Genomic DNA, 72,089 nt, shown 5'->3' on the forward strand with positions numbered 1-72,089 from the left:
ACCAAACAAACTAGGTATAATTTGTTTTGTCCTCAGTTTATTATATAAACAACGTTTCAACGTTCATAGCAATATACATATAATATATAAATTCAGTAACTGAAGCGGGTGGTCAGGCACGACGACTGAGGCAATCGTACCCGGACCGTGTGGATCGATTCATAAATATCAATCACTGGATTGTCTGGCCGCCGCCATATAACTGGAAGGTTTATCCTCACTTTGCCACCAGGCTGGTGAGGATTAACAGTGGTGGTGTTTTCACAAGGAAAGGGAGCATGTTCAAAGGTGCCAGGTGAAGTGATCTCACTTAGACAATCTATAGGTCCCTAACAGCTATAGGTCCCTAACAGTGAACACAGTTAACCTCATGAGCCAGCAGGTTGATTGTAGATAAGTAGTCTTCACTATATGAAAGTATTAAATCATTTAGAAAACATTTTGAATTTGGAGTGATAAACAATAATTGGCATAGTGGTTAGTTAAGTGAGTAATCAGAAATCATTGACATAATTTAATTGACTCAGTACTGTTGAGTGTGGAGTGCAAACAAACAAACAAACATGAACTGACCTTATAACCAGGTAATCAACAGTCCTAAATGTAAGATGGCCATTCCCAACAGATGAACCTGTTCACATAAATTTCAAAACTACTTTTGCCGTTTACGCCTACTGGGAATTGTCTAGGTGGATCACCAAGACTGGTATTCTCTTGGCGTTGACATTTTATGGTTGACAATTGAAATGTTTTTGTCGCTTTTATGTATCAACAAAGTAAAGAGTAATTTACTCCGATTGGTGTTATTTTATCCATGGTACAATAACACACAGCAGGGTATCTACATAAACGCTTTAGGAACAGCGAATAACTTTGACGCTTTACCAGAAAGATACATATGACATATTTCCTCAATGAAAAATTATTTTAAGAAGAGCCCTCGTTTCATTTTAAACACAAACTGCATATATCTACGATTCAGTAACATAATTATCTGGAAAATGACATAATGATTTTAATTTGAAACTGATATTCAGAGAATATACCCGCATTTATACACATTTGTGCGCTATTGACAGTGACTCATAAACACATGCTCACGCTTGCAATCGAACAATGGACTCTGCTCCAGCAAATATTTCTTATGGTTGTGGAAAGGGTTTTGTTGCTATTATTTTCATGGCTTCAATAGCATTACGTTTCCACCCTGCTGCCTCTGATTGTGTGGCTTTCTATGGCAATGGTGACCTCCTACTTCTGTATAGAACGACATGTTCTCACAGACTGCTTAAGCATGTACCTGTCGAATTCGCCTTGACACCCTTTTGAAATGATGTTCAAATTACTAGAGAGAGATTTATTTCTTCGTACCTGGAAGGTGGTATGCTTCAAGCGACAGTTAAAAACTACCTGTACCGCCGAGACAGGTGCCATCATTGTAATTCTACAGTGATTTGAGGGTGTATATTTAAATGATTAAGTCACTCTGGAAAAAGCCCTAAGTATGGAGGAAAACGAAATTCACAATTTTCATCACAAACGATTCAGTACATAAAAAGCATGGGAGCGGTGATTCAGACTCGAAATTGGGTATTCCAGCAAGCGGTATGTCCAGGTTGCGTGAGCAGATAGTCGGATTTGAAAACTGACGGATCTCCATGAAGTATTTCTTTATAAGCAGTACACAAAACCACGTGGACATAAATATTTACAGATGCACATCAAACGGGTGCAAGTTAACAAGATTATAGTCGGATTTGAAGACTGACGGATCTCCATGAAATATTTCTTTATAAGCAGTACACAAACCACGTGGACATAAATATTTACAGATGCACATCATACGGGTGCAAGTTAAAAAGATTAATGTACATTAACGACACGTTGAGGCTCTAAGTACTGCAGCTATTGTATTACATGGGATTACAACAGGACCAAGTGACAAAGAAACTATTTATATATATTAAAGCTGACACTAACCAAAATAACAACAAACACACAAACGTTTGGAATAACTGAGTACATAAGGGTGTAATTTTCACTCTATTAGCGTCAAACTGCGATATTACAGATTTTTGCATCATGTTGTCTGTATGAAAAGTCACCATGGCCAGCGATGACAGAGAAAGCATACATGTACCTAATACATCAATCGACAACATTGTCGAATAGTGTGTGTGTGTGAGAGTGAGTGAGTGAGTGAGTGAGTGAGTGAGTGCGTGAGTGAGTGAGTGAGTGAGTGAGTGAGTGAGTGAGTGAGTGAGTGAGTGAGTGAGTGTGAGTGAGTGTGAGTGAGTGAGTGAGTGAGTGAGTGAGTGAGTGAGTGAGTGTGTGTGTGTGTGTGTGTGTGTGTGTGTGTGTGTGTGTGTGTGTGTGGATATTATATAACACCTTTCAGTCCGGGTGTTTTGCTGCAAGAAAACCCAGTATCATATACTGGTAGGTCCCTGTGACAGATAAAACCCCTCACCATGCTTGTTGTTGTGTGCAGTTGCCATGACATCAGTAATTGGGGCGTCCAGATGTTGAAAACACCATATTACTTTCCTTGAACTGCCAACATAGCTGTAAATATAACACTGTACCTTCGCACATAATACTCAGATATGTGTCTCTGCTGAGCCTCGTTGTTAAAATCGCCTAGGGTTCATCAATGTCCATGGGTTCATCTTGCTCTTCTTTAGGGACCTCCTCCTTGTCAGTAGATACCTCGTGCACACTTAAAGGAGTTAGGTGTGCCTTCTTGTCCGATGAATAAGATCCTGACATTTGATCCGTACTTAAAGGTAGTTCCGACATCTGGAGTAAAATGTCCTCCAATTCCCTAACTGGCGGAGACATCGACATGATGCAGTGGATGATATCCTCAATTGGCTCCAGCTCTTCCTTGAAACCATATGTTTCAGAGAGATACTTCGCATCTCTCGCAAATGTTAGACCTTGTGATGCAAACTCACCAGGTTTCGATGTTGGACAGATGCGTTCTTTATGATAATAAAGCACAGCGTTGCCAAGACAGTAGAACATGTATCTTCTGTTATTGTAGTCCTTCCTGTCTGGTCCAGCTTTTTTAAAGCAGGCTTCTGCCTCTTTGATGTCGCTCTCTTGAACATCATAATTTGTACGCCGACCAAACACACCAATGCCTAGACAGCAAAAAGCCAATTTCAGATAAAATATCCGGCAGAATTCATCCCGCATATCGGCTGATGTCTCTGGGAAGTGGACTTCTATTGCTTCAAGTATGCTCTCCTTAAGTTTCAATTTATTGTCTTCGGTTGGTCTGGCTTCGTACAGCTGCATGAGGAGATTAACGTGAATGTACATCACCATACCTGTATCCTTGCAAGGTTGAATCAGTTGCATTTTCTTCCTGGAATCTTCTACGAGTCTGATCCCTTCTTCGACATCTGACAGATTCCCTTTCATTGCAATAGCTGATCCTTTGCGAGCAAGAAATACCATTGAACCTGCTTCTGAGTGACCCATGGTTGCCACCAATCTTTCCATGTCAGCTATGATATCCATTTGATCTTGCCCTTTGTCATAAAAGAGCCTTCGCTTTGCCAGTTCTGATTCAAGCATTTGGAAAAGGATGTCAGAGTCATTTGGAAATTTATGCTTCATCTTTTGTACAATGCTAATGAATTTAGGCAGTTCCTGTTTTCCACTGTTGGTAATGACTCTCAGTTTGTAGCTGATGGTAGCCAAAAGTTTCTTCTTCTTGTCCATTATATTAACTTTGTGAGGTAGTAACAGATTTGGTCCTTGTATTCTGCTATTCTAAGCTGATTGCTTCAGAGTATCAATTTTGTCTCTCAGTAATGTTGCTAGGTAAACGTGACTACGTTTATATTCGAGTGCCTCTAGGAACAATGGTATGATCCTCTTCTGTCTAACGGCCTTGAGAAGTGCTCTGTTTTTTTCTGGGGCGATTTCAAGAGCGCGAATTTGCTTGCACTTCTGTCCTGTCAACCCATTTCGACGTTTGAGAAAGTTCAAAATATTATCTTCAGGGTCAAGTCTATCAACTAATTCAACACGTAGTTCACGTAGTGCTCTCTCTTCTAGACTTTCCCTGGTTTCTTTGTCAGATGATCCTCTTCCAAATTTTTTTTGCGCCATTTTCAAAGTCCTAGTTGTTTATTAATCTATAGCTGACCCAGGGTGTTATCGACTTCAGTAATGACATAACACTATACAAAGGCTCTTTGCGAAGAGTCATTCACAATTGTACATTTTGTATAACTGCTGGACGGACGATCATGAAATAGCACTTGCTTCCTTTATCGCCAAGTATGTAAGTTAACACATGCACCATGCCATTGTATTGATCTCATGGCATTGTTTACTCAGAGCCAGACAACTGTGAGGAATAGCGAGATAGCAATGCTTGGTCTTGTTAACTCACCTGTGTCAAGGTACCCCAATGGCGTCAACTGATTCTCATTGAGTAGTGCACTTCCCCAATCAAATCAGAAAGCTCAACATCTTATCTTCAGAGTCAAGTCAACTAATTCAAGTCCTTGATAGTTCCTTGATGTAAGGTTCTTTACATCAACTGCTGGCTTACGTTTTCCTTTCTCAAATACTTCGTATCCAGTGATACTATTGTACTGCAATGTATGATCCCGTATGTAAGACGAACATAGATTTACGATCGCTGGTTTTTGACAGCCGGTGGTCATTACTGTTTGTTGCTTCCCTCGCCAGGTACAACTGGAAAATAATAGCAAGCATTTGTCCTTTGAGGCGACATGACAATCAATATACCTAAAATTAGATCCACCTGCAACTTACCAATTGTATTGCAGATAGCCACGTTGGGTAAAATCGATCTGGCATGTTTCGGTGCGCAATCACACCGTTAGATAGTATTCAGTTGATCTAAAATAGGATCCACGTGTTCAAAGACATTTATTCAACAACATGAAACATACATTATGCACGAATTAATTTGTTTGTTGTCTACGTTCTTAAGCTGACACATATTAAAGTAAGCATTAAATGAATTGAAGCTCAAAGTTATAACTGTAATTGGTGCGGTGAAAGCCTGTTAATCTTTTTCCTATATATCTCCTTGGGGATTTCAGGTAAGAATAAGTCATCAGCAACCTGTGCTGGCCGTAAAAGGACATTAAATGGATCGGGTGGTCAGGCTCGTAGCCTGACGACATAGGGATATTAAAAATCAAACACTGGTTTATCTGATCCAGACTCGATTATATACAGCCTCTAGGGTGGAATATTGCGGAGATTGACATTAAACAACAAATAAACATGCCAGCACACTCATAATCAGAATGAAAAATACTCATAATCAGAGTAAATATTACGCAAGTATACAGCCTCACACGTATTCAGGCCAACAAACCTGGTCTTATCCTTTTGGATAAATTACAATAAAATCCTATATATAACTGATTTTTCTGTCCCTTTTGACACTAATATCATTACCAAGATTCTGGAGAAACATGGCAAATTTTCAGACCTCGATTACGAAACGTCACGCTTGCATTCCAGGTACAGACCCCTGAATATCTGGGGTAGAATAGGTCTTCAACAACCCATGCTTGCCGTAAAAGGCGACAAAACTTGTCGTTAGCAGCGTCTAACGGGATCGGGTGATTGGTGGACTTGGTTGATGCATGTCATCGATCCCAGTTGCGTGGATCGATGTTCATGATGATAAATCACTGGATTGTCTGGTCCAGACTCAATTATTTACAGACCGCCGTCATATAGCTGGAATACATCTGAGTGTGGCGTTAAACAACAAACAAACAAACATCCCAGGTACCAAGTAGTCTGACCATCCATTGTTCTCGCTGATTTAGGTTTAGGACCATCCAATCTGTTGAATGACATTGTGAGAGGACCCGGGTTAGCTGCAGGTAACACAGCCCTTCTGACAATCTGGGTAATGCGGAAGGCTGCAGTATCGGGGAGTCTTCACAATCTCTGAAAGGTTCTTGGTGGGTTCAACAAAGCAGCACTTCCCGGGAGAAGTCCCATTCGCTTTCTGGGCTGCGTGTAGAGGGGGGCAAGGTCCCTGAGCTGCTGATGAGTCTGACCAGCCTGACTGAGCCAGGATCACCCAAATCCTCTTTGCTGCATCTATTTAGTATAATCTGTGTCATAATAATAATAATAATAATACTAATACTAAGAATTTAATTTAATTTGAAAACTCTACATTGGTGCCACTAAAAACCATTACCCCAAAGATGATATAGGCAATGCACACATTTGACATAATTTTATTCATCACAAATATGAAAACCTTGGTAGACCTTGACAATAGGATATCAAACAAAAACTAAGTCAGCTTTCTTCAGTGTCAGTAAATGTAAGCATTTTATCCTCATGCTTACTGTGGGTAATAACAGAAGAAATCACGCATTCAATAAGGAAACTAATCTGTATCATATGAAGCCGTTAATATTGATTAGTATCATGAGGAACAAGGTTCTGTTGATAAGACTGACTCACTTTGACAAGTTACAAATCATGGTCATGGGGTACGTTGACTGAAATGTATCAACATCTTCGAGTTCAAACAACCACGTCACAACATTGTTGTGTTAATGTATTATACATAAAGGAAATGATGTCTATTGCTTCGTCTGAAAAGGAATAAGAGACAATGACACAGACAGCTAAACAAACCAGTATACCAAAACAAAGTAATTGTTTATGATATTTCCTATTGACTTCTCTCCCAATAACATTCAGTTCAGGACCCCACTGGTTTGAAGTTTTCTGCAGCACACTCTCCAAAACGAGTCCATTCAACTCATTCTCGATTTCATGTTGTCTTGTTTTACGTTCCTGTAGCTCGATGCTTTCAACCTCTTCTTTGAGATGACCAGTCAGTTCTAGAATTGGTCCCAACTCCTTCATATATCCACAACATATGGCCTTTTGTTCTGCCATATTAGCAAAATCCAAAGCGTCTCTCTGATTGTCTCGTTTCCGACAGAGAACTGACTTCGCCATGAAGTAGAACATCTTTCTCCTGTTGTCGAAAGTGTGTTGCTGTGAGTCAATGTATCTCAGACATGCCTCGGCAGATCTCAAATCACCCTCAGAAGTAACACCGCCTTCTATACAGTTTCCAAACAACCCAATACCAAGATAACAGAATACAAATTTCAAGTACAACATCCTGGAATAGTCCTCCCGAAGTAAAGGTAAACCTTCGGCAAAGTGGACATTGATAGCTTCGTCGATTTTATTGATGATGTCCCGTTTGATATTCAGTAGAGGATTTTTCTCGTAGATTTGTAGAAGGATGTTAATCTGTATATACACAACCATCCCTGTGTCCTTGCATGGTTCAATCCTCTCAGCGAGAGCTCGAGCATCTTCAAGCATATCCATACCCACTTCTAGTGACTCTTTCATAGTCCTAGCAGATCCTTTTCTGGCGAGGAACATCATTGTTGCAGCTAAAGGCTGAGATGATGTTTTCAGGAGCTTCTCCATCTCATCAAATATATCCCCTCTATGCAAATCAGTATCATACACCAGCCTTCGGCTCTCTACTTCAGCGTCTAACAGAGTCAACATGACATCTGAATCATTGCCGTACATAGCCTTGTATTTTGTAACACAATCAGCAAATTCATTTTTCTTTCCGTCATGAGACATCAATTTCAAATGATAATGCAGCTTCGTAAGAGTCTTCTTCTTTCCATCCATAATAGCAACCTTCCTTGGTTGCTGAACAATGGTTTCAGTGGGTTCTACAGCTCTGTATTTTGAAACTGTCTCATCATCAAAGCCATCCTCATTATTAGAACATATGATTTTAGCCTGTTCTTTTCCCGAATGAATAGCTTGTTCTCTGTAAGTACAACTTCTGACACAGACCTTTCGGATAGTCCCTGCACATACAAGAACGGTGGTAGCATCTGGATCGAAAAGACATGTTCCATTGCTGATAGTGTCTATTTGTGATCGAGCAACAGATTCACCACTTAAGAAAGGTTCGCCACTTACATGGTCTGTTGATGGAGCATGACTGTAACCTCTTTGGCCAGGATCCTCTTGCCCCTGAAGAGGTGAGGTGAAATTGGGTTTAACGTCGCGCCCAAGATTATTGCACTTATATAGCGACGTGCATGCACGTGTATGTGTGTGTGTGGCTGCTTGTACTAGTCCGGACTGATGCCGATTTATAGTGCTAGCTCACTGAGATACCATGCCGCAGTTCAACATGAATACCCCACTCAGACACAGTATACTGACTCCGAGCCGACCAGTCCTTGTTTTAGCCCCTTAATGCCGAGCGCCAGACAGGGTAACAACAAGTACAATCTTTTAACGTCTTTTTGTATGACGCGGCCCGGGATCGAACCCTGGACCTTCCGCTCTCCGGGCGGACGCTCTACCACAAGACCACGGAGGCGGTCTTGCCCCTGAAGATCTTTGATTGACTGTCTCAGTCTTCTAGCAAGATAGAGGTGGCTGTTCCCATATTCAAGTCCTTTGATGAATAATGGTATAATAGCTTTCCGGATGACGTTGTCAATGAGCAACGTAGCTTGCTTCTGTCTGGTTTCTTTAGAACTAATTTCTTCATATGTCAGATCAGAAATACCTCCTTCTTGTAATAAGAAATCCAGAACATAATCAGAAACGTTGAGCCTCCTCACAAAGTCAACCCGATGATATTGCAAAGCACGTTCTTCTATTGACTCCATAAGTATTGACATATTAGTAATACATTTATACAAATGCAAAACCCATCTTCAAATGAAAGTCCCATAGGTTCATGATGTTCCCCTCATACTCACTTTTATCTGCTTCTTTGATAATCTAGTCAGTCTGTTATTGAGAATAGAAACACAATTGTGCTAGCCATACCACAAGGGTGTTGTAATGCCTTCATTTTACCTGTCTTGTGGACAATGGTATCAAACATACACGTTTGACTTACACAAAGCATTGGGCTATTTTCTCTTTCAGAACCATTCGCCGAGGAAAGTGTTATGTCATCGTATCGGGACATGCAAGTCACAAGTGACATTGTAGAAGACATTATAATACGACCATATTTTAATTAATGTCAAGGTGACCGATCAGATACGAGTAAACAGACGGTAAACATTCCTGAAAGGTATTTCTTTCATTCAATTTGTTCCTTACCATTCCAAATACTTCAGCAAAATATGCATGTTTTCTGTAATCCTTAAATAGAGTTGTCATGGACCACAGTGCTTGATATCCATTACTTCTTTCTCGGTTAAAATTGAGATGCAACTTTCATTTGCTAGTAGTCCAAAACTGACTCAATGAGCCTTCAGGTTTGACAACGGAGGTAAAAATTTAAAACGTCATGCAGTTTACTACAAGCACAGAGTGATTTAACCCCTTGCAATGTCTCCATTCAGTTATTATCAAGGTACGTTCTAGTCAGTCCACACGCCTTGTACCAATTCATGATAGCTCTTGAATCAAGTGTATCACTTCCTAGAAATTCTGTTTCAATAGTCACATCTCTTCTCATTCTTGATTACAGCAACACACATGATCCCTCATACGCCATGGATATGTGGCCCTGAAAGCATTACATTAAACATAGTTATGATCCTACTTCACTATTAACAATCGTGTTATATATACTCGGTACATATTCTCTTTCCTTCCTCCTACAAGTTACGGGGCAATATAATTATTAAAGGAGTATGAGTAACTTTATAATAGTACGTCAATGTTGAACACAGCTGGCGACAAAAGGGCACCTTGACCTAGCGCAATAAATAAATCAGTACAAAAGACTTAAAGTTAATTCAAACAAGATGTCTACACCCTTATAGCGAACGAGCTCTTCACACCCCGGGGAAGGAACTGCCGAATTGTACAGGTTTGGAACCGAGGATACCAGATGGTTGGTTGTGTTAAAGTTAAAGATCATTTAAGAGACAAAAACAAAAGGCGATAAACAAATGTTGTATACCTACTGCGGGATACATGCAACACAATCCACTCTTAACGCCGCAATCTGCAATTTTTTAGCTATATGACAGCGGTCTGTAAATAATCAAGTCTGCAACAGACAATCCAGTGATTGTGATTGACATCATGACCTTAAAACAATGCGACTGACATGCATCAACAAAGTCACCGATCCGTTAGTCGCCTGTTAGACAAGCACAGGTTATTGAAGACCGGATCTTCAGCGGGCCATGTTAGTAGAAACATTGTATTCATATATTACGTGTTACTATACAGACATACTTACAAATTATTCTGTAATTTTCCTATTTGGAAAATTACCTCTCGTACACATGGTCATTTTACGACAGAACGTCGTCAGCCCGACACCCGAACTTCATCACGAATGACATCGTGAGCCGGCCGCTTACGCATCAGTCCTCGACAGTTTTCAATAACACAGTGACGTAAGTTCGTACCACGCGGTTGTGTTGTGTGTGTATTGGAGCATGTATAACCTAGGATATTTTTATCACTGACAGTGGCGTTGGGGATTTCACACGTATGAATAGGTTAGGGATATGACTTGGCGGTAGAATGAACAATGGAGTCTCCACATACCGTATTTCCTCTGTTAGACGCTTGGAGGTCTGTTAATATCGCGCAAGCTGTTCATCCGGAGTCTATTGGGGGCCCGGCATATATTCTGTTTAAAGCTGGCACAATGCAACTCGACACCTTACCTAATCCCAAATTCTACAGTCATACAAAGGGTATATTTACAGCAAACGGTCATTATTAATCACCAACATATGACAGTACTAAATAGCAAACTGTGGGCCCGGCGTCTATTTGAGGTCCGGTGTGACATTGAAAATGGACCCGCGTTGAAAAGTGACCCGGGAGTCAGTATTCAACGTTGAAAACATACCCGGTCTCAATTTTCAACAGACCAGGGTCAATTTTCAACAGTTGAAAAGTGACCCTGTCAGCTTACCATGTCGTTAAAAAGTGACCCGGGCCTCGCGTTGAAAAGTGACTCCGTTGAATTTTGACTTCTAGTGTAAATAAAAAGATCTAATGTTATAATCGATGAAATCTTTTTGTGTGTCTTTATCCGGGTGTTTCTGAGTACGTATCTGTCAGCTGGCATCAGTTGTTTTACGTACATGTATGTCTTTTTGAGTGCGGTAGAGAGAAGGGTGGAGGCGTTTCATGTTTTATTAAAACGGGAAAAATCCAGATTCAAGATTAACTGGCCAAAAATATAGATCTATACAACCCAAAATCCAGCTACCTTTCAATCTTCATTTTTGTTAAGATTTAATTAATAAACAAAGTACTTTTAAGAGCGGATATCAAAACGTTTTGAGCCTTGCTAACTTACAGTTGAAATTCTGGCTAAAGTTACAAATATTTTTCAACTTAGTACGGTTCCAGTTTCACACACTTGTTTCATCTGGTTTTCCAATCATTAATGCCCGATATAAAGAGGTCCAGCCGTCAATTGTTGTCGTCCTCAAATCTTCAACCCCGCAGGTGCTTTTTCAATTTAGGGGACAAGTGGAAATCACTGGGGGCTAGATCTGTAGGTCACAGTTCGAACCCACATTCTCAAAAAGCATCCATCACAACCCAGCTGCCGTGTACTGGTGCGTGGTGTTGTTAGACAATCTAAAACAGGTACCAGTATTTGGGTATTCTCCATTGTTTTGTATAGAGTCGCTTAATGTGGTAGAGAATGCTCGTCGTTATCTACTTATTACAAGTGTTTTAGGCTCAAAGCATTTGATAACGTCCACATTTCCAAAAATTCATTGTGCACTTTTGAAATTCGGCAAAATTCACCGATATTACTACAATTTACTGAAGGTTTTGAAATAGTGCTGGTTTTGTTTCTTTTCATTTAATCGCGCACACCACTTTTCACAAATAAAACAGGCTTTTATAGGAATTGTGTGTAACATCATTGTCAATTTTTTAAACGTGTTCAATATCTTTGATTATGTGGTTTTTCGAAGAGTTGCCTTCATTGCAACACCGATACGGACACAGTTCACTGACTTAATTGAACATTGCCCTTTTGGTCAGATTTTCAGCTTTCTTATCTTGAAATGCCTATAGTATGCAGATGTGTCTTTGATCTTTACCTTTGTGTGATCTATTAAGTGTTTGACCTTTTTAGAAATAGTAAAAAAGTTTAATCTCTTGAAAACAAACTTGGTATTTAGCTGTTGGCGAGTCTGGTAACTTCCATCGCTCGGCCTGCACTTTTGTTTCACGTTGCAAATGATGGGAGTGGTCATTGTAGCATATGTGATCAGAAACTTCTTGGGTTTATAATACAAAACTATGCATTTCTGATTTGCTTCACCCGCCTTACATAAACCGCTATTCCAAATTCGATGATGATGATGTTCAGTCTTCGAACAGAGATGCTGATAACCCAGTTAACACAGGGGGTCCAGGCAACGTTGCATACGTAGGTTATTTGGTTACTATGTAGACTCCCAGTAACGTTCGACTTATTGACTGCTTTAATACGTTGTAGCAATATTACGACAACGTTCTTACAACGTTGTGGGCACGTCCTTTTGTTGGCTGGTAACACTTGCAGTCCGTCCTTTCAGACCTTTGTCATGCATTAGATTAATGGTTTCTATTGAGTTCCACCGAAAACGTCCCCACGCATCGAATGCGAATGGTGCTTTTAATGTTATAGTTTTTTAACTAATCTTATTGACACTAACTTCTCACAATATTGTTGATTTGTCTGTGAAGTGGGATTTCATATTTTGAAATATTACGGGGTTGAAGTTTGTATGTAAATATACTGAGTCAAATTAAAAACTTCATATTTTTAAAAATAATCCCATATATGATATACAACGGACAAATGTATCAGCGAAGGTAATTTTTAATCATTAATGTCCAAGGAAGGATTTTAATTAACGGTGGTAACCATAATTTATTCCAAGCACCTACGGTATTCGGTAATAACATCAACAGTTTAAATCATAAGTCCCAAGCACGAGAATCTGATGGCACACAAGTTCAGTAGCTTGTATGGCCACCATGTGCGTTGACAACTGCCACACAACGCCTCCGCATGGACCTTGTGATGCTTGTGAACACATGACTGGGAAGACGACGCCATTGTTGTTGCAAAATGGTGCCAAGATTTTGCAAATTCTGTGGTTGGTTCTGGAGAGTGCGCAGACTTCTCCCAAGAGCATCCCAGACGTGTTCGATGGGATTGAGGTCGGGAGACCTTGACGGCCAGTACCTTGTCACAATTGCTGTGTGGGGTCACACATCCATCGTCCTTGAGACTTCAGCTACGGACGTTCCCGTCTGCAACATGCCGATTGCACGTTCACGTTGCACATTTGAAAGGCGTGGCATGACAAATGGCCGTAAAGACTTTCGTTTTCTTGGTTTTGTTTGTTTGTTTTTAATGACTGCTAACACGTATGGCTGAAAACACGTGCGGTATAAAGGCCACGTGACCAGTTGCACGTGAAAAAACACTTTTGCCACTATTGTGCTGTGCACATGATTTTGACCGATTTATCTGAAGACAATACGTGGTCATTACTGTTTAAATACACAATAAGGGCCACTCTCTCTCTCTCTCTCTCTCTCTCTATCTCTCTCTCTCTCTCTCTCTCTCTCTCTCTCTCTCTCTCTCTCTACACACACACACACACACACACACACACACACACACACACACACACATACATACATACATACATACATACATAGATACATACATATAATACTACATGTACCCTGCACCCACATACTTGCTCTAACATACGTGCACCCACCGGGTCACTGGTGCCCCATTGTAACCACCGTGGCGTTATGGTTGAAATACTAACCAAAGCCACGTAAAACCCAATCAAACAAACTCAACAGACGTGCAAGTGTACGCACAGGGAGTCACTGGGCGCTCAAAACAGCTGTACATGCACACACATTTCTGAAGTGAGTGAATGAGTGAGTTAATGCTTTACGTCACATCGGCAATATTTAAGCCATATCGTGACGATCATTTCTAAAGCCAGGAACCATGACAATTTGTATATGTATACGTTAACACATGCCTATAAATACGTGTCACCTCCAACCCTCATCCCGAACACACTGATAAATATTTGCACCAATTTAGGCATGTTGCCAATGTCTTCTGGAAAGCAGTCATAATTCAACGGAGTCACTTTTCAACGCGAGGCCCGGGTCACTATTTAACGACTTTTCAACTGTCGAAAATTGACCCTGGTCTGTTGAAAACTGAGACCGGGTATGTTTTCAACGTTGAATACTGACTCCCGGGTCACTCTTCAACGCGGGTCCATTTTCAATGTCACACCGGCTTCTATTTGTTCAGGCAGATCGTATGACTGGCGTCAGTTTGGGCGGAACGTGTAATAGAGGGAATACGGTTATCATATCAATTCCACGGGAAGAAACTTGATCTGGAATAACGAGAGCTACTTGTGATCCCTTAGAAACAACGTGCAACTTGTTGTACCCGTTTCCTGACTGTTTAACATATCATCCATGGGTTTGACTGTATTTAGGGGACGTATAGGAAACCTTCCAGGTACTTGTGATGTGTTGTTTGCTTGTGTGTTAACGCCGCACACGCTAGACTAACATGATTGTTTTAGTCCTCTGAAAAAAGTTCAAACAATATTATCGATAAAGGAACGCGCAAGCCTGTTAATGTCGGAGTTGATAAAGGGTGTTGTGAGTACAGGCTGCTAGAGTTGAAAAAGGGGGTGAGTATAGGCTGCTAGAGCTGAAAAAGGGGGTGAGTATAGGCTGCTAGAACTGAAAAGGGGTGTGGTGAGTTTCGGCTGTAGAGCTGAAAAGGGGGTGAGTATAGGCTGCTAGAATTGAAAAAGGGTGTGGTGAGTATAGGCTGCTAGAGCTGAAAAAGGGGGTGAGTATAGGCTGCTAGAACTGAAAAGGGGTGTGGTGAGTATAGGCTGTAGAGCTGAAAAGGGGGTGAGTATAGGCTGCTAGAATTGAAAAAGGGTGTGGTGAATATAGGCTGCTAGAGCTGAAAAAGGGGGTGAGTATAGGCTGCTAGAACTGAAAAGGGGTGTGGTGAGTATAGGCTGTAGAGCTGAAAAGGGTGTGGTGAGTATAGGCTGCTAGAACTGAAAAAGGGGGTGAGTATAGGCTGCTAGAGTTGAAAAAGGGTGTGGTGAATATAGACTGCTAGAGCTGAAAAATGGGGTGAGTATAGGCTGCTAGAGCTGAAAAATGGGGTGAGTATAGGCTGCTTGAGCTGAAAAAGGGTGTGGTGAGTATAGGCTGCAAGAACTGAAAAATGGGGTAAGTATAGGCTGCTAGAGCTGAAGAAAGGGGTGAGTATAGGCTGCCGGACCTAAGAATGGGGTGAGTAAATGCTGCTAGAGCTAAAAGGGTTATCATCTAGACAGCTCAGACAGCTGTTATCATCTACACAGTTCAGACAGTTGTTATCATCTATACACAGTTCAGACAGCTGCTTTCATCTACACAGTTCAGACAGCTTTTATCTTCTAAACAGTACCCACAGATGTTATCATCTACACAGTTCAGACAGCTGATATCATCTAAACAGCACCGTCAACTGTTATCATCTACACAGTTCAGACAGCTGTTATCTACACAGTTCAGACAGCTGATATCATCTAAACAGCACCGTCAACTGTTATCATCTCCACAGTTCAGCCAGCTGTTATCATCTTAACAGTGCCGACAGCTGTTATCATCTACACAATTCAGACAGTTGTTATCTACACAGTTCAGACAGCTGTTATCATCTACACAGTTCGGACAGCTGTTATCATCTAAACTGTTCAGACAGCTGTTATCATCTACACAGTTCAGACAGCTGTTATCATCTACACAATTCAGACACTTGTTATCTACACAGTTCAGACAGCTGTTATCATCCACACAGTTCAGACAGCTGTTATCATCTACACAGTTCAGACAGCTGTTATCTACACAGTTCAGACAGCTGTTATCATCTGAACAGTTCCGTCAACTGTTATCATCTACACATCAGACAGCTGTTATCATCTACACAGCTCAGACAGCTGTTATCATCTACACAGTTCAGACAGCTGTTATATCGTATTGTTTGAAGACAATCCCTTCTCGAATGTACATCATACAAAATATCACCTAATCTCATCACCGTCTCAGCCTTGCAAATGAAATATATTACTCAAAAGAAGTTAAGGATCACCTGATTCTTTCATATTACAATAGTTAATCTATCATGCCATGACAGATTTACATTACCAATATGAAAGAATCGGGTGATCCTTAACTTCTTTTGAGTAGTATATATTACATTTACCCATGCGACAGATGTGTGCATGATTAACAGGCACACCCATATTCATCACTGCATCCTGTTTTTATGGAGAAATTTGCATAACAATGGGGAATTAATTATACGCAGTCTGTCACAATCTGTCAACGCATATTTTGACACTCTCTTCAACTTCCCGTAGTTACGTGTGTAGATGGTAAACTACTTTTATAACGAACACTCTTATAACGAACTGACCAATATCACGAACTTACTTTTTAGTCCCGGGCATTTGTTGCATATATGCTGTATATATGTTTATGGCGTACTATTATTAGTGGTCCGGTTATTACGAACTACAATTAGTGGTCCATTTGAGTTTGTAGTTTTACTGTCTGTTAATTTCTTATTCCGGGTTGAAGCAGCAATATGTGAGGTGTTGTCCTGTTTATAGACTGACAGTCTTTACCATCGGCATATTGCATAATATCGATGGAGTAGCCTAGTGGTTAAAGCGTTCGATCTTCGAACCAAAGACCCGGGTTCGACTCCTCACGTGGATACAACGTATGCCACTCGTCCATATACCCAGAAGTGAGTGAACGATCATTTATATCATAACCTGTCAGTTCAGTGTCGGAGTAAATCACTAGATGACGCAGGAAGTAGATGTGTAGACCCTTTGGTGTAACATAGGAAAAAGAGTGAGTGAGTATGGTTTTACGCCGCTTTTAGCAATATTCCAGCAATATCACGGCGGGGGACACCAGAAATGGGCTTCACACATTGTACCCATGTCGGGAATCGAATCCGGGTCTTCGGCGTGACGAGTGAACGCTTTAACCACCAGGCTGCCTGACCGCCCCCATAGGAAAAAGAATACGGCGACACAGTCGCGTGATCGGTAGCCCAAGGCAAGGTTACGAGGCGCTGTGCGGTTACAATAGTAGTGATGTGTCAAGGGTAACACGGGAAGTGTGGATACAGGGCACGCACAGAGAGGTGAGGTGAAATGGGGTTTAACGTCGCCTCCAAGATTATTGCGCTTATATCGCGACGAGCGTGTACGTGTGTGTGGCTGTTTGTAGTCCGGACTAATGCCGATTTTATAATGCTAGCCCACCGAGATCCGATGCGGCAGTGTAACATGACTACCCTACTCGAACACAAAAAGTGATTCCGAGCCGACCAGTCCTTGTTTTATCCACATAATGCCTAGCGCCAGGCAGGGTAACAACAAGTACCATCTTTTAAGGTCTTTTGGTGTGACGCGAACGGGGATCGAACCAAAGACCTTCCGCTCTCCTGGCGGACGCTCCACCATTAGACCACGAAAGCGGTCTTCCACAATCTTTGTTGGATGACCACAGCGGTCTCCGTGTGGGTTTAACACAGGTTTAGTGAGTGAGTTATTGAGTTGGGTTTAACGCCGTTTTTAACATTATTCCAGTTATATCACGGCGTGTCAGCTTAATGTGGGAGGAAAGCTCGAAGTGAAGCAGGTCTCAGACGTTTACCACTTCGGTGAAACCCACGAGCACGGGTATGGTGCTGACAAACCTAGAAACATAATTGGGGCGAACCGGGATTCGAACCCACAATCATAGGTTTCTGGCGTGCCCAAGGGACGCAACTCTGCACAGCGAATCGCGGCGCCTTAGACGACTGGGCCACCCGTGCCCCCTAACACAGGTTTACGTCAGACGTAGCGACATAATAGTTTTGTAGAACCAGAACACATAATATATTTAATAATTGTGACCAACCATGATAAGGGATCTTATGGGTGAAAAATCACATTTTGACTTTTCATTATATTTTTAAACTACCCGAACTTCGGAACACAAAAATACAATTCACAAGCTTCAATTCATATTTAATACAGAGATACATGACGTCACACATGGCGTTTATCGATTAAGTAGGTTGGCGTCAAACGTCTTTATGACGTCACAGCGTAATTGTATCCAAGCACAAGGTCTGTTTTCTTCTGGTGGGTCACAATTTCTTTGTTGGTCTCCGGTGGAATGGGGGCGAGGTTGGCCGACATGTTACGTCGCGCCATGCCAGGCTTCATATGACGTAATTGCATTGCTTCCTGACCGACACTTGGATGTTGCAAACTTCACAGATACGTATGTTATAGGTAAGACATTTCAGAAATACGTATGTAAGAGGTAAGGCATTTCACAGATACCTGTGTTAGAGGTAAGACATTTCCCAGATACGTATGCTAGTGGTAAGACATGCCACAAATACGTATGTTAGAAGTAAGACATTTCAGAGATACGCATGTTAGAAGTAAGACATTTCCCAGACACGTATGTAAGAGGTACGACATTTCCCAGATACGTATCTTAGAGGTAAGACATTTCCCAGATACCCGTGTTAGAGGTAAGACATTTCCCAGATACGTATGTTAGAGGTACGACACTTCACATATACCTGTGTTAGAGGTAAGACATTTCCCAGATACCTGTGTTAGAGGTAAGGCATTTCCCAGATACGTATATGAGAGGTACGACATTTCCCAGATACCTGTGTTAGAGGTAAGACATTTCCCAGATACGTATGCTAGTGGTAAGACACTTCACGGATACCTGTGTTAGAGGTAAGACAAGTCACAAATACGTATGTTAGAGGTACGACATTTCAGATAGTGAGACATTTCACAGATAGGTATGTTAGAGCTACGGCATTTCCCAGATACGCATATTAGAGGTACGACAATTCACAGATACGTATGTTAGAGGTACGACATTTCACAGATACGCATATTAGAGGTACGACATTTTCAGATACGTATGTTAGAGGTTCGACATTTCACAGATACGCATATTACAGGTACGACATTTCACAGATACGCATATTAGAGGTACGACATTTCACAGATACGCATATTAGAGGTACGACATTTCACAGATACGTATGTTAGAGGTACGACATTTCACAGATACACATATTAGAGGTACGACATTTCACAGATACGTATGTAAGTGGTACGACATTTCACAGATACGCATATTAGAGGTACGACATTTCACAGATACGTATGTTAGAGGTACGACATTTCACAGATACGCATATTACAGGTACGGCATTTCACAGATACGCATATTAGAGGTTCGACATTTCACAGATACGTATGTTAGAGGTAAGACATTTCACAGATACGCATATTAGAGGTACGACATTTCACAGATACGTATGTTAGAGGTTCGACATTTCACAGATACGCATATTAGAGGTACGGCATTTCACAGATACGCATATTACAGGTACGACATTTCACAGATACGCATATTAGAGGTACGACATTTCACAGATACGTATGTTAGAGGTTCGACATTTCACAGATACCTATGTTAGAGGTTCGACATTTCACAGATACGCATATTACAGGTACGGCAGTTCACAGATACGCATATTACAGGTACGACATTTCACAGATACGTATGTTAGAGGTTCGACATTTCACAGATACGCATATTAGAGGTACGGCATTTCACAGATACGCATATTACAGGTACGACATTTCACAGATACGTATATTAGAGGTACGACATTTCACAGATACGTATGTTAGAGGTTCGACATTTCACAGATACCTATGTTAGAGGTTCGACATTTCACAGATACGCATATTACAGGTACGGCATTTCACAGATACGCATATTACAGGTACGACATTTCACAGATACGCATATTAGAGGTACGACATTTCACAGATACGTATGTTAGGGGTACGACATTACACTGATACGCATATTAGAGGTACGACATTTCACAGATACGTATGTTAGAGGTTCGACATTTCACAGATACGTATGTTAGAGGTTCGACATTTCACAGATACGCATATTACAGGTACGGCATTTCACAGATACGCATATTACAGGTACGACATTTCACAGATACGCATATTAGAGTAACGACATTTCACAGATACGTATGTTAGGGGTACGACATTACACTGATACGCATATTAGAGGTACGACATTTCACAGATACGTATGTTAGAGGTTCGACATTTCACAGATACGTATGTTAGGGGTACGACATTACACTGATACGCATATTAGAGGTACGACATTTCACAGATACGTATGTTAGAGGTTCGACATTTCACAGATACTCATATTACAGGTACGACATTTCACAGATACGCATGTTAGAGGTTCGACATTTCACAGATACCTGTGCCTGTCACAGAGAAGCATACTGTCTTACTGGCTGTCACAGAAACGGTCACACCGCTGTGAATAGCGACAAACAGGATGTAAGGGGAAATAAGACAGGACGATGAGGAGAGAGTGTATTGCCTTCTACACATGACACTTAATCGCTTATGCAGAATCTGAATAAAACTATGCTCATTAGAGGCAAATGTTGATGTTGAGGTTGAGATGTCGCAGTGTGGAGCCTTGGTTTGTATCTGTTTCGCAGACACCTGTGGGTGAGAAACCAATTTGAGATAACTGGTATCAAACATATGTGGGAGATCAAATTCCAGGTCCGTGATTGGCTACTTCATGGTGCGATTATGTTCCAAATTGAAATAATGAACCCATGGATTCGACTTGACTTCCACGGCAAAATTTATAAAAAAATACGGTAATTTACTATGTGAAATGACAGGGCAAAATGCTTAAAACATAAAGTTAACTATATTCAAGTAGAAGAGCAGGAGAAAAATATGGAGTAACATACCTCTACCGGACATTGCAATTGTGTGTTTCAAATTAATCATTTTCAAAGGGAATTTGCCTAGATTGTGCAGTCATTTATGTCCATGTGCAAGCATTGATGCCCATGTGTAGTCATTGATGCCCATGTGCAGTCATTGATGCCCGTGTGTAGTCATTGATGTCCATGTGTAGTCATTGATGTCCATGTGTAGTCATTGATATCCATGTGTAGTCATTGATGTCCATGTGTAGTCATTGATGTCCATGTGCAGTCATTGATGTCCATGTGTAGTCATTGATGTCCATGTGTAGTTATTGATGTCCATGTGCAGTCATTGATGTCCATGTGTAGTCATTGATGTCCATGTGCAGTCATTGATTCCCATGTGCAGTCATTGATGTGTGGTCGTTATTTATCTACAATAAAAACACTCGAGGCCGTGCCGATACAATAAACAACGACCACTCGTCGGTTATTTCTTAATTTTTTTGTTGGTAATGGAAATGACTTCTCGGAGACACGGCAGGTTAGCGTGAAGCGTCAAATATTTGTTACATTCAGTTATATTGGGCGTGTGAGAAAACCCGAAATACGTTCAACACTCTGGGGTATGGTGCAGCAGAAGAAGGGGCACAATCGGTCTCAAGTCCAATACAGCGGATCCTGACACATAAAGGGAAGACCACCAATACCATGGTACGCTTAATAAATGAAGACGAAGTATTCATGTTTCATAGACAATGATAAACATTTAATGGAAAAATAAATAACGAATGGATACAATAAATAAATAATTAAATAGGTAAGCTTATTCTTTGGTTGATACGACGGTACATTTTCAAGGTCATACCGGAATGCAAGTAACATGTATACATGAATAAATATTGATTTGACACAAGGATGAGCAACACATGATTTGTGTTCCATGGTATCAACATGGGGTTGTTTCAGTGTTTCGTATCGTGAAATTCCTCCAGCGAGTTCACATTTCGTCATTTGTGGTAGCATAATAATGACGATTCTTTACATGCTGCCGGGGAAAAGAAAGTATACTCCCACATTTGATGGTGGCTAAAAATGAAACACAAAAATTATTCGGTGATGTATTGAAACATAGTTGTGTTTTGGACCCAAACTTTGAAGCGGTTCGGCGACTGTTTTCAACTAAATAACGTTTTGATAACGTTCGTAACTTTTTAGTCACACGCAATATTTAAAGTTTACCTTTCTTTTCCCCCGGCAGTCTATGTACCCAGGTACAGCTATTATCAATGTTGGGCAAGTCGAATTCGGTTTCGTATTTCCGCATTCAATGCTTTTGCTTTTGTTTTTCTTCTCAGACTATTCAAAGCGAGGTACTTCCGGCGGGAGTCATACTGTCCACGCTGGCCTCGGTCTGGCCGCTTGTTTGATTTAGTTCTACGCGCATGCGCTTTAGTGTCACTCTCGGAAACACTCATGTCTTCCGTGTCACAATCAGTAAGCTCTAACTCGGTGTCCGTGTGCGTCCTGACGGAGTCCATCGACACTGTTTTGTCCGTCCTCTTTACACTGATCACCCTAGGCGAGCCAACACCTTCTCTGTCAGACGCGGCGTGACCCTCGACGTCGGTGAAATCCTCTACCGGTTCAAGGTCAGAGAAGCAGTTCCGGTCCTTCTCCAGCAGGATCCTTGGCGTGAAGAGTTTCTCTTCTTCCTTCTCCATGAAGTTCTTCCTAATCTTCGTCACCCTTTTGGCACTGATTGATTGAACTAACGTTGTAAAATCGCCGCCATGGCTTTTCTCAAACTCTGCAGATTTGGCCGTCGACCTTCCGCCATTGACCTTCGTCAGCGGCAGCGTGGAATAACCGTCATTCCTTGAAAACGGAGACCCATCTGAGGTCAGAGGTCTCACGTGGTCTCCTTCTGGCTGTTTCCCATCCTCGGTCTCCCCCTGAAAACCTTTGTTTATGACACCATTCTTGGTCTTACCTTTTCTAGGAGGCTTTTTAATTGGATTCGAAGCCGGACCCATAATATCTTTCAACATTTTGTCTATTCTCTTCTGTTGCTTAGCAACGGAAACGTTAGATTCGTTTTTTGGTTGCTCCGATATCACAGTTTCGTTGGGATTTCTATCAAACACATCTATGCTTAACTGAAGGTTATTTCTCTGCTCGGAGGTGAAGTTTCCCAACTTCAATGTCTGAATGGATGAACGCACAGATTCCTCATAAGGAGGTTCAATAATTGTCTCAATATCGTTCACATTGCTAAACTTACTCTTGGTGTAACTGATTTTAACCTCGTCCTCAACACCGGGGTGTTCTAATACATTATCACAATGCACTTCCGCTTTTATGTCCATTTTAGGATCACGTGACCCAGACGATGAATCCAATCTTGAACTTTCGTCTAATGTGTCAGTTGTCTCCCTCTGCACTTCCGGTTTTCCTTCTTCTGGTTTTGGGGTCGGAATAGTTCTCTTTTCTGCCATATTGTTTTTATTGTTTAGTCTGTAACTTGGCGTTTTCTTACTCGAAACCGGAATGAAATCACCTGATTTTTCGGAAGTTTTCTCAAGGGAGCTTTCCCTATTTGGATCTGATGACGTCATGCACGCTCTGTCCTTGTCCCTAAAGACACGGTCATGCGCAGTGGTATCTCTACATGACGTCACATTTTCGTCTTCGCCGCCGCGCTCTGTATCCTCCAGGTCTATGACGCCACAGTCGCCGTTGTTCTGTTTGGTGTCCTTACTGTCGGCGGCTGTCTGTGTCGACGTCGTGAACGTGACTGTGTTCTTCTTCTTTGTGACCCTGCGGCCTGATGGGGTAGGGACGCTCGCCAAAGCTTTCTCTGAAACACCATGGCAGCTTTTTATCGAAATGCTGTAAGATAATCACTAAAACTCACCACAGATATGTAATGAAAGATTAAATTATGGGCGAGTTCAATTCAATTTATTAACACATCTGCTGTGAAACATGTCTGAAGCAGTGTAGAGGATGGTGAGTGAGTGAGTATGATTTTACGCCTCCTTTAGCAATATTTCATAAATATCACAGCGGGGAACACCATACATGAGCTTCACACATTGTATCAATGTAGGGAATCGGACCCGGGTCTTCGGAGTGACGAGCGAAACACTTTTATCAAACAAGGCTGCGCCGCAACTCTAGAGGATGGATAGAACGAACGTGCATTCCCATATTAATGAAAGTGGCAAGATTGAAATAATCATTGCATTGGTGAGGTGAGGTGAGGTGAGGTGAGGTGAGGTGAGGTGAGGTGAGAAGTGGTTTAACATCGCGTTCAAGATTATTGCACTTATAAACTCACGTACATGTACGTGTGTGTGAAAGCGTGAATCTGTGCACGTGCGTGCGTGAGTGTCGACATTATTGTCAAAGAATCTTGATTCGCGAAGAACGAGAGTTCTCTCCCTTTGACCAGCAATCACTATTCTTAACCCACCGCTCGTTGCAACGTTCACAGATTATGCTTCAGCTCACAAGGTCATGTTTTTTTCCAAGCAAGGTCACTTACAGCCCAGTAAGTACTTATTTGTTTGGCGGGAAAATGAAATAGGTAAATAGAAATCCACAATAGTCTAATGCTGTGTCGCCCTGAATGATTAAGAATTGACGTCAATATTGTCAGAGTTTGATGTTTGTTTGTTTGTTGTTTAACGCCGCACTCAGCAATATTCCAGCTGTATGACGGTGGTCTGTAAATAGTCGAGTCTGGACCAGACAATCCAGTGATTGACATCATGAGCATCGATCCACGCAATTCGAATGCGAAGACATGCATCAACCAAGTCAGCGAGCCTGACCACCCGATCCCATCAGTCGCCTCTTACGAGAAGCATAGTCGCCTGTTACGGCAAGCATGGGTTGCTGAAGACCTATTCTACCCCGGATCTTCACGGGTCGTGTGACATGTTATGTAGCGGACAGTGTAGTGTACCATCCAATGTAATTCATGGTGCAAAGCACAGAGTGATTATATGGAGAGGATATTTCATGTGTCGATTGAAATATCATGTTCTCTCTTATCGAGATACAGGGCAAAGGAGATATTTCAACTTGTTGCGAAGTGAAAATATATCGTTTCCCCCGTCACGAGATCAGAGAATCATGATATTTCACGAGACACGTGCACTATATATTTATTATATACTTTTCGTGTAGTTGTCTGCCAGAAAAGTAAATTATTTCACAACAAATGTAAAACCTTGGAACCATAATTCTCCCTACCTAACCCGCAAGGACGTTTCACCACCCCTTGTCATTGGAACTTAAAAAAGTAGTTCCAAGTTTGCAAAAGTTTGTAAGACAATAGTTCCGTCAAAGTGTTATGTTCACTGCAGTGATGGCGGTCAGGTAGCCTAGTGGTTAAAGCGTTCGCTCGTCACGCCGAATACCCGGGTTCGATTCCCGACATGGTTACAATGTGTGAAGCCAATTTCTGGTGTCCCCCGCCGTGATATTGCTGGAATATTGCTAAAAGCGGCGTAAACCCATACTCACTCACTCACTGCATTGAAATATCAAGTGTCATGCTCACTACAATGAAAACTTCAGAAAACCAAGTATTTCACACTTAAGTATATTAGTTTAAGGCACAGTTTAGTTCATAGTTCTGGTAGCTCTGGGATGTAGCTCACCTGCATACGACTGTAACTTTGTATTGGCTGTGCACAGCATGATCTGTTCGTCATCAAACACAACCTCGCTGTCGTCATACTTGGAACGACGCTGCACCTGGAGACGTGGCAGTATACACATGTAATTGGGGGCAGCTGTACGTCATTATTAATATCATATTCGTAATCATATCTTGTCAATATTTCAGTTGTGTCCATCAATTAATAACAGATATACTTGTCTATCTCACCAGCACGAATGTGCCACTCAATAAAACCTCAATTAAGGAGACATTCGGCTGATTGTAGTCATATGCCGTTGTATTCGGATCAACAAATTTCAAGATTTACAAATCATGGGCACGATATAAAAAGACGTTTCAGAAGAATTCGGAATACATAATTTGCAAGTAATGCCATGGCATGTGATTGGCGAATCAAGCAATTCTTTTTCTGTTTGTGTTTCCCTAAATCTAATTAAAACACATCAGTGACGTGATTCCATTGTTTAAACGTTCCACTATTTTTCAGGAATGACAGTTGTTTGTCAATTATACATTATCTTGAACCAACATTACAATTAATTTACACTTTGAAAACTATTTTTATAGATATTTTGACAAGTGAATGATGTTAAAATGTGTTTGAAAACGTGTATCGCAAGCGGGGTTCAAACCCGCATCGTTTGATTTGAGTACCTCTAATTGTGGACCACAGCTACGGCGACACATGACGCCCCGGTGTGAAATTAATTATTAAATATTTTCAAATAATTGTATAATCCTTCAAAGCTGAAGAAAACCCATATGCATATAATATTGTGTTACAGCAGGATACCTATAACAATGCAAGTCATCGTATCCCAATTACGTGGATCGAAACTCATGATATCAATCACTGGATTGTCTGGTCGAGACTCGATTATGTACAGACCACAGTCATACTGCTGGAATATTGCTGAGTGCGACGTTAAACAACAAACAAACGAACAAACCTATAACAATGTTCATATTTAAAGCAATTAGATAAAACCTTTGACGAGAAAAACAATCAGGTAAACATATATTCTTGTTCGAGGCTCTGTGTTTCCAATAATACCCCTGAACGTGTATTTACAACGTGCACGCCATTGATAAAATACGAGTTTAGGACCCACGAATTCATGAAGCGCCGTGTGCCATGCATTGTAAAGAATCAGCTCGCGACGGGGCTTGGGGCACGGAGCTTGGTTCAACGCCGCACTCAGCAATGTCCCAGCTATATGACGGCGGTCTGTAAATAGTCGAGTCTGGACCAGGCGACCTAGTGATTGACGTCATGAGCATCTATCTACGCAACTGGGATACGGTGGCGTGCATCAACAAAGTCAGCGAGCCTGACCACCCGATCATGGGTTGCTGAAGACCTATTCTAAATCGGTGAGGTGAGGTGAAATGGGGTTTAACGTCGCGTCCAAGATTATTGCACTTATATAGCGACGTGCATGTACGTGTGTGTGTTTGTGTGGCTGCTTGTACTAGTCCGGACTGATGCCGATTTATTGTGCTAGCACACTGAGATACCATGCCGCAGTTTAACATGAATACCCCACTCAGACACAGTATACTGACTCCGAGCCGACCAGTCCTTGTTTTAGCCCCTTCATGCCGAGCGCCAGACAGGGTAACAACAAGTACCATCTTTTAACGTCTTTTGGTATGACGCGGTCGGGGATCGAACCCCGGACCTTCCGCTCTCCGGGCGGACGCTCTACCACTAGACCACGGAGGCGGTCTATTCTAAATCGAATCAGGGTATTTTGCATTATTGCGCTGAACGATGTCACCGGTTCCTTATCGTTTTCTACACCTTTTTGTGTTCATAATTAAATAAAGTGTCTGTGAAGTTATTATTATTGACATATATCAATATGAATTGACTTCAATATTTATTTTCGTTTATGAAGCCATAAACGTAGAGAAAACGAGGCCACTTAATTTCAGATGAACACAACCGTACTTTAGTTTATACACCTACAGAAGCCAATTAACATCAGTTAAATAGTTTTAATAACAGTATTAAGAGTAAGTGAGTGAGTTGGGTTTAACGCCGCTTTTAACAGTATTCCAGTTATATCACGGCGTGTCAGCTTAATGTGGGAGGAAAGCCCGAAGTGATGCAGGTCTCAGACGTTTACCACTTTTTGTGAAACCCGCGAGCACGGGTATGGTGCTAACAAACCTAGAAACATAATCGGGGCGAACCGGGATTCGAACCCAAACTCATAGGTTTCTGGTGTACCCAAGGGACGCAACTCTGCACAGCGAATCGCGGCGCCTAAGACGACTGGGCCACCCGTGCCCCCCAGTATTAAGAGATAAAAATAGCAAACATATGAATTTTAAACACTCCTTACCTTATATGCTTTTCCCTGTAGGAACCTGAACGGCATGCACATATATCGACAGCAGACATTCCCACCAGTGTCGGAGAAGTCGGGAATTTCGTCACCATTGGTGATGACGATCTTGGCTCCCTTCGCCTCACAGCGCATGTGCAGAGCATTACGGCACCACTGCTCGACAGCCGAGTTAAAGTCGAGCTGTTGAAAAAAATGTTGGAGATATACTAATGTCCTTAAAATTAAATTCAGAATTATGGGTAGATCGACAGAGCACTTTAATTACACGAACTAAGCAATAAAATTATGCTGACGATGTTGCGCGAGAGTGAGTATGGTTTTACGCCGCTTTGTATTCCAGCAATATCACGGCGGGGGACACCAGAATTGGGATTCACCTATTGTTCCTTTGTGGGGAATCGAACCAGGACCTTCGGCGTGACGAGCGAACGCGTTAACCACTAAGCTACCCCTCCGCCCGGGTTTGGTATAAGGTGAGTGAGTAAGTGAGTGAGTATGGTTTTACGCCGCGTTTACCAATATTCCAACAATATCATGGCGGGGGACCCCAGAAATCGGCTTCACACATTGTACCCATGTCGAGAATCGAACCCGGGTCTTCGACGTGACGAGCGAACGCTTAAACCACTAGGCTACCCCTCCGCCCGGTTTGGTAGAAGGGAGGTAGTGAGATTTACCGCCTGGAACATGAGTTTTAGTCATATCGCTGCTTATCACCTCGACGTGGGAAGAAAGGCCAAAGTGATTCTGGTCTGAGGCGTTTACCACGGGTATGGTGCCGACAAACCTAAAATCACAATCTGCGGTTCGAACCCTGGATCAAATATTTTTTGTACATGAGAGCAAGTGCACGATTTTGTCCACTATGATATATCATGATGGGTACGTTGTTAATAAAGGATACCGGTGGGGTCCGGTTAGAATTGCTGCCCAACAACCTGTGCTGGTCGTCAGTGACTAAATGAGTCGGGTGTTCATGCCTGGTGACTTGGTCGATTGCGTGTCATCATACCCCAAAGCGTGGATCGTTGCTCATAATATCAATCACTGGATTGTCTGGTCCAGGATAGATTATTTACAGTCACAGACATAGATGTTTGTTTGTTTGTTGTTTAACGCCGCACTCAGCAATATTCCAGCTATATGACGGCGGTCTGTAAGTAATCCATTGATTGACATCATGAGCATCGATCGACACAATTGGGACACGATGACATGCATCAACCAAGTCCGCGAGCCTGACCACCCGATCCCGTTAGTCGCCTGTTGCGACAAGCATAGTCGCCTTTTCGCCGACATATAGATGTAGTATTGTTGAATATGGCATTAAACAACACGCAAACAAACAAACAAACAAAGGATGAAGCTGTACGTACAATAAGACAGAACTGCCTCTGTCTGAGGAAGGACTCCGTGGCTGCATCCATCGCCTCGTTGATCTTGTCTCTGATGGAGCTGAAACTCGGGTCCACGGCGAGTAGACAGCACGCTGCAGAAATTGAAGTGGTTCAGCGTTAGCAGAAATTTAATTTAAAAAATCTAAATCAGAAATTGAAATGTTTCTTTTGTATTGTCCCCCCCCGGTGTATACACGCAAGTACTAGCAGACCCGGAAGGGGCCCGTGGTGCATCATTCAGGCCATCGGGCCTGACCCCCCATCCAGTTTTTTGTTTGTTTGTTTTTTTGTTGTTACGCCGCACAGATCCCGTTAGTCGCCTCTTACGACTAAAAAAGTGGCCTTTTACGGAAAGCATAAGTTGCTGAAGACCTATTCTAGCCCGGATCTTCACGGGTCCCCCGATCCAGTAAGTCGCCTCTTACAACCTGCATAGGTCGAGAGGAAGGTCCGGGGTTCGATCCCCGGCCGCATCATACCAACGTTAACAGATGGTACTTGTTGTTACTCCTCCTTGTCCTCGACGTTGAGCGGCTAAAACAACATCAATCAGTATACATCGTCTGAGTGAAGAATGCATGTTAACCTGCGACATATTATCTCAGTGGGCTAGCACTATAAAACAAGTACAACCAGCCATCCAGCCACATGCACGCACGCACGCACGCACACACGCACGCACACACGCACGCACGCACGCACGCACGCACGCACCATTGCATGCGTGCACGTCGTAATATAAGTGCACTAATCTTGCAGGCGACGTTTTACCCCATTTCACCTCACCTCACCTCACCATTAGTCAACATTCGAATCAAAGCTATGTTCATTTTAGTGACATTATCCTCCAACGTGTCACTTAAAACTACAATTAACTAATCTGTGGAATTAATTAAACACTGACGAAAGAAAAGCTTGCATGTCATTGTATATGATATATAATATTCCAGAATATTCCTCATATCGTTATGTCAGCTTGACATATCAAAAGGAAATAAACGCTGAACTGGGTGTTAAACAGCGCGACATTATTTGAAATCGCTCAGGCAATTAATAACTGCTTATCTCAGTGGCAACATGCTGCGCATATAGTTTATAAATCCAGAAAAAGACCCGCAGTGAGTTTTACTGTTTATTAGAAATGCTTCATTTGCCAGGCAGCGCCAAGAGGTCTACCAGTACTTATCTTAAGACCGTTCTAAGACGGAATCAGGCCACTAGCAGGGGACTACAGGAACAAGCCGACAAAACACGACTTACTGTTTGACTCGGCTGAAGTCATCGGGTCTTAGAAGGGATTAAGCATAGTAGTTAATGGTCTAATCTATGACTCAAGATTTACATTGTTAAAAGAAATTCTATATGGCTGTGTTATAGTATTAAGTGTTACCTATTTTTATAACAAGTGAAAATAATGACTTCTTCTTAAAAAATAAGTCCTTTCAGAATGAGTGGGTTTATGCTTACCCTTTTCGCGAACACCTGGTGTCATCACTCATGTTCAGTGATCCGTTATAATTTACCGCTATTCTGTCTTTTCGCCCAATGGATTTTGTTTCGTCGGATAATCGAGACTGGTTATTTTCTGGCGTTGACGTTTGATATTATATTCTACATCACATCGGCAATATGTCGCCCACAAAGGGAAAGGATAAAGTTCCTCTGGTGTGTACATTCCAGAAGAGTTGCATTTAGTAAGCAAATGTTCTTTCAGCCAGTCAAAACATCGCCATTTTACATTTGGAATTGTATTTATTTGTATATTGTATAATATTCGACATTCGTTCGTCATTTAAAATCAGCATATAATGTCAATCACGTGGCGATATCGATTGAAAATTTCTCCAAACAACCTTTATAGTTCGTGCGAGGCGACTTAACAGATAGGGTGGTCAGGCTTGGTAACTTGATTCATTGCGTGTCAACGTACGTGGATCGTTGCTCACAATATCAATCACTGGTTTGTCGTGTTTTTCTCGATTATTTACAGGCCGCAGTCATGTAGAGTGCCGCGTTGAACAAAAAAAAACAAACCCAAAAAACATAATTTCGATATTGTTCAAGGTATGTGGATCATATAGTCAACTTAAGATCGAAACGAACGCATATATAACTAATATTTAACAGAAACCGTGCCCCCTGGACTATTTAAAACACAAGTGACTGCGTTATTACTGGAGAGAGGCCTGTTATCAAAGAGGTGAATGAAACGTACACATAGCTATCAATCATCCCTTGCAGGAAATACTTGTATTGTGTATTCAGCTGTTCTACTGATAGACATGCCAGCTCGTGTTTATTGTTTATTTTTTGCGTGATTATTTTTACGATATCAATGACGGTTCATCTTCGTCCCTTAAAAATATACATAGTTTTTACACCACGGAACAGCTGATTACATAACACAGATGTTTCTTGAAACCGTATATTGCCGACCCAAATGTTTGGTAGCTTCATTCATAGCGACCCATAACACGTTTGTAACATCAATATTTCAATACTGTTAGAGGGAATTCGGCGGGCTAGGCTCTGTGGATGGGTAACGGTGTGTGGTTACAAAACAGCCTTGTGCTACGACTGTCGTAAGCGTTAAGGTGTGGAAGTTACGACCACCCCAGTGTTTTGATCGCTTTGTACAATGGCACCCTGAGCCCCGTTTCATATAGCTGTATCAGAACTAAGTCTGTGTTAAAGTATAGGAGGTACGGCAGTCGTAGCGCTAAGATCGTTGTGTGGAACGAAGCAAAGTCATCTTAGGACTACGACGGACGTAAGTCTGTGTTAAAGTATAGGAGGTACGATAGTCGTAGCGCTAAGATCGTTGTGTGGAACGAAGCAAGGTTCCGTTTCATAAGGGAATCTTAGGACTACGACGGACGTAGGTCTGTGTTAAAGCATAGGAGGTACGATAGTCGTAGCGCTAAGATCCATGTGTGGAACGAAGCCAGGGTGTCTTACTAAACAACCTTAGCGCTACGATGATCGTTAGTCTGTGTTAAAGTAGTTACGATCACCTTAGCCCTTAGATCTCTTTGTACAACGGCACCCGGGTCCTGTTTCATATGGCGATCATAGAACTGCGGCGGACGTAAGTCAGGGTTAAAGTATAGGAGGTTTTACAGTGGTATCCCCGAGTCTCCTAGGGAGAAACGAGATCTCTGCAACTATCGCAACGTTCTTACTGTAACGGGCGTTGGGTAGACAAATGGTCAAAGCGGTCACTCGACTCGCCGAAAGCTCACATTTGATTCTGGAAATGGGTATAAATGGTGAAGTGATACGCAAGAATGTATTCACAATGTATTTGTGTTGTGCAAAGCTAACGGAGTTTACCCTTGCCAATTCTGTAACGGTAGCTCACCTGATTCGCCGATACGCTGTTGCTTCCTGTTGAGTAAAGTCACCACCAGCACTGATATCCGCTCCGTCAGCCATCTCCGGACTGTCCTCATCTCTTGGTACTCCTCCACGTACACAGTCCTGAAACATACACCACCCTGCAACATGTACCATTCTGAAACACACACCGCCCTGAAACATACACCACCCTGAAACATAACACCGCCCTGAAACATGTACCGTCCTGAAATATACACGGCCCTGAAACATGTACCGCCCTGAAATACACACCGCCCTGAAACATGTCCCATCCTGAAATATGTACCGCCCTGAAACATACATATCTCTGAAACACGAACCGTCCCTTAACCTACACCCTGAAATGCTTTGTGTCCTGAAATATACACCGCCCACAAACGCGTACTGTCCTGAAAGTTGTACCGCAATGGGGGAAACATGTGGGAATAGTGATGGATAGAGTTTGGGAAATATCGGTGGATTGTGCGGAGAAAAACTATGAACAATCGCGTTAATCATGAAAACTGGTGTGACAAACTATCGAGGGATAGTTACTAGGAATATCTGTGGATAGAGGAAAAAAAAGGAAAGGAGATGGACGTTGTGGGCAAGAAACAATGATGGAGATGTGGATAAATATATTTGGGTATTCAGAGTAAATAGCGTTGAAATATCGATGGACATAATGACATAAAACATTAGTGGCGTGTGGGAAAACATATTACAGTTAACCATTTGCGCACGAAACAATCAGTACTTGTTTCGTGTGCACATATATATATATATATATATACACACACATAATAAGTACTAATTGTTTCGTGTGCATATTTATATACACACATGATAGGTACTAATTGTTTCGTGTGCAAATGGATAACTGTAACATTAGTACAGGAACAGATTAATTGCTTAACTGCCCTTGCGGCTACCACTCAATCATGGAATCATGGAATCATGGTTTATGTTTGTTTGTTGTTAAACGCCGCACTCACAAATATTCAAGCTATATGACGGCGGTCTGTAAATAATCTATTCTGGTCCAGAGAATCCAGTGATTGACATCATGAGCATCGATCCACGCAGATGGGATACGATGACATGCATACGATGGAACGATGGAACAACATATCTAATTAAGCCGCTTCGCGTTGATATCATGCAATATATTGCGCACCTTTAACAGTTGATTATCTAATAATACGCGTTACTTACCATGCCTTCCCGCTTTGGGACAGAGAACCAATATTTGAGTGCATCATCCGGGCATCGTGGAAGAAAACATTCACATTGGACGGGTCATGGCTAATATAGCCGCTTTTTTCCAACTCAAAATGTCCATTCAACATATCTGGTGTCTCCAGAAACTCGTCCCACGTAATAATCCGGAGTCCATTTGCTGGAGCATGATACGTCGGCCATTTCTGTTTCGGAGTACGGACAGTCTCGGAACCCTCCCTTGCTGTTTCCGGTTCCCGGAAGCTCTGTACCTGAGTTGTCTCCCATGTCTCGTCGTCGGACCTCGTTACAGAGTCCAAGCGTTGAAGATAGCTGTCGACCATCATCGGCGCCGGTTGACTCAGATCCTGAATCATGTCGCTGCACTCCACAGATGCCCTGTCCGGTTCTTGCTGACCTCTACCGGACCGTGACGACATAGGGACGGCCTCAGATCGCGACGACAGCGGCCAGAAATCGGAACGTGGGGTTTTGCCTTCTTTTCCGTCCATAACTGATCAGTACATAATCCTTCCCTGACTAATACTTCAGTCACACCTGACTGCACACCTGTCGTCTGCTCTTACACTGGGTGTCTACAAACTCGTCAGTAATGCGATTTTGGGTATCGCTAATGAAACGCTACGCATGATCGGCTACCCTTTGAAACACCGCCACAGGTAGATTTATAGCAAGGCGTATTACTTGTCCAAAATAAACCAACAATCGACCCATTGGCGTATTATTCAGGGTCGAGTCTTCAATAGTCTATAAACCCAGGTTTGAAGAAGACTAGGGTAATTGTCCCAAATAAAATACAGTCAATATTTAACAAGTACTGTCAAGGAACTACCCGTCCGTTTAAACTATCAAAACAAACACATGTTGATAGTTATTTCTGCTGTCTCAGTTCAGAAGGTTGTCGTTGAAACAATCGTGTTTATGTGGTCAGTTTAAGATAAGAAATAATTACTGACCAAGACATCAAAGAAGGTTGGCCACGTCGGATACTACGATCCCCGAGGGACTGTGACACAAGCTCAGCACATCAACACAAACACACGGTCGGTAGGTTTACCATAGGCGCACATACATGCCGATATTATAACGTTACCTTATGACGCCACAAAGCGGAACAATTTTAGTCTGTCCCAAAGAAACAGATCAAAGAAGTAATTATACCTATATGGACCAGGCAAGTATTTCTTCGCCTCGTCAGTTGTGAATTGGTGTCGTTAATTCCTGACTCTGCTTCTTAATTCCAGAAACATTCCAACAGGGCCCTATAGGTTGTGTGAAGGGGTATTAAACTGTACCACGAATATCTCACGTGTCACATCGTGCTATTGTTTCAACAGAATACACAGTTGCTGAATTAATTCCCGGACTTTGCAAGACAAATTCTGCTTAACTTCATAGGCAGGACATAAAAGTCCAATGAATAATCCAAAACTGTTCTCAATTCCAGAATCCGTGTGTCCTGAAACAGTGTTCACATGTGCTCGTCAACTGTTTCACTACAGCTGTCGGTCAGAGTGTCCATGTTGTCTGTGCCACGACCCGCATAGTAACTGACCGCCTCCACCCACATCCTGGTAGAGACCAGAGTCTCTTGAGCGGATTAGTGAAATCACCGTTCTCTAATCAAGTAGCCAGGATGATCGGATATTAGAATCCTTTGTTTATAACAATACAAATCTGCTTGCATACTTACTGGGGACAGGATTACCCACGTAGGTCAGGTTTGTGTCTGAACAAGTCTGAATTATACACTCACAGGTGCTGTAATGAAGTGTATTAGCAAAAACAATACATATGATCCGACTAATTATTATATTGTTGTTACTCTGTGCTGAACTATAATGTCTACGTGTAAGCGACTTGACATGTACCGACAACATGGATTGTATAAGCCACACGAAATTATCTGTATGCGTGAAACGCCAACTCATGTTTTTTTCTAAATAGCATTTCCTTCTTGTGCTTTTATGGGTACTTAATGTCAACTAGTAAGCGGGCTAATGCATGATTACATACACTCGGGAACAATGCATGTAACATGTATGCATTGAGCAGGAGATTTGTTGCTCTGTGATCTTAAAGGTATTAAAATGCACAGCGCATTACCCTCTTTTGTACCAGTGTGTGTTTGTTGTTTAACGCCGCACTCAGAAATACTGCAGCTATATGACGACGGTCTGTAAATAATCGAGTCTGGACCAGACAATCCATTGATTGATGTCATGAGCATCAATCCACGCAATTGGGATACGAGGACATGCATCAACCAAGTCAGCAAGATTGGCTACCTGATCCCGTAAATGGCCTCTTAGGACAAGCATGGGTTGCTGAAGCCCTTTTCTACTTCAAGGATCTTCACGGGGCTTTAGAACTATTGAGTGGTTTGGGGTTAACGCCGCTTTGAACAGTATCTTATTTATATCACGGCGTGTCAGCTTAATGTGGGAGGCAAGCTCTAAGTGATGCAGGTCTCAGACGTTTACCACTTTGGTGACTCGCGAGCACGGGTATTGCGCTGACAATCCTTGAGACATAATCATGGCGAAACGGGATTCGACCGCATGATCATAGGATTCTGGTACGCCTAAGGGACGCAACTATGTGCAGCGAATTGTGGCGCCTTAGACGACAAGGCCTTCCGTTCGCACTTTAGAACGAAATTTGTGACGTACACATTATTAATTTCTATTTTCTTATCGTTTCCCCAAAGAGTTATAAGTCAGTACGTCGAATACGGGCTCGGTTATAGTTCTGACAAACCAGGACTCGAGGTCAAGGCAAACCTGGGATTCAAACCAATGATCATTTGATCCCGATTCAAATGGACGCAACTCTGCACAACGAATTGCGGCGGCTTAGAAGACTGGGCCATCTACGTCCCCACGACCTGGTGAATACATGTTTGTGTTGTACAGTGAAACCCGTTTAGTCCGGAATCTCTTTTGTAGGTGTACTTTTGGGATCAAATTTCCATTACCGCATACCCATACTTCGTTTACCCGGATAATATTTACCCATACGATATTGACCCGGATAATATTTACCCATACGATATTGACCCGGATAATAATTACCCATATGATATTGACCTGGATAATTATTACTTATATGATATTGACCCGGATAATAATTACTCATATGATATTGACCCGGATAATAATTACTCATATGATATTGACCCGGATAATAATTACTCATATGATATTGACCCGGATAATAATTACTCATATGATATTGACCTGGATAATATTTACCCATATGATATTGACTCGGATAATATTTACCCATATGATATTGACCCGTATAATAATTACTCATATGAAATTGACCCGGATGATATTTACCCATATGTTATTGACACGGATAATACTTACCCGGGCGATTTCCCTATTAACAACTCCCAAAAGATCCGGGTAAGAATTGGTCTTCAGCAACCCATGCTTGTCGTAAGAGGCGACTAACGGGATCGTGTGGTCAGACTTGCTGACCTGGTCGATGCATGTCATCGTATCCCAAATGAGTAGATCGATGCTCAGCAGATTGACACTAAATCGATTATTGACAGACCGCCGCCATATCGTCTATAATCGCTGAGTGCGGCGTTGAACAAAATACATAGAGAATATTGGATTAATTTGACACGAGGTTGGTCGAAAGTTAGATGGCGGATAAAAAAACACTATTCCGTAAGTTTTGAGGCAAAGAACCACCCTCCCACCATGACGCTTAAATGTGAAAATGTTGACATGCTCAAATGGAGATTCTACTGCAGAAAGTAAAGGAAACCAAAGCACGTGGAAAGTGGTGCTACACCAACACCCCGAAGACGTTTTCTTAATTCTCACGATCTTTCTAGTATTTAACTTGTTTTACGTACGAAAGTGATGCTGTTCATTTAAGAGTAAATATATGATGATTAGACTAATTTACTGTCCTGAACATTACAAACATGGAACATTAAAGGAATAAAGATATTTAACCGATATCGAACCTTGCCGCTCTTCAGTAGTTAAAGTCGACTGGCACTCTACAAAGAAAATCAGTTATATATTTTTTAAACTTTCCTAGTTTGGTTTAGCTGAAGATGCATTGACAATTTCACATCACAAATATTTCTACACGAGAGGGTTGTTTGCGGTATGCTTCGATAACATTTCCTTATTTTGCAACCACCTATTGTTTAGAATAGGTAAAGCAGTCAATACCACACAGCTACCATTAACGTGGCGTGTACATAGAGCTCCCGCTGCTGGTCGACTTGATTTAAAGAGATCGCGTTGTCGTGAAAAACTAGTGTCTTAAGTCACTCAGTAAGGTTAGGAAGAACGCCTGTTTGGTTTATCAGTGACATGGCCGTGTTCTAGGTTACGCTGACGTTTCGTGAAACCCATCAGCTCCGGTGTGCTTCTAAAAAGTTAAGAATTATCCTTAGGGCGAATCTGGGATTCGAACCTTCTTTCAAGAGATCCTGACATATAAGGGGCGTAACTCTGAACAACGCTTCATAACACTTGCGACCATACCATGTTCTTTATACACCGAAGGCACGCCATGAGTATAACATATCAAAAGATCTTTATTGACATTCTGCAACAGACAAAGCACAAACAGCACCCATCCCACCTCTAGACCGGCAGATTTCAAGCATATTGTTTTGTTCCTTGATAAAGATACATACAGTACAAGGCAGGGTCGGGTACCTGCAATTGTTTTCACTTGGTGGGTGATCACGTCCGTGTATACAGTGCGTGTACGTCCTATTGTGTTACTTACAACCGCGGGTAACTGCATATTCCAGAAATGATTGTGCATGACTGATATAAATATACTCCGGGGAATGACAAACACATCTCAACATTTGATTCTGACATGTGTTAAATTTGTATGCGCATTATTTCAAATGTACTGACAGCTTATTTCCCTAATTTTTTCACTATTTCCTTATTCGTTTCCATCAACATAGGGGGCGGTCGGGTAGCCTAGTGGTTAAAGCGTTCGCTTGTCACGCCGAAGACCCGGGTTCGATTCCCGACATGGGCACAATGTGTGAAGCCCATCTCTGGTGTCCCCCGCCGTGATATTGCTGGAATATTGCTAAAAGCGGCGTAAAACCATACTCACTCACTGCTTCCATCAACATATATTAAGGCTGGCTTACATGGTAAGGAAAATGTGTGTTTTCTATGATAATGTGTTCTATCTAAACATAAATCAGGGTTAGTACAAAATTGGCTGCCTTAATTGGTTTTTTAATGTTTAATTAGTGTAATCATTTTCATAATGAATTTATAGGAGGGACAGAGGTCATGCAATCTCGTCGTTATATACCAAGTTTGATTGAGATCGTTGACAAACCATGTTGTTTGTCTGTAGCCAAATGTAAAGATGTCCATCTGCCATGATGTCCCTAATTACACAGACACAACGTGTCAATTCCACACATGGCATTATACTCACAACCTAAACTAAAATATACTTCCCTTTAATATGACATGCATATCGTATAGGATAATTGTCCCTGACATAGATTCCAACGATGGCCGCATATTTAATTCAAACGTCATTTGTTCTTATGTGTTTTTTTATGTGAACATTTGACTTGCCTTTGCATGTGTTTGTGACGCCACCTTTTCGCGAACACCTGGTATCATCACCATTTGATAGTGATTCATAAACAAGCGCTCATGATATAGTTGGAATCGTCCTATCGACTTTTAGCAGAGAAGGGTTTAATCGCTTTCATTGTAAACGTATTTTCGTCCAGAAAAAAGAAAGAAACTGCGAACATTAATACACCCGAGATAAAAGAACTAATGACGACTGAACTAAATTGTATGAAGATACCACCCTAAAGTCCTCGTGTCAATGAATTCCAAGAAGTCAAGCACAAATAAAGTTCATGAGGAAGGGGGTTCTAGATCCCTGTTCTCCCTTTTATTCAGCATGCAAGTTGACACTGTGAGACCCCACCTCACCGGTTAGATACATTACAATAGGAGGCGCATTAAGTTCAAACATAAGTGTAGTAATGGTTCTAGGTTTCTTTATTGAGGATGTTACCCCCCCACACACACACTAACACACACACACACACCCCACGGACACCTCGATCCCCCCCTCACACCACCACCACCCCTCCCCACCCCCATAAACCCACATACACCCACCCACCCAACACACACCCTGAATCCCGAATACCATCCTTTGTTTCACTCTGGAGGTCATTGTCCACCCCTATGACCCGAATACTACTTAACACAAAAGCATTGAGACAAGGTTAACGATAAAATGTTAAAGGGCATTTTACGTACACCATTACTTTTAAAACAAATGTGTAATCTGCGTACCAAATACAATTTTATTTGCGTGTGGCGTACCACACTGCTGAGTCCCGAATACCCTCCAAATAGACCCCTGAAACAAAAGGGACTTTGGCAGGCTTTTTAGTGTGTGTACCTAAACACAACATCGTAATGAACGCTATATATATTAGGAAAGGTTTAACTCAGTTGTTGTACCATATCATAGATGTATGACTCACTGACCATGTGACTTCTCGCGTTTTGTAAAGTCCTATTGTTTTTTTCTTTACACTGTATGTAAAGCACACGTCAAACCGGCTCCTATGTTAACAGCTGTCTGCATGCTCTGACGAGACACTCATTCAATGCCATCACACATGCGTGGAGACACCGTTTATAGCTTACCATGGGACGTAACGTAGGGCGTTATGTTACAAAGTGACAACCCAGGAAGATATCTCCGTGCATTGTTCACATAAAGAGGCGGATATTACCCAAACGTTGTAGAAACTCCATCGTCATCTGATGAATCGATGCTAAAAACAGACACTTGGAAAATCCATTGAAACCGATATAGAACCGAAGACATCGTCCGCAAGTAGGTACATGTGATCATTATGATTAACACAGGCATATTACTGGAGAAATATGTATTTGTGGTATTGTGTGTTCGGAGCTGATGACACTGTGGCACCGTGGTGTGGTAGCGATATCAGTGAAGATTATTATGTGCGAAAGGGGACAATATGGCGGAGGTCATGGTTGAATTCCTTTTCACAACGCTTGTAAAGAGCGGGCATGGTGGAGTGATGGTGACGAACCCAGGCGTCTTGTGTGACGTCACCCAGCCTGATGTGAGGACTGTGGGGAGGGAATCAGACGGATAGTTCCTTGAAGTACACTGGGAGACAATTGGACAGGTAACCATGATTCAATATATTCCACAAGGTAGATAGACAATGTAGGGGATGCAACTCTGATAAACTGTCTGATGTGTCATTCATAGGGATTCTTCTACTACGACTGCTACTACTGCTACTACCACTACTCCCACTACTTTCACTACTACTACTACTACTACTACTTCTAATACTACCACTACTACTACTACTACTACTACTACTACCACTACAACAACTACTACTACTACTACCAATACCCCTACTACTACTATTACTACTACTACTACTACTACTACTACTACCACTACTACTACCTCTACTACTACTACCATTTCTACTACTACTGCTACTACCACTACTACTACTACTACTACCCCTTCTACTACCTCTACTACTACTACTACTACCATTTCTACTACTACTGCTACTACTACCACTACTACCTCTACTTCTACAACTACCAGCATTTCTACTACTACTACTACCACTACTACCTCTACTATAGACTAACATTTAGTCTCTGAAATCTTATATTAGACAATATCCTTCTTGACTCTAAAAATAAAAATAAAATTCCCTATGCTGATTTCAGGTGCAGGACTACCTCTACTACTACCACCACCATTTCTACTACTACTACTACTACTACTACCACTACTACCTCTACTACTACTACTACCACCATTTCTACTACTACTACTACCACTACTACTACAATTACCACACCACCACTACTATTACTACCACTACCACTACTACTACTACCTCTACTACTACTACTACTACTACTACTACTACTACTACTACTACTACTACTTCATTTCTACTACTACTGACCCCATTGTGTGAAGCCCATTTCTGGTGTCCCCCGCCGTGATATTGCTGGAATATTGCTAAAAGCGGCGTACAACCATACTCACTCACTCACTACTGACCTGTGAAGATTCCGGGGTAGAATAGGTCTACAGCAACCCATGCTTGCCGTAAAAGGTGACTATGCTTGTCGTGAAAGGCGACTAATGGGATCGGGTGGTCAGGCTCGCTGACTTGGTTGATGCATGTCATCGATCCCAATTGCGTGGATCGAAGCTCATGATATCAATCACTGGATTGTCTGGTGCAGACTCGATTATTTACAGACCGCCGTCATATAACTGGAATATTGCTGAGTGCGGCGTTAAACAACAAACCAACCAACCAACCAATCTACTACTACTACTACTACTACCACTACTACCACTACTACCACTACTACCTCTATTACTACTACTACTACTACTACTACTACAACTACTACCACTACTACCATTACTACCTCTACTACTACTACTACTACTACTACTACTACTACTACTACTGCCATTTCTACTTCTACCACAAGTACTACTACCACTACTTCTACAACTATTACAACTATTACCACTACTACCACGACGACTTACGGGATCGGATGGTCAGGCTCTCTAACTCGGTTGATGCATGCCATCGTATCCCAGTTGCGTGGACTCGGTTATTTACAAACCGCCGTCATATAGCTTGAATATTGCTGAGTTCGGCGCTAAACAACAACAAACAAACAACCACTACTACCACAACTACCACTACCAATTTGACTTTTCCATATTCCTTAAGAAACAGTACCTCTCATAACATACAAGTGTGTGGGCGTTTTGTACTGAGCAGGTAGGGAAAAACAACTTGTTTACGTGGAAACAAGAGTGCCTTTTCGGAACATATCCCAAGACTGTTTAACGGGAAGATATCCAACGTCCACCTTTTTATAGTATATACGGGGGTCTTGTGATACCGGGTACAGGGAATGTGCAAAATCATATATCTTTTCCTAAATACAGTAATATGTGATAAATATTCCATGTGTTAGCATTTATAGTCAATTACAAGTTCGACATTGTTTTTAAGGGCAGAAGAGTACCATGCTGATTCAAAAGCTGTCGGAATAAGCTGGTTTGTCACTTTACCATTTGAAGTCGGAGGACGATTACACAAGCATGGACGACAAAGAGAGACAAGCTCTTCAAGAACTCCACTTGAAGTTTATGGAGGATCTTGATCCCTGGGAAATAATGATAGACTTCTTGTTTGATAGGAAGTGTTTCAATACCACGCATGTCAATAGGCTCGAAAGCATTCAAGATAAAAGAACTTGCCGACATTATTTTCTGGAGTTAGTTCCCAAGAAGTGTTCATTTTCAACATTTATAGACGGTCTTATGTACAATGGCTATCATGCACATTTAGCTGAACTGCTTCAACAGAAGGTTCATGACATACAGAACAGAACAGAGTCCCATGCTGATCCCATGTCGAGCGACGATGATGAAGACGACGCCATGTTCCTTGTCGCTAGTCGACCCAATGCGCGCGGACGTAAGAGAAGACAGCTAGATAATGTGACCAATGGGAAGAGGTTACGCAATGAGTCGCCAAGTTATGCAAATGAGGTCGACGATAAGGAAACAGGGGCGGTTAAAACAGTTCTCACAGAAAAAGCCCCCAAAAGGGAACTGGAAGGAGGAGGTATGATACAAGCTAGCCCCGAAAGTCTATCGGATAAATGTGTACTCTGTCCACTGTGCCAACAGCCAAATCGTATTAATATTGTTAACAATGAAAAGAAGAGAATAGTTCGAATCCAGCATCATCTGAAAGTGTTGTCCCACGATGGGGAAGTTGGGAAGTTTGAACGGTTCATCAAAGCGATGTCCAAGCGACATAAAAAGAATCCCGACATCAAATTTGCCCTTCTGGATGCAATAGTCGGCCGGAAAAAGGTTTCAAACAGTATAGTTCCCGATGAAGACGTGTTCCTTAAAATGGAAAAGACAATTCCATACACATCAAACCCTATAGCTACAAGCATGGTTTATCTATCAAGAAAGGGGTCGGCTATCGCAACAAAAAAGCCAATTGAAGAAGGGTTAAAAGAGCTAAATGTAGCAAAGTCCCATTCCGAGTTTATCCAGCCATGCAAGGACACTGGAATGGTGTTATACATTGAGGTAAACCTTCTCATGCAGCTCTTTGAAAAGAATCCAAACCCGGATCTTAAAATGAAAATTATCAAAAGACTCGATGAGGCCATCAATGTCCACTTCGCAGAGGAAGTCCCGGAGGACTACACAAGGATGCTTTATCTCAAAATGGTTTTCTGTTACCTCGGAATCCGCGTGGATGCAGGAACAATAGCTAACTACACACCAAGCGTGGATGATGTTCAGAATGCCGAATCTTGCCTCACTCTTATAGACAGACTCCCAGCTTTGTTGGACAAAAGAAGGCGAATGTTTTACCACGTGGCTAGATCTGTGTTGTTCAAGTATAGGGGCGTCCTTGATCTTGCACTGGACCACGTGAACGCTGCAGTGGACAAGGCGAAGGAGGGTCAGTTTCAGAAGGAACACTTGTCTATCAAAGACCTTGCTGACAATGTCAGAGAGATTATTCGGGATTGTGACGTTAAGCAGGATGAACGAGGTGAAGCTTTGTTGCGGGAGCTGGACGAGGACCTTCTTCAGGACAAGGGCGTGTGTGAGATGTCTTCAGATGATGACGACATATGATTCTATCTCCCCGAGAGAGAGCATGGTTAGATATGTTGAAACGCGGTAAGGCCCCTGTGTAGAGACTCTGAAAGAAATATGCATTGGAAACCTGTGACCGGAGAAATTATTTCTAAGGCAGGTTGTGTTATTTCGAAAGAACACCATTTATATATTTGTGTAGGTTATATACATGTGTTATTTGTTTTGTTTGTTTGTTTTGATATCCCAATTGCGTGAATCAATGCTCATGATGTCAATCACTGGATTGTCTGATACAGATTCGATTATTTACAGACCGCCGTCATATAGCTGGAATATTGCTGAGTGCGGCGTTAAACAACAAACAAACAAACAAACAGAACTGAAGACTCGGATGATGTAACCTTGACAAACAGCTTCTGGGCAAGAGTCGTAAGACGCTCTTTGGGATCTTGCCAGAAAGATCGTGCTCGATTCTCCCTCAAAAGTTGTGAAATGTTTACACCAAGTGCTAGAGCTGCAGGAGTATTGCTCGATAAATACTATAAATAAATAATAAAGGAAAGTTAAAATCGCCCCTCTTGTCATCCAGTCTTGAGGAGAGAGTTTTGTCACTCTAAATCTTTATGCATAGATCCAAATATGAAACCGATCAGGCAGTCTCACTGGTAAATCAGTGGAAGGGAATTGGCTATTGGATGGTGACAGAACGATATGAGATCATCGATATACCTGAAGCTTACGTTAAACTTCTTGGCCAAATTACCCTGAAACTCAGATTCATACGCATTAAGAAACAGATCAGCAAGAGGCGGAGCACAATGGGGTGGCCTACTTCTTGCCTAGACCGCCTCCGTGGTCTAATGGTAGAGCGTCCGCCCGGAGAGCGGAAAGTACGGGGTTCGATCCCCGGCCGCGTCATACCAAAAGACGTTAAAAGATGGTACTTGTTGTTACCCTGTCTGGCGCTCGGCATTAAGGGGCTAAAACAAGGACTGGTCGGCTCGGAGTCAGTATACTGTGTCTGAGTTTGGTATTCATGTTAAACTCCGGCATGGTACCTCAGTGAGCCAGGACTATAAATCGGCATCAGTCCGGACTAGTACAAGCAGCCACACACACACATATACACGTGTATGCACGTCGCTATATAAGTGCAATAATCTTGGACGCGACGTTAAACCCCATTTCACCTAACCTCACCCACTTCTTGCCTTAAGTTCTTACTCCCAAATTTTACATAGATGCCATCAATGAGAATGGCATTTGGTTCCATTATTGACAAACTGACCTAAACACGTTTAGAGCGGAACATGTCAAGCATGTGTTGAATACCTAAACAAATGTTTTGAATGTACTTTAACAAATTTAGTCCAGACAACATTATGTTTTTTTATATACATGTATTACAATAAGTATTCACCAACAACGGACGTCTTGCCATGGCAATGTTATATTTCTGAAACTGAAATTTGTAATGTACTTCCATGTTAAAAGATTAAAATAAAGTGTAATTATTCTTAAAGTTATTTTCTACCCTTTAGTAAACGTAATCGTTGTATTTGTGTACATTGCACTTAAGCGTTGTATTCATCATTGTATTCATCGGCAAAATCATAGCATAAATAAAGGGTGTAGTCTCTTGCATTGATGTTTGATTGACACAAATCCAGCTATATGAAGGCGGTCGGTGAATCATCGAGTCTGAACCAGACAATCCAACGACTGACATCATGAGCATCGATCTACATGAACACAATGGGGATGCGATGGCATGCACAACCAAGTCTGGGACTTTGCAAGGGGACTAGATATTTTTCAGCTACTTCTACAAAACCATATATTTTTTTTATTAAAACTATAAGCCTAAATATATACTTTTTTAAAAACACCGTGCAACAATGGAATTTGTGACAGACATGTTTTCCCTCATTATTTTTCGAAAATTCCACGATAACATCCGATTTTTTCTCACGTTATTGATAATTATTTTGTCAACATTATAGATAATAATTTCACACTTTCACAGAATGTGAATCATTCCTGCTACATGTTTTTACTGAATATTTTGAAATCGTGTTTGGTACTTGTTTAACAGTGACGCTCTATTGACATTCTTCAATTACAAATAACATGGTGGTAAAAGGAACACACTAGGCTCTAATAAGAAACAACAACAAAAACAATCAGAAGCATATTTATGAGCTATTCCTGTTCAATACTGTCTGATACAATATCAATACCATGTATACATCATCACGACGAAATCACGACTTTATAATTAATTTGGGAAGACTTTGCCATTTCAAAGTATTACCATATTGTATAAAATATTGATTAATTAATAATCAATAAATAATAATTAAGTAAGGATAAGATATATGGATGAACAACGTCTTTATTACCGTTAGGAACGGCGTTTCGGTGTAGGTTCTGCCACTGTTATCAAGCAAGTGAACTTGTCAGAACCTACACCGAAACGTCGCTCCTGAAGGTACTAAAGAAGTTTTTCATCCATATATCGTATCCTTACTTAGTACCACAACTTCTAAATGCCTCTCAAAGAAATAATAATTAAGAATAAACCGCTATCTCACGATTTTGTGCAAAGGATCAATTTGTTGCGCCCTGGTTTGATACCAAGGCTGCAGCTACAGCTCGATACATAACCACTGTTAGCTGGTACATTCCGCGGTGCATCTCTCACGACGCTGAAACGCTTATTGCCTCCCCGCCATGCGCATCTATCTGAGCAGTGATCGCAAGAAGCAGCGTGTTGTCATTGCGTTAGTCCCTTAACAGTATCAACAACACCACAACGTTATTAATTATATATGTAGCGTACAGGCTTTTGGTTACCATGGAAACGGCATTTTTTGGCATGTCGCTATCAGGGCATGCTGTTACCTTCTTCTGTGACAATGCGCGAAGAATTTCACGGAAATGCGTGAAGTATTGCTTATACTGCATTGAGTCATCCCATGCTTAAAGCAGTTATTATGTTAAAGAATAAACCTTAGTTGACGGATCCTTTAGCACCATGACTAGACACACGTGCATCACGAAATATTTATCAGTAATGGTGAGCGGACTCTATACGGACCCCGGGGGCACGGGTGGCCCAGTCGTCTAAGGCGCCGCGATTCGCACTGCAGAATTGCGTCCCTTGGGCACGCCAGAAACCTATGATTGTGGGTTCGAATCCCGGTTCGCCCCGATTATGTTTCTAGGTTTGTCAGCACCATACCCGTTCATGTGGGTTTCACCGAAGTGGTAAACGTCTGAGACCTGCATCACTTCGGGCTTTCCTCCCACATTAAGCTGACACGCAGTGATATAACTGGAATACTGTTAAAAGCGGCGTTAAACCCAACTCACTCACACTATACAGACCCTGCTCTGTTATTATGTTCCAAATGCACTTCGGTCTGTGGCCAACTCCACCACGACCAAAACCAACAGAGGACAGAGAGCATTCGTTGCAGCTGCTCCAACCGTCTGGAACACTCTCCCATCAGAAACAGCTTTCAAAACAGCTCTAAAATCTCACGTATTCAAAATTGCTTTTTAAACATACCTATACATTTTTTCCTCTTGTCTGTACATCTCCAATGCGTTTTGCTTTCCCTCTTAGTTGTTGTTTGTTTGTTGTTTGTTTAACGCCGCACTCAGCAATATTCCAGCTATATGACGGCGGTCTGTAAATAATCGAGTCTGGACCAGACAATCCAGTGATTGATATCATGAGCATCGATCCACGCGAATGGGGATGCGATGGAATGCATCAACCAGTCAGCGAGCCTTACCACCCGATCCCGTTATTCGCCTCTTACGACAAGCATAGTCTCCTTTTGCGGCAAGCATGGGTTGGTGAAGACCTATTCTACCCCGGAATCTTCACGGGTGTTTACGCCAAATGGTATCTGTTTCTGTGGATAATCGAGAATGTTTTTGCTCTGACGTTGACGTTATATATCTAGAGTATGCGCTGGCATAAAGTCAACGTTTTCATTAGATTACGCACCCCCCAGGTAAGACAATGGGTTCGATGAGGAGAAAAGGGAGAAAGAAAATTCACAGTTCCTAGTGACTTTCCACCTTAAACGTGAAGGCAATGATACTGAACTCTGACGTGTCCGATACAACCGAGAACCTGGCTATGGTTGAAACGAGAAGCGCCAGCACTGTTGTTGTCTAGAGATGGTTCTCTACAGCTTGGTAGGGGTGGGGTGTAGGGGTGTGGGGTTGTGGGTGTAGTCTAGTGGTTAAAGCGTAATACTGTACTCACTCCCTCTAAAGTTTGGTATGCAACACCACACAGACGGTGTTTACCTTGAACTCGTCGATTTGACATCTTTCAAATCTGCGTAATTGTATCTTACCTGAGTTTATAAACGAGATCGTCAGCGGGGTTATTATTATAAGGATATTGTCATTAAAATCAACAAATGCGATGCATTAGTCATCGAAGCGCCACGCCACATAAATAGTGAGTGAGTATGGTTTTACGCCACTTTTAGCAATATTCCAGCAATATCACGGCGGGGGGCCCCAGAAATGGGCTTCACACATTGTACCCATGTCGGGAATCGAACCCGGGTCTACGGCGTGACGCGCAAACGCTCTAACCACTTAGCTACCCGACCGCCCCCCACATAAATAAAAACACCCTGTTTTTCAACGCAGAATAAATTCTCGGACAACACTTAGAAGTGTCCTATTTTAAAACCGGTTTAATTTTTGCAGTTACATTTACTCCATCAGATAGGAAATTTAATATTCTCCATCTATGCGTAATTTTATAGCCAGAGATAGATCCAGTGCCGCGTGAGCGCAATTCTCGCACAACCTTCACTTTTCCGATCTCAGGAAAATGTGCGTCAGAAAAAAGCCTCTGCATCGAGAGGGTTAAGCAGACAACGAACGACGTATGACTGGTGTCGGCTCTCTGAGGTGTTGCGAGGTCCGCCGAAGGCTGGATCCGTGAGAGTGAACCACACCACAGGGTATGAAATGACACTAGTACAGCCAGGTAAAACCGTTCCCACGTCTTGAAGCTTGGGGAATTCCTAAAGATGGGAACCTTGAGGTTCTCTTGCAAGTTGCAATAGGACGTATGTACAAAGCAAACAGTTTCTCTTTCACGTCGAAATGGACGGGGTTGGCTGGTTGTACTTCATTATTAATAACGCTCCTTTGCATTTGAAATGTAAAGTTTTCACTGAACTCTAAAGCTTTAAAATAAGATGGGGAAGCATGTAAAGGTTGGGCGATGATGAGAAACAGGAATAAGGAGAATAAACACGGTAACAAATATCACAGTCAGTACTATATCAAATAAACATAGTAACAAATATCACAGTCAGTACTATATCAAATAAACACGGTAACAAATATCACAGTGAGTACTATATCAAATAAACATGGTAACAAATATCACAGTCAGTACTATATCAAATAAACACGGTAACAAATATCACAGTCAGTACTATATCAAATAAACATGGTAACAAATATCACAGTCAGTACTATATCACATAAACACGGTAACAAATATCGCCGTCAGTACTATATCAAATAAACACGGTAACAAATATCGCCGTCAGTACTATATCAAATAAACACGGTAATAAATATCGCTGTCAGTACTATATCAAATAAACACAGTCACAAAAGTCAGTACTATATCAAATAAACACAGTTACAAAAAAAACAGTCAGCACTCTATTAAATAAACACAGTCAGTAATATATCAAATAAACACAGTAACAAAGAAACAGTCAGTACTATATCAAATAAACACGGTAACAAATATCACCGTCAGTTCTATATCAAATAAACACAGTGACCCCAAAACAGTCAGCACCCTAATATATTCATGCTATAGCAGTTATAGAGGATGAACAACAGGTATGTCCATATCTTCCGACTGAAGACGTTTAAACCGAAAACACTCGGCGCTCCTCGGAGTTTCGTACGTCAGAGGCTTAAGCCACGCAATGGAATGTAGCACTGACATTCTGCCTTACACCATCATGGCCGTGACCAAAATAATCCCAAGACATGTTGACCCTACGTTAAACATAACAACTTGGATGTTTGTCAAAGGGACATGTTTATCTCGTTTGCACCTGTATCTCCTGGAGAATACCCTCCCCTCCCCTCCCCCAACCCTACAGAACAGGTGGACCGCCGTCATATAGCTGGAATATTGCAGAGTGCGGCGTTAAACAAGAAGCAAACAAAACAAAAGAACAGGTGCATCACCGCGGTGGGTGCACGTCACGCCTGGAAGACCTTGCTTCATGTTTGTTGGACGTGATACCTGTGACTGAATGCTGTTTATCGCCGCAGCGTGGAGTCTGGACAAAGCAAACAACTGATTGAATGCGTTCAAACCATCTCACATACTGGTATTTAGTATTGTTGGCACCCTTCAAGATACTCAGTATACCTTCAGTCACTATGATTCTGGTGTTAATTTTAAACCAAAAACAATCGTGTTTGTAAACCCCGAATCTTTTGTGAAGTACCCGGATGCCTTATGTAATTGAGGCCAATTACACAGCACTATTGACATAAAATAACACGATAAACGTGACCGTATTCCTGCCTGATATTTTGGGTAATATTTAAAAATGAGGAGGAAGAAGCACAAGTTACAAATATTTAAAGTTTAAGGTTAGAATTCCCATGACACGGGAAGACAATAGTGTGGTTGGTGATACCAATCACCGGCGATTAATCAATGTCTCCAGATCCTAAACGATTTGAAAAGAAAGAACTCTGCAATCTTTTTAAAGCCTGGATTGATGGATGTACACTAACCTCGACAACATAATTATGAAATAAACCCTAGGGGTTAACGGCATTATAAGGTTAACCCATATTACCATATGTCAGATTTTTACAAAGTTATAAAACACACATTAAATTAAATTTCGCGAGGAAGCTTTCCCTAGTAGTCTCTCGTGCTTCTAGTCCCGTTCGGCCGAGCAGTATGAGTATCGTCTGCTGATATGATTAGTGTCGTCTGCTCAATGTTTTGCACGTGCTCCTCGTGATAGAGCGCGATGCATCTGCCGTCTGCTTGTTGCGTCGCGATGCATCTAAGAGTGTAGGTCACGGAAAGAGCTGAGGATGTATGGGCCTCATGCAATCCGTTTCCGTTGGTTGTGAGTGCTCGGCCTGTCTCGTCTGATTTATTTACCGGACTAGCATCCTAGAATCTAAATTTTACAAATAACTTTAGTTTTTTCTGGCACTGGCAGGTTAATTGACGAGGAGGTTTGTTTGTTTGTTGCTTAACGCCGCACCCAGCAATATTCCAGTGATTGACATCATGAGCATCGTTCTACAACTGGAATATGATGACATGCATCAACCAAGTCAGCGAGCCTGACCACCAAATTCCGTTAGTCGCCTCTTACGACAAGCATGTTCGTCTTTTACGTCAGGCATGGGTTGCTGAAGACCTATTCTACCCCGGATCTTCACGGGTTCTTGTCATTGTCAAGTCTCACACCCCCTAATCTCAGCAGACTGCCTCCGTGGTCTTGTGGTAGAGCGTCCGCCCGGAGAGCGGAAGGTCCGGGGATCGATCCCCGGCCGCCTCATACCAAAATACTTTGAAAGATGATACTTGTTATTACCCTGTCTGGCGCTCGGCATTTAGGGGCTTAAACAAGGACCGGTCGCCTCGGAGTCAGTATACTGTTTCGTCTAAGATTATACATTTCTTATTCAATTAACTTTCACAAGGAAAAATGTTTTCTAGATCAGTACAAGCAGACACACACCCACGTACATGCACGTCGCTATATAAGTGCAATAATCTTGGACGCGGCGTTAAATCCAATTTCACCTCACCTCACCAATCTCAGCAACCATAACGCACCCTGGTCTCACACACCCTCACACGCCCAGACCAAGCCAATTGACATCTTGATCTTACACACCCAGATTTCACACACCCTAACCTAACTCGAGCTCGCCGCCACACCACCCAAACTCACCAATCCCAATCACCAAAACCCTCACACCAACACTTTTCCTGTTCACTCACAGGTCTCGCCAAAACGTAAAGCTATATGTCCTTGCTACTTTATAGTCCTTGAAATTATGCCATTAGCTTTTAATGTTTACATTGATTCATTCCACAGTGAGTGGCAAGAGCATGGAGGTGAAAGTATGTGTACACCTTATTGATCACATAATCTCTTCTTTTTCAGGTTCGAAACGTCCATAAAATGTCACGTTCCAAGCCAGTGAAGGGGAACAGTTCTTGAAACTGTCATAAGACAAACATGATGTTGTACCTTAGATGCAGAGTCATGTCTTTGGCCAGCGATCCACACACATACATCAACTCCACACACATACATCAACTCCACACAAGTATATCAGGTCCACACACCAGTCCTCCTCACACATACATCAACTCCACACAAGTATATCAGGTCTACACACCAGTCCTCCTCACACATACATCAACTCCACACAAGTATATCAGGTCCACACACCAGTGCTCCACACACATACATCAACTCCACACAAGTATATCAGGTCTACACACGAGTCCTCCTCACACATACATCAACTCCACACAAGTATATCAGGCCTACACACCAGTCCTCCTCACACATACATCAACTCCACACAAGTATATCAGGTCTACACACCAGTCCTCCTCACACATACATCAACTCCACACAAGTATATCAGGTCCACACACGAGTCCTCCTCACACATACATCAACTCCACACAAGTATATCAGGTCTACACACCAGTCCTCCTCACACATACATCAACTCCACACAAGTATATCAGGTCTACACACCAGTCCTCCACACACATACATCAACTCCACACAAGTATATCAGGTCCACACACCAGTCCTCCTCACACATACATCAACTCCACACAAGTATATCAGGTCTACACACCAGTCCTCCTCACACATACATCAACTCCACACAAGTATATCAGGTCCACACACCAGTCCTCCTCACACATACATCAACTCCACACAAGTATATCAGGTCCACACACCAGTGCTCCACACACATACATCAACTCCACACAAGTATATCAGGTCTACACACGAGTCCTCCTCACACATACATCAACTCCACACAAGTATATCAGGCCTACACACCAGTCCTCCTCACACATACATCAACTCCACACAAGTATATCAGGTCTACACACCAGTCCTCCTCACACATACATCAACTCCACACAAGTATATCAGGTCCACACACCAGTCCTCCACACACATACATCAACTCCACACAAGAATATCAGGTCCACACACCAGTGCTCCACACACATACATCAACTCCACACAAGTATATCAGGTCCACACACCAGTGCTCCACACACATACATCAACTCCATACAAGTATATCGGGTCCACACACCAGTGTTCCACACACATACATCAACTCCACACAAGTATATCAGGTCTACACACCAGTCCTCCTCACACATACATCAACTCCACACAAGTATATCAGGTCTACACACCAGTCCTCCTCACACATACATCAACTCCACACAAGTATACCAGGTCTACACACCAGTCCTCCTCACACATACATCAACTCCACACAAGTATATCAGGTCCACACACCAGTCCTCCTCACACATACATCAACTCCACACAAGTATATCAGGTCCACACACCAGTGCTCCACACACATACATCAACTCCACACAAGTATATCAGGTCTACACACCAGTGCTCCCCACACATACATCAACTCCACACAAGTATATCAGGTCCACACACCAGTCCTCCACACACATACATCAACTCCACACAAGTATATCAGGTCTACACACCAGTGCTCCACACACATACATCAACTCCACACATATACATCAACTCCACACAAGTATATCAGGTCCACACACCAGTGCTCCACACACATACATCAACTCCACACAAGTATATCAGGTCCACACACCAGTGCTTCTCCACACACATACATCAACTCCACATAAGTATATCAGGTCCACACACCAGTGCAACTCCACACAGTGCAACAACTCCACACAAGTATATCAGGTCCACAAACCAGTGCTCCACACACATACATCAACTCCACACAAGAATATCAGGTCTACACACCAGTGCTCCACACACATACATCAACTCCACACAAGAATATCAGGTCCACACACCAGTGCTCCACACACATACATCAACTCCACACAAGTATATCAGGTCCACACACCAGTGCTCCACACACATACATCAACTCCACACAAGTATATCAGCTCCACACACCAGTGCTCCACACACATACATCAACTCCACACAAGTATATCAGGTCCACACACCAGTGCTCCAGACACATACATCAACTCCACACAAGTATATCAAGTTGACACACCAGTGCAACTCCACACAGTGCAACAACTCCACACAAGTATATCAGGTCCACACACCAGTGCAACGCTACACAGTGCAACAACTCCACACAGTGCAACAACTCTACACAAGTATATCAAGTCGACACACCAGTGCAACTCCACACAGTGCAACAACTCCACACAGTGCAACAACTCCACACAAGTATATCAGGTCCATGCATCAGTGCAACTCAACACAGTGCAACAACTCCATATATCAGTGTAGCAAATCCACACAAGTATATCAGGTCCACGCATCAGTGCAACACCACACAGTGCAACAACTCCACACAAGTATATCAGGTCCACACACAAGTGCAACGCCACACAGTGCAACAACTCCACACAGTGCAACAACTCTACACAAGTATATCAAGTCGACACACCAGTGCAACTCCACACAGTGCAACAACTCCACACAAGTATATCAGGTCCACACACCAGTGCAACTCCACACAGTGCAACAACTCCACACAGTGCAACAACTCTACACAAGTATATCAAGTCCACACATCAGTGCAACTCCACACAGTGCAACAACTCCACACAAGTATATCAGGTCCACACACCAGTGCAACGCCACACAGTGCAACAACTCCACAGTGCAACAACTCCATACAGTGCAACAACTCCACACAAGTATATCAGGTCCACACACCAGTGCAACTCCACACAGTGCAACAATTCCACACAGTGCAACAGCTCTACACAAGTATATCAAGTCGACACACCAGTGCAACTCCACACAGTGCAACAACTCCAGACAAGTATATCAGGTCCACACACCAGTGCAACTCCACACAGTGCAACAATTCCACACAGTGCAACAGCTCTACACAAGTATATCAAGTCGACACACCAGTGCAACTCCACACAGTGCAACAACTCCACACAAGTATATCAGGTCCACACACCAGTGCAACTCCACACAGTGCAATAATTCCACACAGGGCAACAACTCCACACAGTGCAACAACTCAACACATGTATATCAGGTCCACACACCAGTGCAACTCCACACAGTGCAACAACTCCACACAGTGCAACAACTCTACACATTGCAACAACTCCACACAGTGCAACAACTCCACACAGTGCAACAACTCCACACAGTGCAACAACTCTACACAAGTATATCAAGTCGACACACAGTGCAACAACTCCACACAGTGCAACAACTCTACACAAGTATATCAAGTCGACACACAGTGCAACAACTCCACACAGTGCAACAACTCTACACAAGTATATCAAGTCGACACACAGTGCAACAACTCCACACAGTGCAACAACTCCACACAGTGCAACAACTCCACACAGTGCAACAACTCTACACAAGTATATCAGGTCCACACACCAGTGCAACGCCACACAGTGCAACAACTCCACACAGTGCAACAACTCTACACAAGTGTATCAAGTCGACACACCAGTGCAACTCCACACAGTGCAACAACTCCACACAAGTATATCAGGTCCACACACAAGTGCAACGCCACACAGTGCAACAACTCCACACAGTGCAACAACTCTACACAAGTATATCAAGTCGACACACCAGTGCAACTCCACACAGTGCAACAACTCCACACAAGTATATCAGGTCCACACACCAGTGCAACGCCACACAGTGCAACAACTCCACACAGTGCAACAACTCTACACAAGTATATCAAGTCCACACATCAGTGCAACTCCACACAGTGCAACAACTCCACACAAGTATATCAGGTCCACACACCAGTGCAACGCCACACAGTGCAACAACTCCACACAGTGCAACAACTCCACACAGTGCAACAACTCCACACAAGTATATCAGGTCCACACACCTGTGCAACTCCACACAGTGCAACAACTCAAAACACCAGTGCCACAACTCTACACAGTGCAACAACTCCACATATCAGTGCAACAACTCAAAACGCTAGTGCAACAATTCCTCAAATCAGTGCAACAACTCCTCACATCAGTGCAACAACTCGACACATGATTGCAACAACTCCACACATCAGTGCAACAACTCCTCACATCAGTGCAACAACTCGACACACAGTGCGGCAACTCCACACAGTGCAACAACTCTACACAAGTATATCAAGTCGACACACCAGTGCAACTCCACACAGTGCAACAACTCCACACAGTGCAACAACTCCACACAAGTATATCAGGTCCACACATCAGTGCAACTCCACACAGTGCAACAACTCCACACAGTGCAACAACTCCACACAGTGCAACAACTCTACACAACTCTACACAAGTATATCAAGTCGACACACCAGTGCAACTCCACACAGTGCAACAACTCCACACAAGTATATCAGGTCCACACACCTGTGCAACTCCACACAGTGCAACAACTCCACACAGTGCAACAACTCCTCACATCAGTGCAACAACTCGACATACAGTGCAACAACTCCACACATCAGTGCAGCAACTTCTCACATCAGTGCAACAACTCAAAACACCAGTGCAACAACTCCACATATCAATGCAACAAGTCCACACATCAGTGCAACAACTTCACACATCAGTGCAGCAACTCCACACATCAGTGCAGCAACTCCACACATCAGTGCAACAACTCCACACATTGGTGCAACAACTCCACAAATAAGTGCAACAATTCCACAAATTAGTGCAACAACTCAACTGTGAGATAGCGTCATGATTAAAGCGTTCGCTCGTCACGCCGAAGGCATGTGGGTTCGATTCCCCAGATGGGTACAATGTGTGAAGCAAATTTCTGGTGTTCACCGCCGTGAACTTGCGGGAATGTTGCTAAAATCGGCGTAAAACCAAACTCACTCACTCACCACACAGCAGTACTCAAGAAACCATTTCTGACAACTGTAAACAACTCCCGACATCGACGAATGAACAACTGTTAAGCCCATTTAATTCCGCCCAAATCATTCACTGGCCACGACAGAAAAGGTCTTGAAGCGCTGAGAGTTAGTCTGTCTCAAACAACACATTCTTGTGCTGACATGGTCGGGGCGATCTGGGATTCGACCCCTAGACCAGCACATCGTGGCGCATTTGCACTGTTTATAATTGAATTCAATTAAACGGTTTGTTTGGAACACTCTCATACTTAACACCAGGACGGTTAGTGGGTTAACTCTTCCATCATATTTCGGAACACTGTATTGTTATTAGCAACAAAACCATTCCATAATGTACGATAATTGTACGATACCGACTATATCATATGCGAGTGAGTGAGTATACTTTTACGCCGCTTTTAGCAATATTCCAGCAATATCACGGCGGGGACACCTGAAATGGGCTTCACACATTGTAACCATGTCGGGAATCGAACCCAGATCTTCGGCGTGACGAGCGAACGCTTTAACCACTAGGCTACCCGACCGCCCCTATATCATAAGCATTTCAATTCACACTCAAATACCTATTTCGTGTCCATGAAAAGGTGAGCGTATCCTGCCCAATCGGCGGCACCATCACAAACACATGAAAAGGCAAAGAAAGAGTTCGCCGGAACAAACGCTTTATCTATTGGTAAAAGTGAAAATAGGAAAATGCATCGGACATCATTTTGGTCACGGATGCGTCAAATTTGGAAATATCCTCCAAATGCCTTCCACAAAACTAAGTAAGGCCTTGAATTTTGTAACCCTGATCAAATAAATTTTGACGAGAGTCGTATGACATACGAAAGAGATGCATTTTGTTTAATCCCTTCTCCGGTGTGACCCACGGCGACCGCCCTATAGGATAGGCTTCCCAGTACTCAGGGACATGGTTACATCTATGTGTATAGATATGACTCTCTTGTCTAGACGTGTTACACGTACAAACAGATGCTGATACTTGAGACAGCCGTATCCTTGCTTCCAATTACAAACTCCATTCCCGAGAACTCAATTTTCAAATTGCCACTTAAGCTAGTTGAATCAGAGATGTAATACCTTAACTATACGAATGGGCTTGTGATGTCGTCGAAAAAATTAAGTTCATGTGAACTCCCTGCAATAGCAATCTGAATCCAGACTTACCCCCATCCTTGATGCTACTATGTCAGATCTCTATCTATATGTGTGTGTGTGTATGTGTGTGTGTGTGGGGGGGGGGGGGGGGGCATAAAATCAAAATCAAAATCGCGTTACGAAATCGACAACTTCGAAAACTTCAGTGCCGATTTCAGTCGATTGCAGGATTTGGTGAGCGTGTGTTCCGTCAAATGGATGTCGACAGATATTTTCCAGATCTTTTCATGTCTTAATCAAGGTGCTCATGTGACTGGGAGGTGTTTTATTATAATATAGCTCTTGAATCTCCATCATCTAGTCTTGACTGGGCGCCTCAATTTTCTTTGAAGCAGATGCAAGTGATATGAGAGGTGAATCTGATTGGTCAGTAGAAGGGATACAGAAGGGACATAACTAGTAATTGCCACTGGTGGCGCTGCGATCGATCCACGAAATTCCAGCCTAGTTCGGCATGGGTGGAAACTGACCTGTTACACTGAGTTTACTTTTTTTAGTCAAATCCAATTATCGAGAGTATACTTTCTTTTGCCTGACAGTTGAAGTTCAATTGAACGATTTTAACACTAACACCGTTGTCCAATTCATGTACGCTTGAGCCTGGCAACAATTTGAAGATGGTTAACGCCCTCTTAATTCAAAACGACCCCCACCCCCTACCTACCCAAAGAATAATCAGTCTCGATTATCCGAGAAAACAAATTCCATTCGGCGTAAAAGACAAACAATGGTGAAAATATTATCAATAGATGGCACCAGGTGTTCGCGAAAAGGGTCCGGGCCCAGCCCCAAATCACACAATTTCAGAATTTACGACCTGTAAAGAATCGAACCTGGGCCAGACAATCCAGTGATCCACGTCGTCGGGATATGCCGTCACGCTGTCATCCAAGTCATCCACGGGGGAACGGGTGGCCCAGTCGTCTAAGGCACCGCGCTTCGCTGTGCAGAGTTGCGTCCCTGGGGCACGCCAGAAACCTATTATTGTGGGTTCGAATCCCTGTTCGCCCCGGTTATGTTTCTAGGTTTGTCAGCACCATACCCGTGCTCGTGGGTTTCACCGAAGTGGTAAACGTCTGAGACCTGCATCACTTCGGGCTTTCCTCCCACATGAAGCTGACACGCCGTGATTTAGCTGGAATACTGTTAAAAGCGGCGTTAAACCCAACTCACTCACTCACTCCAAGTTAAATTGCCAGTGTGTAAAGAGGTGTGACATGCATTGGGTACTGCCGACCAATTGCGGAATCCCCACGACGGCAGTTGATAAATGCTTCAACTACGAATATATTGCTTCAGAACTAACTTTGCAGTCAGTCGTAAAGATGGTGTAAAGACGGCACATGACCTTTATTACTCACTAACTTTAACCTTGAAATAACGAGAATAAAGGTCAAGGACAGTTATAAGCTTCGTGTCTATTCTTTTGGACAAGTTCCAGCGTACGAGGGGAAATTGCTTCTGCCATGCATGGTTGGTAACCCACTGGAGAGTAAGTCTTCAGATGTTTAAAACAATACTGACATTAAAAAAAACACATCATAGTCGTTAAACAGGCTTTGTCTTTCCGTTCTACCTACGACACTTGTTGACTGGGCTCCTGTCTACCTACGACACTTGTTGACTGGACTCCTGTCTACCTACGACACTTGTTGGCTGGGCCCCTGTCTACCTACGACACTTGTTGACTGGGCCTGTCAACCTATGACTCTTGTTGACTTGGCCTGTCTTCCTACGACTCTTGTTGACTGGGCCTGTCTACCTTCGACTCTTGTCGACTGGGCCTGTCTATCCACGACTCTTGGTGACTAGGCGCCTGTCTACCTACGACTCTTGTTGACTGGGTCTGTCTACCTACGACTCTTGTTGACAGGGCCTGTCTACCTACGACTCTTGTTGACTGGGCCTGTCTTCCTATGACTCTCGTTGATAGGGCCTGTCTACCTACGACTCTTGTTGACTGGGCCTGTCTTCCTTTGACTCTCGTTGATAGGGCCTGTCTTCCTACGACTCTCGTTGATAGGGCCTGTCTACCTACGACTCTTGTTGACTGGGCCTGTCTTCCTATGACTCTCGTTGATAGGGCCTGTCTACCTACGACTCTTGTTGACTGGGCCTGTCTTCCTTTGACTCTCGTTGATAGGGCCTGTCTTCCTACGACTCTCGTTGATAGGGCCTGTCTACCTACGACTCTTGTTGACTGGGCCTGTCTTCCTACGACTCTTGTTGACTGGTCCTGTCTTCCTTTGACTCTCGTTGACTGGGCCTGTCTACCTACGACTCTTGTTGATAGGGCCTGTCTACCTACGACTCTTGTTGACTGGTCCTGTCTACCTACGACTTTTGTTGACTTGGCCTGTCTTCCTACGACTCTTGTTGACTGGGCCTGTCTACCTACGACTTTTGTTGACTTGGCCTGTCTTCCTACGACTCTTGTTGACTGGGCCTGTCTACCTATGACTTGTTGACTTGGCCTGTCTACCTACGACTCTTGTTGACTGGGCCTGTCTACCTATGACTTGTTGACTTGGCCTGTCTACCTACGACTCTTGTTGACTTGGCCTGTCTTCCTACGACTCTTGTTGACTGGGCCTGTCTACCTATGACTTGTTGACTTGGCCTGTCTACCTACGACTCTTGTTGACTGGGCCTGTCTACCTACGACTTGTTGACTTGGCCGGTCTTCCTACGACTCTTGTTGACTGGGCCTGTCTACCTACGACTCTTGTTGACTTGGCCTGTCTTCCTACGACTCTTGTTGACTTGGCCTGTCTACCTACGATTCTTGTTGACTGGGCCTGTCTACCTACGACTCTTGTTGACTGGGCCTGTCTTCCTTTGACTCTCGTTGTCTGGGCCTGTCTACCTACGACTCTGGTTCACTAGGCCTCTGTCTTCCTCTGATGCTTGTTGGCTGGGTCCCGTCTACCTCAATGTTGCCTGAGAGCGCAAAACCAGCGACGAGTACCAACAGTAGATACAATTTATGACCAGTTATGTCATTTCACCGTTTCCCAAACTCTCGCTTGAATTCAGTAACAGCATGGAAGCTATACAGAGCGTGTTTTTTTCACATTCCATTGTCTGTCAGACCGAGTTTCACTAAGTGTTTTAAAGAGCGGTTTGCCACATGCAAGAATGGTATATCGCACCAGGAGCCTGGCGCAAGTCTACCTGAAGGCATGTTGTGAATGGCAGTTATCCATACCAGTTCATCACAACACGCAATGTACACCAGGTAGACGGTGGAGACTTGTCATGTTGCCAAAATCCCGCAGATACATTTCACGGGAGTGCACGATGCCACAAACACTCTCCAAGAACGAGTCACGATAAACACGCCGATTCCATGATACAACCATAGGCATTCCTCGTTGTATATTTTGCCTCTCACAAGGCGATACCTGTCGATAAATAAAGCATGCTGATATAATCTCAGGTAAAGTAAGCTAAGGCTGAGGGGGTTAGGACTCACTCTTCCTCACTTGAACTTCCTTCCGAGTTCAAGGGAGATAAGCCCGCCTTGTACAGGTGCATTGTGGGTTGAGAGAATGCGCCATGACGCGAGTGGCACTAAAATGCATGAGCTAGCGTTGGCGTTTTATCAGGTGCGGCGAAACATACCATGCATTCTCCAATTGGAACGCAGTGAAGAAAGAACGCGCCTTTCGAATATTTGGAATGTCAGAGCATGTTTTCTTAAAGGAACGTAACTATTTGGGTTGGTTTTCGGGAAGGCTTGTATTACTCACAGTGTTCGGGTTAATAAAAGTACACTGTCAGTATTTTTTTGGTACAGTGTACAGTAGGATGGTTGGTTGGTTGGTTGTTTAACGCCGCACTCTTCCAGCTACATGACGGCGGTCTGTAAATAATCGAGTCTGGACCAGACAATCCAGTGATTAATATCATGAGCATCGATCCAGGCAATTGGGATCGATGACATGCATCAACCAAGTCAGCGAGCCTGACCACCCGTCAGTCGCCTTTAACGACAAGCATAGTCGCCTTTTACGGCAAGCATGGGTTGCTGAAGACCTATTCTACCCCGGAATCTTCACGGGTATGTACAGTAGGAAGTGAATGTTACGTTAAGCAGAAGGCTCACTTTGTACCTTTCCTCCGGAAACCAATCTATCGCTTTCCATTCATGAATGGAGATTGTCTGTTCGTAATCAGTGCTTACACTTTGAAATCCTCACAAAAAATAGAATGGAACATAATTTTTAAATTCACTATTATGTGTTCTTCCTCAGCCGTATGTTATAGTTACGTGTGGTTAATTTACAGGTTGATCAGCTACCAGTGTGAACATTGTCGTTGATGAGTTGTTTCGATATTGTTGCGTTTATCGCATTATTTTGTGTGGATATCTGGGTTTGATCTAAATGATCAAGAACCACCTCCGTGGTCTAGTGGTAGAGCGTCTGCCGGGGAGCCTAAGGGTCTGGGGTTCGATCCCCGGCCCTAAGCTACCAAAGACGTTAAACGATGGTACTTGTTGTTACCCTGTCTGGCGTTTGGCATTAAGGGACTAAAGTAAGGACTTGTCGGCTTGGAGTATTCATGTTAAACTGTGCATGGTATCTCAGTGGGCTAGCACTATAAAAACGGCATTAGTCCGAGGCTTCTAGTGTTTGGTCTGAGTTTGATAAGTCTCATAAGTGTTTAAGAAAAAGATATTCTGTAACATGTAAGGTTATATTTTACTTACCCCGAACTACACCTGGAAATACCAATTTAAGATGCGAACCCGACTTGTGAAGCAGCAGGTGCTGTCGGTAATGACAAAAAAACATAAATCGAGGACAGGAAACGTGGTGTTTCTGCGTAATAACGGGGATGTCGTGATATACCCCCTCTGCATACAGTGCATGAGAAAATGGAGGAAGACGATTTATTTAATTGCGCAATAACGAGGTGTGAAAGTAGATCTGGAACCTCGTCAAACCAGAATTTGTCTTAAGTTGTCCGTGTTAATGGGTTTCCACACAATTAAAACCATATCCGACGTAATAAGCGCCCCGCTCAAATAAGCGCGCACGGCGAGATTAGCTACTATATTGGCTAGTGAACAATCCCAATTAGCACCTCTTCCGACCCCTATTCGCATATAATACGCACTCGTGTGTTATATGCACCCTTTATTATTGGCAATTAAATTCTTGAAAAATTTATCTGTCGAATATACACATTTCAGGCAGTCAGCATAAACCACGAAATATATCTTTCAACTCTGTTTTTTTCACCAAAATAATATTCTAATAAGAGCCCCCTTCTTCTAGTTTTGAGAGCGCCCTGGGCGCTTATTACGTCGAAAACGATAAATATTATCAATTTAATAATTTGACTTTTTTACAAAGATTTCCAAAAATAATCTATTAATCGCAGATAAGGATTTATTGTTTTCCTCTCTGTTTTCGCTGTGGCGATACCTTGTCACTTCAGAAATCCCACTGGAGAGATGTCCCTTTATCAGATTATGAAAACGTGGAAAAATGTTTCACCATTGCTATTTGTCAGCGGAAGTAAGAACAGACCATGGGTGTTCTTGTGATGACGGAAGCCGTGTTTGTCTTATCGAAAGGAGTGCATGTGTTACTGTAACTACCTGGGTGTGTGTGTGTGTGTGTGTGTGTGTGTGGGGGGGGGGGGGGGGGGGGGGGAATTGACATGCGGTTCGGCAGTGGTCGGGGAAATTGGGTTAAAAGTGTGTTAGTGTGTTAGTATGTGTGCGTGCGTGCGTGCGTGCGTGCGTGCGTGCGTGCGTGTGCGCCTAACTAGTACAGGATTATGCCGGTTCAGCAGCTTAATGTTAATGCACCATACTCTTTGTTTGTTATTTTATATAGTCCAGCTGTATGACGGCGGTCTGTAAATAATCGATTCTGGACCAGACAATCCAGTGATTGACAATCCTGAGCATCGATCTACGCAATTGGGATACGATGACATGCATCAACCAAGTCAGTGAGTCTGACCACCCGATCCTGTTAGTCGCCTCTCACGTCATGCATGGGTTGCTGAAGACCTATCCTAACCCACATCTTCACGGGGGGATATGATATGCGGGATAATCGAGGATGTTATGAAAACGGGTGCAAAGCGGCGTTAAATTAAAACGTATGTGACTATACTGCAAGTCTGAACCTATAAAATATTGATGGAAAAAGTTTTATAACTCAGTTGATCCACACATACATTCTCTCTCCCCCCCCCCCCCCCCCCCCCCCACACACACACCCCTCCCTCTCTCTCTCATTTATTCACTCATCGTGAGTATTCCCTCTGAAACTTGCACCTCTTTCTAGACAGTTTGACTGACCCATTCTCACTTCTCGATTACCAAGAAATAAATCATCAAATACACTCCATAAACCAGCATTTGCTCAATCTCACCCGTCCAGATTGAACTACAGCTTAATCTAATCATCCTCCGCCAAGGGCGTTGTTTATCACACGAAATCCATACTCAAGTCCCTTCAATTTCAGTGGCACGGGGCCAATGCTTGCAATTTGTGTATGGACCCGTCTCGTTCTGACGCGCCGGAAAGCGTTCTGAGCACAATGAATGTCGTAACATAATCAGTTGGGGTACACTTAATGGAATTCAACTAAATTTGATTAAGTAACTTGTTCCATGTATATGCGGAGCAAGTTTGGAGCCAGATAGATCGATCAGGCATTTAATACGCAGTCGCCCCAGATGATCGGTTGTGGACTGTCTACGAAATGATTATTTTGAGATTCCTGCTTTCAACGTGTGTTTGTTGGGTACGGAATCTGCCCTGTCTTCCCGCACCTCAGGAAGTTGGATAAGATCGGGTAAAAACAATTTCTTCTTCAAACAAGTGGGCGCATGTGTTTAGAGTAAGTGAGGGAGTTGGACGTAACGCCGTTTTGAACATTATTAAAGTCATATCGCGGCAGGGGATGTTTATTAGGACACCCCCCCCCCCCCCCCCCCCCCCCCCTTTTTGGTATGCGGGATTCTGGGGTCTAATTATTCGGGACTCAGGTGTGATGTAGATTGTATTTGGTACGCAGGTTCAAAATTTAAAAAAATAAATATGTGCAAATAAAAATTCCCTTTCAAGATTTTATAAAAATTATATTTTAATTTTTCGATATTTTTTCAGTCGAACTTCACATCGCATCCTTTTCTAAATGCTATTGGGACTTGGGTTAAGCAGTATTCAGGATCCAGGACTGAGCAATAATACCCAGAGTGAATAATTTGGATGGTATTCGGGATTCAGAGGAGGAGGGGGTTGGCACCCTCATTTATGATTTGTGGTATAACCGACCCGTGAAGATCCGGGGTAGAATAGGTCTTCAGAACCCATACTTGCCGTGTAAAAGGCGACTGTGCTTGTCGTAAGAGGCGACTAACGGGATCGGGTGGTCAGGCTCGCTGACTTGGTTGATGCATGTCATCGATCCCATTTGCGTGGATCGATGCTCATGATGTCAATCACTGGATTGTCTCGTCCAGACTCGATTATTTACAGACCGCCACCATATAGCTGTAATATTGCTGAGTGCGGCGTTAAATAACAAACAAACAAACAAACAAACAAACAAACAAACAACAATTGTGGTGAAGCACACGAGCATAGCATGGTGCTGATAATAAATCGAGGGTCTGCATCGTGGAGAATTTGGGATTGTGAGATCAGTCACGGGTAAGGTTCGCGGCCACTTCGACCAGCCATGTCTGTAGAGCGCTTGAATAGTGATTATAAGTGTCTTACTCCAACCAGTTGGTGATGTGAGATAATGCGCTCTTAGCTGGGAGCCGGGTTTCACTTTGGATAACCCATTCATGTTTTTCGTCCAGATCGGACATGCTCTTATCTTCTGTCCCAGACTGTCCACGGGATATGCAACCCTAAACACTCACATTGTGATGACCAAATAAAACGCAACTTAAAATAGAAAACACTTATCATTTGCTCCCAATTGGATGAAAATTATTTGCTGAAGGATTGAATCCCGAAGCCTTTAATCATGGGCATGGATAACCTATACCGATATCGTAAGACCACGTGTGCTACTGATCATGAACACCGATAAAACAAAAATCACAATGTGGCTGTAATTCCGAGCTATGTACAATCTCAAAGACTATTTCATATTTAAAGACAATCCGCTGGCACATCAACCCTCATTCATTGACGAGGTCCGTGGTCTGGCGGATAGAGCGTCTACCCGGAGAGCGGAAGGTCGGTGGTTCGATCCCCGGTCTGGTCGGCTCGTAGTCGGTATACTGTGTCTGAGTGGGGTATCCACAGGTATCTGAGTGAGTGAGTGAGTGAGTATGGTTTTACGCCGATTTTAGCAATATTCCAGCAATATCACGGCGGGGGACACCAGAAATGGGCTTCACATTGTACCCATGTCGGGAATCGAACCCGGGTCTTCGGCGTGACGATCGAACGCTTTAATCACTAGGCTACCCGACCGCCCCCACAGGTAACTGAGAAGAGTACAAAAGTTATCACAATCTCATTACCTGCATCTTCTCCCCAGCTGAAACCACAACAAATATGGCCTAGTCCTATAAGGCGCCGCAATTCGCTGTGCCGAGTTACGCCCCTTGGACATGTCACAAATCTTAAATTCTATAATTCGAAATTCGATCATTTTTCTAGATTTGTTAGTACTATACCATGTCGTGAGTTGACTGTATCAAAAGTCACAAGTTGTACCGTCTAATGTGCTGAATGTGTGACACGGCGAGAATGCTCATGCTATCAATCACTGGTTTCAGGATCCAAATTCTATTACAGTAAACTACGGTTATAACGAACACGCTTATAACGAACTGACGGATATAACGAACTTACTTTTTGGTCCCGACTACTTGCTGTAGTCATGCTGTATATGTACTTATAACGAACTACGGTTATAACGAACTAAAATTAGTAGCCCCTTTGAGTTCGTTATAACCGTAGTTTACTGTACTTACAGTCCAGCGTGGTTGTGGCTTGAAGGACATCCACACACTTCTCCATTAAACAGATGGGGAGACTTCAGTTAACGCTGGGTAATCGCTTTTATGAACACGGTACATGCCGCCTTGTTGATGGGAGGCGGAAGTCGATGGTGCAGACGGATCCACTCTAACATGGCCTATTCCCTTCACGCGTGTAGACGTCGCGGGTCTGTTGTACAATGGTTGGTTGGTTTGTTTGTTTGTTGTTTAACGCTCAGCAATATTCCAGCTTTATGACGGCGGTCTGTAAATAATCGAGTCTGGACCAGACAATCCAGTGATTAATATCATGAGCATCGATCCAGGCAATTGGGATCAATGACATGCATCAACCAAGTCAGCGAGCCTGACCACCCGATCCCGTTAGTCGCCTTTTACGACAAGCATAGTCGCCTTTTACGGCAAGCATGGGTTGCTGAAGACCTATTCTACCCCGGATCTTCACGGGTCTGTTGTACAATGGAGGTGGCGAGGACGGCAGTGGAACGCCTTTCTCTCATATCACATTGGCACCAACTCTATACAGCGGGTTTATTGTCGAGGGTATCAGGTGGTTCCTCTCGGGTGGAGAGTCAGATTGATAAATTATTGCCAAATGACAACGGGGTGGGATGGGGTATGGGATGGGGGAGGTACGTACTACGTATAGATTAAAATACTGGACGATACAGGTATTACAGAGGTATTGACAAAGATTCTATCAGCTATTCTGGGTCTGTCAACGAAAAAGCTGAGATTTCTCTTTAAGAATGCTTTTGTCGTTTGTCGAAAACACAAATAACTGTTATATACATCGATTTAGCACGCTAAAGCTACATGTGTTCGCTATGTCCGTTTTCACATGACCAAGCACTCTGAAGACGTCGAAAGGAATTTATCTTTTTTAAAGATCTACTTCGAACAGATTTAAATTGTAGTATTTTAATAATTTATTCATATTGATAGCGACAGTAACTGAGAATTTTTTTTTAAAAACCCACTTTACTTATTTTCTGGTTGGCGGAATAACATAACGCCATTGCTTTTTCACATTACGGTTTTTTTTACTCGGCGAATTCGTAAACTTTTTTTTTTTAAAAGGCTGCCCTAAATATATAAACCATGTTTGCTCGTGTATTCGCACAACTGTAAATATCTCAAGAACTATTTGCGTCCGATATCGTGTCATTAAACTAACTCGACAAAAATCGAAACTGAATTAAAACGAATTAACAGTCAATTACCATCAAACAGAACATTTCTCCACGTAATTCAGAAACGTGATGCATTTGAGAAGATGGACATTCATTTGATAATACGTTCGGATCAGTGTGATCTTTGCTAATCACATTTTAATCCGATAAGCGAGAAGCTCGTGGCACTTGATTGTGTCCGTGGTGTCATGTTGTCATAGTTTCGGTGCTGCCTCGCTGCAGCACGTGGAACCTGTCATAAACAAGTTTATTAATCTAATAAACAACTAGCGGCGCCGATGAAAGCGCCAGATGCTACGAGAAGCGAAGCTTTCTTGGTGAAAGAGGTTGCTCACTTGTGTCGGACGAATAGAACGGTGGTTTAAAGGTTTAGCTGTCGTCGGTGTATTGTCCAATTTTTTTGAATTACATTGATTTATACATTTCATTGGTAATAGTGGCTGATAAATTTCGGTTAACGGCAGTTTCCGAATAGCTGTGATAAAGATGAGTGTGTTGATGAATTTTTTTGTTGTTGTTGCTATCAGTTTCCAATAGCTGTGATGAAGATGAGAGTCTTGATGATAATGAATTGTATTCAGTTACTGTTAGTTTCCGAATAGCTGTGATGAAGATGAGAGTCTTGATGATAATGAATTGTATTCAGTTACTGTTAGTTTCCGAATAGCTGTGATGAAGATGAGAGTCTTGATGATAATGAAATGTATTCAGTTACTGTTAGTTTCCGAATAGCTGTGATGAAGATGAGAGTCTTGATGATAATGAATTGTATTCAGTTACTGTTAGTTTCCGAATAGCTGTGATGAAGATGAGAGTCTTGATGATAATGAATTGTATTCAGTTACTGTTAGTTTCCGAATAGCTGTGATGAAGATGAGAGTCTTGATGATAATGAATTGTATTCAGTTACTGTTAGTTTCCGAATAGCTGTGATGAAGATGAGAGTCTTGATGATAATGAATTGTATTCAGTTACTGTTAGTTTCCGAATAGCTGTGATGAAGATGAGAGTCTTGATGATAATGAATTGTATTCAGTTACTGTTAGTTTCCGAATAGCTGTGATGAAGATGAGAGTCTTGATGATAATGAATTGTATTCAGTTACTGTTAGTTTCCGAATAGCTGTGATGAAGATGAGAGTCTTGATGATAATGAATTGTATTCAGTTACTGTTAGTTTCCGAATAGCTGTGATGAAGATGAGAGTCTTGATGATAATGAATTGCATTCAGTTACTGTTAGTTTCCGAATAGCTGTGATGAAGATGAGAGTCTTGATGATAATGAATTGTATTCAGTTACTGTTAGTTTCCGATTAACATTGATAATGAGAGTGTTGATGATCATGAATTTTTGTTCGGTGACTATTAGTTTCCGAAGTTAGTGCTGAAGATGAGCGTGTTGATGATAATGAATTGTATTCCGTTACTATTAGTTTCCGAATAGCTGTGATGAAGATGGGAGTCTTGATGATAATGAATTGTTGGGAATTGTTCGCGTGAACAGGGAACGATTTAACTTTTGAAGAAGAAATATGCACATTTTGATTGAAGAGAAATTTCAATAAAAAATAAAAAATACCAAAAGATATATTTCTAAATGTTCATTCAATTCATTTCTTATTTCTTTGCGTGAAAGCGGAACTTCCACTGTAGTTCACCTAATGAAGATATGGAAACTCGCATTATTATTAAGAAAATCACTTATTTAACAATGTCATTCCAAAGCTTTAATGATATATACCTATTTTGCATATTGCCAATTGCAAAATTATGTACCTCTGTATGTGGGTTAATGGCCTTGAATACAATAAGAATTGAATTGAGTGAGCGTATCCCGCGCCACCGGTGGCACCCGTCACAAACACATGCAAAGGCTAGTCAACTGTCCACCTAAAACAATAGTCTGTAAATAATTGAGTCTGGACCAGACAATATCATGAGCATCGATCCACGCAATTGGGATCAATGACATGCATCAACCAAGTCAGCGAGCCTGACCACCCGATCCCGTTAGTCGCCTTTTACGGCAAGCTTCTACTTTCATTTTTGACAAATTGTCCTGAACCTCTGAATATAGATACGTAGCTGTATCTGTGGTCACCACGTTCAGTAACAAAGGCCCCATGGACCAAAGAATGGAATATTTCCTTAAGTTTGTTAGCGGGGATAGTGGTGTACAAATTTGAAAATGAAATGTTTGAGATAGAATGGAACTTGGTTCTTTTCTGAGATTGTAACAGGCCAAGCAAATCCTTTTAGTTTTTGAAAAACCACATGGAATTAATTCTGCTTGTCTCAAATACCTTCAGTGGATATAAATAAAGTCTTCCTTGATTGTATTAAGGATTATGTTTTTTCTTTGAGACAGGGATTTGGTGGTCCATTTGCTGGACCCAGCAATGTGTCTCTTTGTACAGACTTTTATGGTGCTTTGGAATCCAGTACAAAGGAGGAATGGACATGTCTTCAGGTTCAGGGAGAAGCAAAAAGTTGAAAGTACTGATACATGATTTGGGGAGGTTTCTTCCTCAGTTAACATACTAGCCTTACCGACAATGACCGAAAAAGATGTACTATTCTATAAGTATAAGCTTCCGCGGTAGTGCGGCTGTCCAATCGGCTGTTTCAATCAAAGGAGGATTGTTGTGATTTGATAATCTCTGACCAATCTGAATCTAGTAATTTTAACATTCATAGTAAAATTATCCATTTACTACGTATATGCA

General features: G+C 42.5%; 4 protein-coding genes across 7 annotated transcripts; 2 read left to right on the forward strand and 2 right to left on the reverse strand.

Moving 5' to 3' along the window:
• Nucleotides 1–6,167: 6,167 nt before the first annotated feature.
• On the reverse strand, nt 6,168–10,408 carry LOC124111246. Of its 3 annotated transcripts, none has more exons than XM_048387617.1 (4): nt 10,250–10,408; nt 9,969–10,054; nt 8,424–9,565; nt 6,168–8,058 (listed from the first exon to the last, which is right to left on the reverse strand). In XM_048387617.1, exons 3-4 carry the CDS (start codon nt 8,718–8,720, stop codon nt 6,556–6,558), a joined length of 1,800 nt encoding a protein of 599 aa, XP_048243574.1. In that variant the 5' UTR covers nt 8,721–9,565; nt 9,969–10,054; nt 10,250–10,408; the 3' UTR covers nt 6,168–6,555. The 3 variants fall into 3 exon arrangements, with proteins under 3 accessions (XP_048243574.1, XP_048243575.1, XP_048243573.1); XM_048387618.1 differs by having other exon boundaries at nt 9,965–10,054; XM_048387616.1 differs by lacking the exon at nt 9,969–10,054.
• An 11,155-nt stretch (nt 10,409–21,563) lies between these two features.
• On the reverse strand, nt 21,564–32,862 carry LOC124111231. Its single transcript, XM_046470872.2, has 5 exons — nt 32,750–32,862; nt 29,368–29,480; nt 27,986–28,171; nt 25,612–25,708; nt 21,564–23,798 (listed from the first exon to the last, which is right to left on the reverse strand). The coding sequence occupies exons 1-5, from the start codon at nt 32,838–32,840 to the stop codon at nt 22,225–22,227; spliced, it is 2,061 nt and encodes a 686-aa protein (XP_046326828.2). The 5' UTR covers nt 32,841–32,862; the 3' UTR covers nt 21,564–22,224.
• A 7,740-nt stretch (nt 32,863–40,602) lies between these two features.
• LOC124111247 lies at nt 40,603–45,641 on the forward strand. Of its 2 annotated transcripts, none has more exons than XM_046470896.2 (2): nt 40,603–41,206; nt 43,109–45,641. In XM_046470896.2, the coding sequence occupies exon 2, from the start codon at nt 43,198–43,200 to the stop codon at nt 44,767–44,769; it is 1,572 nt and encodes a 523-aa protein (XP_046326852.2). In that variant the 5' UTR covers nt 40,603–41,206; nt 43,109–43,197; the 3' UTR covers nt 44,770–45,641. The 2 variants fall into 2 exon arrangements, with proteins under 2 accessions (XP_046326852.2, XP_046326853.2); XM_046470897.2 differs by having other exon boundaries at nt 43,114–45,641.
• A 10,493-nt stretch (nt 45,642–56,134) lies between these two features.
• On the forward strand, nt 56,135–57,817 carry LOC125376240 (prestalk protein-like). The gene has a single exon (XM_048388212.1). The coding sequence runs from the start codon at nt 56,135–56,137 to the stop codon at nt 57,815–57,817; it is 1,683 nt and encodes a 560-aa protein (XP_048244169.1).
• Nucleotides 57,818–72,089: the final 14,272 nt, after the last annotated feature.

The sequence above is a fragment of the Haliotis rufescens genome, unplaced genomic scaffold (assembly GCF_023055435.1).
Source record: "Haliotis rufescens isolate VD_foot unplaced genomic scaffold, xgHalRufe1.0.p SCAF_7, whole genome shotgun sequence".
Lineage (NCBI taxonomy): Eukaryota > Metazoa > Mollusca > Gastropoda > Lepetellida > Haliotidae > Haliotis > Haliotis rufescens.

Bases quoted from the DNA above. Each gene is read 5' to 3' on its own strand.
- LOC124111246 (XM_048387616.1), bottom strand. From the start codon at position 8,720: ATGTCAATACTTATGGAGTCAATAGAAGAACGTGCTTTGCAATATCAT. The intron at 8,059-8,423 runs GGGCAAGACCGC...TCACCTCTTCAG, and splicing joins AGTCAATCAAAGATCTTCAG to GGGCAAGAGGATCCTGGCCA.
- LOC124111231 (XM_046470872.2), bottom strand. From the start codon at position 32,840: ATGAGGACAGTCCGGAGATGGCTGACGGAGCGGATATCAGTGCTGGTG. The intron at 25,709-27,985 runs GTAAGGAGTGTT...CCACGTCTCCAG, and splicing joins TACAGGGAAAAGCATATAAG to GTGCAGCGTCGTTCCAAGTA. The intron at 23,799-25,611 runs GTGAGCTACATC...ATGGTGTTTCAG, and splicing joins AAAGTTACAGTCGTATGCAG to AGAAAGCTTTGGCGAGCGTC.
- LOC124111247 (XM_046470896.2), top strand. From the start codon at position 43,198: ATGGACGACAAAGAGAGACAAGCTCTTCAAGAACTCCACTTGAAGTTT.
- LOC125376240 (XM_048388212.1), top strand. From the start codon at position 56,135: ATGTATATCAGGTCCACACACCAGTGCAACTCCACACAGTGCAACAAC.